This window comes from Oncorhynchus mykiss, chromosome 12, assembly GCF_013265735.2.
Source record: "Oncorhynchus mykiss isolate Arlee chromosome 12, USDA_OmykA_1.1, whole genome shotgun sequence".
Lineage (NCBI taxonomy): Eukaryota > Metazoa > Chordata > Actinopteri > Salmoniformes > Salmonidae > Oncorhynchus > Oncorhynchus mykiss.
The window spans coordinates 54,244,112-54,301,916 of NC_048576.1; the positions used below are offsets into that span (position 1 = coordinate 54,244,112).

The 57,805-nt window shown below is 42.1% G+C and overlaps 2 protein-coding genes across 2 annotated transcripts; one reads left to right on the forward strand and one right to left on the reverse strand.

The window, feature by feature from the left end:
* Nucleotides 1-9,607: 9,607 nt before the first annotated feature.
* On the forward strand, nucleotides 9,608-36,846 carry LOC110538908. The gene is made up of 7 exons (XM_036939510.1): nucleotides 9,608-10,052; nucleotides 10,262-10,386; nucleotides 13,180-13,378; nucleotides 30,349-30,568; nucleotides 33,690-33,832; nucleotides 36,041-36,252; nucleotides 36,380-36,846. Exons 1-7 carry the CDS (start codon nucleotides 9,915-9,917, stop codon nucleotides 36,735-36,737), a joined length of 1,395 nt encoding a protein of 464 aa, XP_036795405.1. The 5' UTR covers nucleotides 9,608-9,914; the 3' UTR covers nucleotides 36,738-36,846.
* Nucleotides 36,847-41,249: 4,403 nt separating this feature from the next.
* sec20 (Vesicle transport protein SEC20) lies at nucleotides 41,250-47,103 on the reverse strand. The gene is given in 6 exon segments (NM_001165207.1): nucleotides 41,250-41,963; nucleotides 45,932-46,050; nucleotides 46,289-46,393; nucleotides 46,489-46,580; nucleotides 46,677-46,769; nucleotides 47,010-47,103. Coding segments are annotated over 6 exon segments (690 nt in total). The 5' UTR covers nucleotides 47,094-47,103; the 3' UTR covers nucleotides 41,250-41,766.
* Nucleotides 47,104-57,805: the final 10,702 nt, after the last annotated feature.

Sequence of the window (57,805 nt, forward strand, 5' to 3'; positions counted from 1 at the left end):
TTCTTGGATCCCGGTCGGTATGAGAGGGAGAAGTTGAACCGGGTGAAACGCAGGGCCCACCTAGCTTGAATGGAATTGAGACGCTTGGCAGTGAGGAGATACTCCAGGTTCTTGTGATCGATCCACACAATGAACGGATGTTCCATCCCCTCCAGCCAGTGCCTCCACTCCACCAACGCCATCTTCACTGAGAGAAGCTCACGATTCTCCACATTGTAATTCCTCCCAGTGGCATTGAGGCGATGGGAGAAGAAGGCGCAGGGATGTAACTTGAGGTCCAGGGCAGAATGCTGGGACAGGACAGCTCCCACTCCGACATCCAAAGCATCGGCCTCCACCACAAACTGGCGGGACAGGTCAAGATGAACCAAGATGGGAGCTGTGGTGAAACGGTGTTTGAGATCCCAGAACGCCCGGTCAGCAGCTGGGGACCACGTGAACGGAACCTTGGGAGAGGTAAGTGCAGGCAGGGGGGAAGCCAGGCTGCTGTAACCCCGGATAAAGTGCCGATAAAAGTTGGCGAATCCGCTCTCACCTTCCCGAGATCTATCTGTACACTCCCTGCAGCGATGATGTAACCCAGGAAGAGTATGGTGGAGCGATGGAATTCGCACTTCTCTGCTTTCACAAAAAGGTTCTCCAGGAGGCATTGGAGAATGTCGGATGTGGAGCACGTATTCTTGGGCGAAGCGGGAGAAGACGAGGATGACGTCGAGGAAGACGAAGATCAACATGTTAATACTCGTAGTGACCGCTGGCCTTGTTGAAGGCCATCTTCCACTCGTCCCCTTCCCGTATCAGCACCAGGTGGTAGGAGTTCTGTAGGTCCAGCTTGGAGAACACGGTGGCCCCCTGGAGCGGCTTGAAGGCCAAGGAGATGATGGTAGCGGGTAGCGGTTCTTCACCATGATGTCGTTGAGGCCCTGGTAGTCGCTGCACTGGAGCAGGGTTTTGTCCTTCTTCTCCACAAAGAAGAACCCTGCACCGGCGGGGGAGGCAGAAGGATGAATGAACCCTGCAGCTAGAGTGTCCTCTATGTAGGTCTCCAGACCCTACAGAGAGTTCAGTCGTTATAAATCAATTTATAAAATTTTTGACATGCATTTTTCTGGATTTTTGTTGTTGTTATTCGGTCTCTTACTGTTCAAATAAACCTTCCATTAAAATTACAGACGGATCATTTCTTTGTCAGTGGGCAAACGTACAAAATCAGCAGGGGATCAAATACTTTTTTCCCTCACTGTATAATGAGCTTTTGGTTGATCGTTGATTAATGGCTGGCCCCCTACCAAGATGGGCCGGCCTGGTTTTCTGAGGTCGGCAAACTCACATTCAAGGTCAACCACAGCATCAGCAAAGAGACCTGCTCCAACTCCTCATCAGTTAAACAGCCAAGATCATTGATCATAAACAAGAGAAAGAGCACATTTTTACCCCACTCAAAACGTCCTATTTTATGTGGGGGCTAAAACCATGATATGGTCAAACAGTAAAGTACAATACGCTCATGATTCATGTAATGAACGTGTCTGCATTGCAGCTGTGCCTCTCTGTGGCCTGTTGCTGTAATGAGCGAGCAACTCTCATTCCATGACTAGCCCTAAAGAAAAATTGCGTTCATCATTTATTAACATTTCAAAACGAAAAACACAGCTTTGAAAGCTTCGCCCACTTGTCCCTGTCGAATAGAGATGGTCTCAGCTTTTTGTCGGCATTTTATTTCTCAACTTTCAATATTCAGCTCAATAGCAACTATTTTACTACCAAGATATTTGATATTGCTTTCACATACGGAGCGGCGCTCTCACGCATTTTTGGTCTTCGTGTGTCAAAAAAAGATGCACGTCAAACACTCTTTTAAGCTTTTCATTTCACGGGTCAAATAACACAATTCTATTATAGCATGTTGTGTGCGCTGAATTTGCGCTGAATTTGCAAGACAAGCCGCACCACTACCGACAGTAGCACTGGACATCCTGCAGCTTCTGCCAGCCAGCCACATCCCAAGCAGTTGCACTTGATTCATCCTACCTAGTCAAAGCACTGAATAATAACCAAGCATTTGGTAAACAGTGATGGCAGTTTGGTAACTGGAGGTAGGTTGTCTCCCTACTACGTTGACTTCGGTTTGACAAAGTCGCATATCTTTGCACTGGGCGAAAAGGGTCCATGTCAGGGGATATCTTTACATGACACGTTTTTGATTATCTAGAGAATACAGACCATTTCCAATGCATATTTGGAGTTTTGTGGATATCCACTATGTCATTGACAAGTTCTGAATCCAGACGTGTCTTTAAGACCAATTTGATATTGTGATTACTCAGAATATCACACATGGACATTTACTATGGCCGGATATGGACTCATTAGATAACATGGGATAAGTGAAATCCTATGTTCTCTCTTTATGTTGACAAATACTGACTGTATACATAGCATATGCGTTTTCTCAGCACATTCAAGATAGGAAGCTACATTGAGTCCAGATATAGGTCGTCATGGTAAAAAAATAACGTGTTCTGGCTTGCCTAGTTAAATAAAGGTTAAATCAAATAAAAAATATATAAACATTTGCATCCCTTGGCTGAGGTCCATATCCCAGATCTTGATATGCTTTTTGATATGCTAAAAATAAGGATGATTTCTAATGCATTTCTGAGTTTTCAGCATATGCTCAATAATTTCACAAATATGAAATCCATATTTTTCTTTTTTTGGGGATTCCCTCCGGATATCATATGGACGGATATGGACTCATTAGATATCCTGAGATAGGCCTATGTGGACATCTTATTTGCTTTATATGTTGACAAATACTGACATTAGGCCAACATAGTATATTTTATCAGCACATACTATGCATATTCTCTTGGCTGAGGTCCATATCAGGACCTATGCATTTTGATATGCTAAATAGGGACACTTTCTGATGCTTATTTGAGTTTTGAGGACATGCTCAATAATTTGACAAATATTAAATCCATATCATTCTTTCAGGCACTAGGCCTATATTTTTGTATTTTACTTCTGGATAAAGGCACACGCAAACCGCAAGCAAAAAAAAGCATTAACTTGTAGCCTAGCAACAAGAATTACGTATTTTCTGCCGCAAATGAGTGCATAAACGTAAACGGTGTGATTGAACTGACAACTAGAGAAACAAAGTAAGAAGCTGTTCAGAAAATCTCAATTAAGTAAATGCTAAAATTAGTAGCTAATTTGAGATCTGTTTTAATTATCTTAGTAACTTGAATCAATAACGTTAACTAATTTGTCCAGTAGCAGTAGGGCTAGCTAGCTAGGCTTGATAGGGGGGTAAAAGCTAACTGGTAGCCTAGCTAACAAATAACGGAATTGCCTTCCCTTCAGGGGAAATATTTTTTTACCCCCCTATCAAGCACCAAGGTGACGCTAATGTTTTAAAACGTTTAGGCGTATTTTATATTACTAGTTAATATATGCTAACTAGTTAGCTTGCTGACTAACTAACGTAAACTCGTACATCGCCTTGGTCCGTACAATTGCCCTTATTTTAGCGCCCCAAAAACGTAATACTTCCAGATCAACTGTAATGTCAATACCATTGTAAAGCACAATTGCTCCCCTTTCCAACAAATAAATTATATGACCTAAACGCTGCCCGTTTCTGCATAATTCAAGCAGGCAATGAGCCCTCAATGGTCTTTTTAAAAATGGCGGGTGGGGAAGCGAAACTAATGCGTGCTAATGAGAAGGACAGTTGTCATGTGGGAAAATTGCTTTTTTTCACTAGACCTGTCCATCACCTCTAAAATGAAAATAAAACACTATAAAGAGTTTATATAATGTGTCACTACATACCTATTTGAAAGTTTGTGTCGAGAATTTGAATCGGGTTTTTGGGGCGGTGCTAAAGTGGTCTTAGATGTAAAACAGGCTTTGAGAATGATGATCGCATGCAATGATGACGAAAAAAATGACTAGGTAATCCCCCTTACCCCCGTCACTGTCCATTTCTTGTTTTTAAGCGATGAGAGAAGTGCTACACCTGGTGGAGAGAGATTGTAAAACAGAAATAGTAGCTTTATGCGTGCTGTACGTTACGACATGACACGCCACGATGTAATGGATGGTCCGTTTTTTCAACTTTTCTCCAATACTATAGAGCCATGTCGATCAACGCTTGAATAGAAACCCAGTTCACACCCCCGATTTTGAAGTCAACACAGTCCAATTAGTTTTCTTTGAAGCCTCATTTGAATGTCGCGGTTATGCACATTTGCACGGAATGGGGTGAGTTTATATGTTAGCAACTTGGCTGGCTATCTGTCTAACTTTAGTTTCAGTTACTATAGTTCTTTCGTCATGATGAAGCAGCTAAAGTAGCTCTACCTTGTGGTATGGTTATGTGGAATTGCAATATTTTCTTGCAATATCATAATTTTGATTCACAATGTATGTATTGATAGTTTTGAGTGGATCACAGACCAACACTCTCACCACTTTGGGTCTGGACTCCAAGGGACCACCGCTGACGACCCAATCTGCACCCTTCGCATCGTCCATAATAACAAACAGGGCAGGCAGGGGTATTGAGCATGTGCAACTTGGATTTTCTGTTAAATGAATAAAATAACTTTTCTCAAAGATTGGTTTACGTTTTTATCTTCCAGAATAGGTTTTATGATTGGAGCTCTGGATTTTCTATGCAGCATTTTTTCTTTTTACACAAATATCAAAGATGTGCTTTGGAAATAGCAACTTGGATTAAATATGTGGATGTTTGCCTTTCCATGGCTTGCATAGCCTACTACTGAATGTGGTGCAAATGTATGCTCAGATATGTCACCTTCATGTGAAGAAGCACAATCATTTTCAGCGCTTGAACAGGTAAAATCATTTGGGCGATGGACATTTCATTAGCCCATTTTCAATCAGACATAGGAGGATAAAACATTATTCTGAGCACCCTGTTGCAGGATAATGTAGAGAATTTGAGGTTTAAAAAGGCTTCAGAAGTTTGTAATTTCCACTTTGAAATTTCAGACTTGATTTTCCCTTGTGAAAAATGTATCAACCCCTACAAAAATGTCCATTAATTATAATCCACATAACAATTCACATTTCCTGTTGTGACTGGTTAGATTCCAGGCTGTATCATATAACCTGTCGTGATTGGGAGGCCCATAGGGCGGCGTACAATTGGCCCAGTGTCATTAGGGTTTGGCCGGGCTAGGCCGTCATAAATAAGAATTTGTTCTTAACTGACATGCCTAGTTAAAGATTATATCAAATAAAATGTTCCTGCTTGACCAAACTGTCTTAAATTAAGATCCTACAACTGTTATTTATGAGTTGTATTGCCAGTGGTGCTTTTACATATTGCATTTGTTTTAAACATGCGCTGCTTAAAAAAGATGAGGAGGACCATGTCTCACCAGTCACTGGTAAAGAAATGGTTGAAAAACGCTGTACTGTACTGTACTGCCAATGTTATGTATCAGCACTACTGCCTGTGTCTAACTAGGGTGTAGGGTCTGAGTTGTATGTGTGGGTTGAGTTGACACCGTGCGCAGTGATGTAGGCTGGTGTGGATAAAATACCAGGGCCGAATTCTTGTCCCAGTGCACCCCTGATTACATGACACCAGGCCTGCCTGATTCTGATAAATTGGCAGAGTTATGCATTGGACTAGTTCCATTAAGAATTGTGTGTGTGGGCGTGCGTATGTGTTTCTGCCGGAGTGCTTTGTTTTTGTTATTTGGTGGCCATTACAGAATATCTTATTCTAAAGATCAAAGATACATATGCCGCTGCACATGTCGAAAACTGTCAACTACAAATGGAGAATAAATTAGAGGGTATTGCATAATTAAACCTCTGCTTTAACTCTGACACATATTGATGTTATGTCACCACCTTGTGGCCTAAATCTGGAAGATGAAATTACTTTTTCATATTAAATTGAACCTTTATTGAGATTAAATTACTTTGCTTGAACCATCCCGAGGGTACTTTGTGAAATTAATTCAATGGATTAATATGCATAACTGCAAGTGAAAAAGACAATGCCGTAAAGAAGTGTCTGAAAAAGAAGTTTGAGATCATCTGGTTGGCCTCTACCTCTCCAAACACATTGACAATTGCAGAAGGGTTGTCAATTCACATTTGGCCTATTTGCATTTTTCATCTTCCAATGAGAGTCAAATTAACCAGGCCTTCAGGCTCCAGCCACAATACATAGAAGGCTATAGGGCTAAATACTATTTAACAATCTACATAAAAATAAATCTGACTTAATACTTTTAATATTATGGTAAAACAATGTGCAATCAAGTATTATGAGTACCTGACTAAGATCAAGAAATAGTAATGAGAACGAATTTCAAAGCAAGTATTTAATTAACATTGTAAGATGAACAAGTTCCATAATACAAGGCGAAATGATATGTTACAAGGCATTACTGGCATTAACCAGGCATTATTCTAGGCATACATATCCTAACACCTTGATCACACCGACAGCGTCATTGTGCAAAATGGTACTCAGCATCATCTGCGCTGACTGTTTGGAGTTTTTGAACAATAGCATTAGTGTAACTCAGCCTCAGACCTACAGGACCAGCAGAATCTGGTCCCCAGAGATGTCACGATTGGAGGGTTGGAGAGAGAAACACAGATAAGGTAGAATTCCTGAAAAGACAATCAACTCTCTTGCTTACAGTAGTTTAGAGTTCACTCTGAATGGATACAAGTTACCACAGAGATCATACATCCATATAGATGGCATCGACGTTCTCTGCAGGGAAAACGTTTCAGATAGATACCAAACATGGATGCCATAATATTACTCTAACACACATGCATTTTAGCAGTCAGTCCTCTGGGAACTGTGTGTGAGAGAGAGAGGGGCATTTTGACCTCTTGACGGGGGAAGGGCTGACTGGCTGGTATTATCCTTGCGTACCTGGGCCATTTGCCTCGTCGCCCCAGATGACAGAAAGCATGAGTTGGGGCAAGGCCTACAAGGACATTGTGTACTTAAATAGACCCAATGCTACAATACATTTGATATACTTGTCACGGCCCTCCTCATCAGGTCCTCTTGTCCCCTCCCCCCTCCCTCCCTCAGGGTCACCATGGTTCCTCTCCCTAGTTGCCTGGCAACCAGCTCCTCCTGGAAATTGAGACTACAGTTGACTTCATAATTAAAGACCACACCCACACTTTACAATAACTACATTTATTAGAGAAAATAATTGCAAGGCCAAATCATGTCTCTGTAGTTTATTTTACAACTAGGCCTTGCAAACACATTCACGGTCAAGTTCTTTATAAATCATCAACTTGGCCAATAGTTTTCCAAACAACAATTGCCTCAATGGTTTTTAAAAGAGGCATTTGGAATTAATATTCAAATAAACAGAAAATGCTGTCTGACAATATGAGTCAGACATAATTGAGAATGTGCAAAGTGCAATGTAGAAAATAGTCAAAATAAAGAAAAACCATTGAATGATTAGGTGTGTCCAAACTTTTGACTGGCACTGTATATGTGATGGGATGTATATACAATATGGACACTATATGAATACAATATGTAGTATACCTGAATAATAGAACACGTGCAGCAACAGTTAAAAAGGATAGGCCTTGACTAGAATACAGTATACACATATAACATGGGTAAAACAGTATGTAAACATTGTTAAAGTGACCAGTATTCCATGACTATGTACATAGGGCAGAAGCCTCTAAAGTGACGACCTCACCTTTTTTTGTACATATATTTTTTTATTTAACCTTTATTAACCAGGTAGGCAAGTTGAGAACAAGTTCTCATTTACAACTGCGACCTGTCCAAAATAAAGCAAAGTAGTGAGACACAAACAACAACACAGAGTTACACATGGAATAAGCAAACATACAGTCAATAATACAATAGAAAAAGTCTATATACAGTGTGTGCAAATGAGGTAGGATAAGGAAGATAAGGCAATAAATAAGCCATGGTTGTGAAATAAGTACAATATAGCAATTAAACACTGGAGTGATAGATGTGCAGAAAATGAGTGTGCAAGTAGAGATACTGGGGTGCAAAGGAGCAAAATAAATACAATTAATAACAGTATGGGGATGAGGTAGTTGGATGGGCTATGTTCAGGTGCAGTGATCTGTGAGCTGCTCTGACAGCTGGTGCTTAAAGTTAGTAAGGGTGATATGAGTCTCCAGCTTCAGTGATTTTTGCAGTTCGTTCCAGTCATTGGTATCAGAGAACTGTAAGGAAAGGCAGCCAAAGGAGGAATTGGCTTTGGGGGTGACCAGTGAAATATACCTGCTGGAGTGCGTGCTACGGGTGGGTGCTGCTATGGTGACCAGTGAGCTGAGATAAGGCGGGGCTTTACCTAGCAAAGACTTATAGATGACCTGGAGCCAGTGGGTCTGGCGACGAATATGAAGCGAAGGCCAACCAACGAGAGCATACAGGTCGCAGTGGTGGGTAGTATATGGGGCTTTGGTGACAAAACGGATGGCACTGTGATAGACTGCATCCAATTTGCTGAGTAGAGTGTTGGAGGCTATTTTGTAGGTAGGATAGTCAGTTTTACGAGGGTATGTTTGGCAGCATGAGTGAAGGATGCTTTGTTGCGAAATAGGAAGCCGATTCTAGATGTAATTTTTGGATTGGAGATGCTTGATGTGAGTCTGGAAGGAGAGTTTACAGTCTAACCCGACACCTAGGTATTTGTAGTTGTCCACATATTCTAAGTCTGAACCGTCCAGAGTAGTGATGCTGGACGGGCGGGCAGGTGTGGGCAGCGATCGGTTGAAGAGCATGCATTTAGTTTTACTTGCATTTAAAGCAAGTTTTACTTGGCATTGAAGCTCGTCTGGAGGTTAGTTAACACAGTGTCCAAAGAAGGGCCAGATGTATACAGAATGTTGATGTCTGTGTCGAGGTGGATCAGAAAATCACCAGCAGCAAGAGCGACACCACCCGCCTTCTGGGTGGTAGCGGGGTGAATAGGCTGTGGTTTGGGTGGCTGAGGTCCTTGATGATCTTCTTGGCCTTCCTGTGACACCGGGTGCTGTAGATGTCCTGGAGGCCATGTAGTGTGCCCCCGGTGATGCGTTAGGCAGACCCCACCACCCTCTGAAGAACCCAATATTGATAAACGTCACCTTGTCCTAGAGAGATTTACACGGTTATCAAAACGTCACACCAGGGTAACCTACACAAAAGTGTTTCTAAAATCTCATATGGGAAAAATGAATGGTGAAAAAACGATTGGAACAATTTCCCTGTTTGACTGCTAGGTGTTATGGGTATTATGACTCATACTGTGGTACTCTATATCACCTGTTTCCTCAAAAATGATCATGCAAATTATCTGGTCATACTCACTGTCATTAGCATATTTGGGCGTTATTAGGTAGAACGGTGTGTAACCATGAAATATTACAGTTCATTCCCTCTGTAAACCAAAACTAAATGTAAAACTAGCTAAGTAAATACTACATATCCCAATATACAATGTGCCTCTTCCCGCAATGTAATAAATGTTTTAATAACCCGTACAGTAGGTGGCGGAAATACACCAATATGTGTAGTCTACCATCATGCTCGTAACATAGAATGTTAAAGAAGAAGACGCAATGGGCACGTTCGTAGATTCGCTCTGGCCATCTACTCCGATCACTCCCGTCTGAGTCTGCAACGAGCAGAATAACTGATTAATTTACGAACGCACCCAACGTAAGAGACTTCCTATTGCATAGCATGTTGGTACTTGTGTACACTGCTAAATAATGTAGCTAGGTTTTAGAGCCACCAGCAGTTATTTTGTGTAATTTCTTGAAATTATTTCGATACTGCTACACTTCTATATGTACAAAACTAATTGACGGGCTGAATTTCAACAAACACCGGTATGGCGGAGGGTGTCGGTAACGCAGTGAATCTTCCCCCCGGAGATCCGCAGCTCATCGGGCTCATCGTGGAACATCTCAAGAACCGAGGCCTGTTCGACGAGTTCCGCAGAGACTGCCTGGCAGATGTGGATACAAAGGTAGCTAATCTAGCGTTCAACTTTTTCTGACTAGCTATCAACGTTCATTTAAGCCTGCTATTTAACGTTAGCTAGCAAATAGTTTCCGCTTTATTTGTCCCACGTTGTTGTTTTTAGCTTAGCTAACTAGCTAGCCAGCTGTTGGTAATGTTCCGGCTATTGATCAATGGGTAACGTAAATGACGTGCTTCTGTCATTGTTGTCATCAGCCTGCCTACCAGAATCTACGACAGAAAGTTGACAACTTCGTCTCTACTCATTTGAACACTCAAGACTGGAACCCATCAATCAACAAAAATCAAGTGCGGAATGTGCTAAGACAAAGCGTCGTGCAGTGAGTAGCTACTATAAATGATTATAATTATGCTTGTAAATGTCTAATGCATTGTAGTTGTTGACAGTACATAACAATTAAATCACGTTTTCAAGCCAAAAACAGTGCCATCTGCACATGAATGGTTAAGATCATGTACCCAGTCTGGATTGCAATCAGGTGTTCCTGCTAATGCCAGTATTTTTTTTTATTTCACCTTTATTTAACCAGGTAAGCTAGTTGAGAACAAGTTCTCATTTACAACTGCGACCTGGCCAAGATAAAGCAAAGCAGTGCGACATAAACAGCAACACAGAGTTACACATGGAATAAACAAGCATACAGTCAATAACACAATAGGAAAAAAAAAAGTCTATATACAGTGTGTGCAAATGGCGTGAGGAGGTAGGCAATAAATGGGCCATAGTAGCGAAGTAATTACAATTTAGCAGATTAACACTGGAGTGATAAATGAGCAGATGATGATGTGCAAGTAGAGATACTGGTGTGCAAAAGAGCAGAAAAGTAAATAAAAACAATATGGTGATTGGGTGGGCTATTTACAGATGGGCTATGTACAGCTGCAGCGATCAGTTAGCTGCTCAGATAGCTGATGTTTAAAGTTAGTGAGGGAAATATAAGTCTCCAGCTTCAGCGATTTTTGCAATTAGTTCCAGTCACTGGCAGCAGAGAACTGTAAGGAAAGGTGGCCAAAGGAGGTGTTGGCTTTGGGGATGACCAGTGAGATATACCTGCTGGAGCGTATGCTACGGGTGGGTGTTGTTATCGTGACCAGTGAGCTGAGATAAGACGGAGCTTTACCTAGCATAGACTTATAGATGACCTGGAGCCAGTGGGTCTGGCGACGAATATGTAGCGAGGGCCGACTAGAGCATCCAGGTCGCAGTGATGGGTGGTGTAAGGGGTTTTGGTAACAAAAGGAATGGCACTGTGAAAGACTACATCCAGTTTGCTGAGTAGAGTATTGGAAGCTATTTTGTAGATGACATCGCCAAAGTCGAGGATCGGTAGGATAGTCAGTTTTACTAGGGTAAGTTTGGCGGCATGAGTGATGGAGGCTTTATTGCGAAATAGAAAGCTGATTCTAGATTTGATTTTGGATTGGAGATGTTTAATATGAGTCTGGAAGGAGAGTTTACAGTCTAGCCAGACACCTAGGTATTTGTAGTTGTCCACATATTCTAGGTCAGAACCGTCCAGGGTAGTGATGCTAGTCGGGCGGGCGTGTGCGGGCAGCGAAAGGTTGTAAAGCATGCCACAGAAGGAGTGTTTTATGGCATCGAAGCTTGTTTGGAGGTTAGTTAACAGTGTCCAAAGACGGGCCAGAGGTATACAGAATGGTGTCGTCTGCGTAGAGGTGGATATATCATTGATATGTATACAGAGAAAAGAGTCAGCCTGAGAATTGAACCCTGTGGTACCCCCATAGAGACTGCCAGAGGTCCGGACAACAGGCCCTCCAATTTGACACATTGGACTCTGTCTGCGAAGTAGTTGGTGAACCAGGCGAGGCAGTCATTTGAGAAACCAAGGCTATTGAGTCTGCCGATAAGAATGCGGTGATTGACAGAGTCGATGAAGACGGCTGCACAGTACTGTCTTATCGATGGCGGTTATGATATCATTTAGTACCTTGAGCGTGGCTGAGGTGCACCCGTGACCAGCTCGGAAACCGGATTGCACAGCGGAGAAGGTACGGTGGGATTCGAAATGGTCAGTGATCTGTTTATTAACTTGGCTTTCGAAGACTTTAGAGAGGCAAGGCAGGAAGGATATAGGTCTAGAGTGTCACCCCCTTTGAAGAGGGGGATTACTGCGGCAGCTTTCCAATCATTAGGGATCTCGGACGATATGAAAGAGAGGCTGGACAGACTGGTAATAGAGGTTGCAACAATGGCGGTGGATAGTTTTAGAAAGAGAGGGTCCAGATTGTCTAGCCCAGCTGATTTGTGCGGGTCCAGGTTTTGCTGCTCTTTCAGAACAGCTGCTATCTGGATTTGGGTGAAGGAGAAGCTGGGGAGGCTCAGGCAAGTAGCTGCGGGGGCGGAGCTGTTGACCGGGGTTGGGGTAGCTAGGAGGAAAGCATGGCCAGCCGTAGAGAAATGGTTATTGAAATTTTCGATTATCATGGATTTATCGGTGGTGACCGTGTTACCTAGCCTCAGTACAGTGGACAGCTGGGAGGAGGTGCTCTTGTTCTCCATGGACTTTACAGTGTCCCAAAACTTTTTGGAGTTAGAGCTACAGGATGCAAAACCCTGTTTGAAAAAGCTAGCCTTTGCTTTCCTGACTGACTGTGTGTATTGGTTCCTGACTTCCCTGAACAGCTACATGTTGCGGGGGCTATTCAATGCTATTGCAGTCCGCCACAGGATGTTTTTGTGCTCGTCAAGGGCAGTCAGGTCTGGAGTGAACCAAGGGATATATCTGTTCTTAGTTCTACATTATTTGAAAGGGGCATGTTTATTTAAGATGGTGAGGAAATTACTTTTAAAGAACGACCAGGCATCCTCGACTGACGGGATGAGGTCAATATCCTTTCAGGATACCCGGGCCAGGTCGATTAGAAAGGCCTGCTCGCAGAAGTGTTTTAGGGAGCGTTTGACAGTGATGAGGGGTGGTCGTTTGACCGTGGACCGATAGCAGATACAGACAATGAGGCTGAGATCCTGGTTGAAAACAGCAGAGGTGCATTTGGAATGCAAGTTGGTAAGGATATTATCTATGAGGGTGCCAATGTTTACAGATTTAGGGTATATGTGACAGTCATATGTATTGTCTCTGGTGTGTCAGGTCCGGCATGCTGGAGTCCGGAGTGGACAGAATCATCACCCAGGTGGTGGATCCCAAGCTTAACCACACCTTCAGGCCCCACATTGAGGAAGCCATTCACGACTTCCTGTCTGCTGAGAAGAAGGAGGAGGGTCCATCCAACACTCCATCAGAGACAGAACAGCAAGAGGCTCCAAGCCACACTGGACCCAAAACACCATGAAGGTCAGTGTGTCACACCTGTGGTCAAGATTGCTGAAATCAACATAAACATACAAATCATGGGAAAGGTATTGAACTATAATCTCCTCAGAATGTTTCAGGTTCTCAGTTTGTCATTTATCTTTATTTCAGGTGCAGAGAAACATCTTCTGCTAAAGGTAGACTTTTCTAGAGCTCCATCAGACTGGACAAGGAACTCCAACTTTAAAAACTAGTGTGGAGGTTTCCACAACTCTTAGTCATTCTTCATGTGGAGAAACCAAGCCATGGATTTTAGCTGTCAATGCTGGACATGCGTACCAACTACCAAGTCACAGGAGGAATCGTGCAAAATGACACTTTATTGTGTAGCTAGCACAATTGGCTAAATATACCATCTTTTACTTCCAGATAAAGTTGTATGAATTGCTCTGATTTAAATTGCATTTGTGGTTATTGAATTAACAATAGAATGGTCACTTTTATTTCTTAAAAGCCAGAAGTAGTCATTTCGTAATGTTTGCTAACTGATTTTATCCCCCAATGTTTTGCCACTTTTTTTTTGTGAATTTTGTAAATAAATGTTTTCAACAATAAATGATTTGGTAGAAATGTTTACACCGCCCTTTCATTTTTAAACTGGGTCAATAGAAAATGTGCTGTACTGGCCATGGTAAGACTTCATTGCTGAGTTAGCCTAGATTAAATGATCCATACCTCTGCTACATCTGCCTATATTCTTATTAGATTAGAATGATCTCAGCATTATTATCCAATTTGGAGCCATCCAGAGCAAAATCAGTGAGATCTCTTGAGGGGAGGGAGGTGCAATGTGTTCCTTATAGAGCACACAGTCCTGGGCAAAACCTTAGCCATAAAAGGGTGCTACAGTCTTTGCCAATTTGAGACTTGACATCTGGAGTACAGCCCAGGATATGAAACTAGCTCCCAGGGGGGATCCAACAGGCTGCCTCTGACAGGTTTGTTGGCATTTCTCTGGGCAGACAGGGTGCAAGGTGATTGGCACGGCATGTTGCTGTCTCCACATCCATGCTATATTTCTCTTGCTACCCTCGACCGTGTAGGAGAGGCTTAGCTCAATGGCCCTAAGATGCAGCCCCCAGGAAGGGGACGAGGGGCTCTGGATGAGCTGTGCAGAGTGTTCCCACCTGGCTGAGACAAAGGTTAAATTGATAGAGCTGCTTCTGTCTTTCACCACCTCGCCTTTGAGGACGTGCAGACTAGCAAGCCCTCTATGCTGCATCACTGAGAACTGGAAAGTAGGCCTTTCTGTTGTCTTTAAAAAAAATATCAGATACTTCCACACACCCGACACAACAGAATGAGTTTTCTTCGCTCTCCTGGTCTTTGTACAAGTAGTAGGAGAAAAGTCAGAAGGAAATTATATATACACTCTGTATTTGGACAGTGAAGCTAAAACATTTATCTTGGCTCTATAATCCAGTGTTTTGGATTTGAGATTAAATGTTTCATGACTACAGAATGTTACCTTTTATTTGAGGGTATTTTCATTCATATGTTTTACCGTTTAGAAATGATAGCACGTTGTGTATCTAGTCCCCCCATTTGAAGGTGTCTGGCATACTTTTTTTTTTTTTTTTACAAATTTGCATATGTAGATGCATGGGCACAAAGATCATACCACCCAGACATGCTAACCACTCAATTTTACCAATAACAGTGGAGGTTAGCCTTTTTTTTTGGGGGGGGGGGGGTATGATATTTATACCTCTAACTTTCTCACTCAACATTATTCACGTTTCATTCATGATTATCCGTAATCATGGGAGCATCCACATTAGTGTGGAAGTGTTCAGAAACATATTATATTCTTATTTACCATAAAAGTGACTCCAAAATTATTTACCACTTATTTCTATTAGGCACAACATAATCTGAAACACAACCAAAACAAAACTGCAAACACATCCACGTTTGTAGAGTCACAAGCTTGATGTAGTAATTGTGTGCTAGGGCTATGGGACCAAATACTACACTTTTGACCACTTATGTACACATATAAGGGGATTTGCCCAAATACGTATGACACCTTCAAATGGGGGGACTAGATAACTAGATAAAAATAACATCAAAATACAAGGTGACATTCTGTACTGTCACCTCATATGAAACATTTGATCGCAAATCCAAAATGCCGGAGTATAGCGCCAAGTGAAAAGCTTTAGCTTCACTGTCCGAAAAAACACATTGGGGAGTGTAGTAGATCGATAAGGGCAAGTAGAAAGTGGATACTAGTGACATATTGGACATTGAATATAGCTCATTTGGTTGGTTGCTAAGAGAAGTGACACTTAGTGAAAGCCGATCTTGTCCTGATTTTAACACCACAATTGTCTGCTGTCTGGCGTGAGTAATCAGAAAGCAGAGTGAGGAATTGAACGACCTGGCTCCGTTGCACTCTAGCTGGAAGTCTCTCGTCCTCACTCCCTCTCGTCCGTACCTGTTATGCAGGTCATAGCATGTGGTTGGGATTATCGACTAACACTTGCATCAAGTCAAGTAAAGCCACTTATTACACACGCATAATACCAGTAACTCAGTTAAAAGCCATGGCAACTTACGACCAGATGGTCTGAACACACTCGTTTTTTTATCCTGAATAGTAAAGGTCAAGTGGTGACCAAGTTGTGTTTCAGAGCTCTCACAACAACTGCATCTTCCTCCCACACAATGGAGGAGTACTGTGCAGTGTACAGGGCAACACAAGGCCGTGCTGAAGCAGATGCTTTGGCAGTATCTCAAATGTAAGACAAAACCCACAAAGGGGGCATAGTGATCCAAACTAGCTAAGGGACATCATCCTCTAGCCGTGTCTCTTGAGTCTGGCTTGACATAGCTGACAAAGTGTGATGTATCATTTCTGGCGAAGAACAATGTATGCAACCAATACAACAGGAAGGGGTATTAATTGGGAGATAGCTGGTCACCTGTGGGATTCATTTTTTGTGCCTCGGCTCTGGCTCTGGCACTGGCTACTACCACTATTTTGTCTATACTCGGGCAACAAATCATGACACGCAATCATGACTCCCTAATTGCAATTTTTCATATCGCATATTGATAACGATAAATTCAAAGGTTTTTATCATATTTGTAGGACATAGCAAGTAAATAATTTAGCATCAAGTGTAAAAAACTCAAATCCACAGATGTACCCAATTACTCACTGATGAGAGAGGACACCAGTACAAATACAAATAAGAGCATCTGCTCTTGGCCTTTCTAGGGAGTTTTTCCTAGCCACCGTGCTTCTACACCTGCATTGCTTGCTGTTTGGGGTTTTAGGCTGGGTTTCTGTACAGCACTTTGAGATTTCAGCTGATGTACGAAGGGCTATGTAAATACATTTGATTTGATTTGCTAAATGACTAAAATGTCAAATGCAAATGACACACATGGTTGAACAGTGCATTGTGTAAGCAACCAAGTGACACAGCACATTTAGCCTTAGATCTGCAGCAATTCAACTTGGGGTCCTTGGGGGGCACAGGTAATGTGAACTTGTGTGTTCACTGCACATCTTGGGTTGGGAAGTCTCAGTTGTCGTTGCATTTGTCTTCTGGACATTATAAATCACCAGAGATATTATTGAAAGAGGGGGGATAAAGTCACCCCCCCCCCCCACGCCCCTCCCCTTACCCCCATTAGAGCACAGCTGCACGTTGGTCCCAGAGTTGGCTCTCAGAGGCCCAAGCCACAACAATTAAATCCCCGTTCCTCTGCAAAGCCTTAGTGCATCTGTTCATTTTATTGCCCCTCAGATTTTTATCACACATCAGTAGGGGGATTCATTACATAAAGTGGCACACTGAGGTTGCCCGATCCAGGCAAGGTCACTTTTACCACTAGGCACAAGTTCCTCAGTCTCTTCTCTCCACTTCAGCCAGGGAATATGCAGACATAATGTGTATTCAAATCTGTGGTGTAGTGATTAGGGAGCAAAAAAAACTGTAGAAAATAAATAATACAAAATACTGAGCTATAGTTAACTGACAAAATAAAGGAAACACTTGAGTAAATGAGGGATACAAAGTATATTGAAAGCAGGTGCTTCCACACAGGTGTGGTCCATGAGTTAATTAACATCCCATCATGGTTAGGGTCATGTTTAAAAATGCTGGGCAGGCAATTATTTTGGCTACCATGGCCATGCCCCCATAGGATGACATTGTCCCCATCCACAGGGCGCAAGTGGTCACTGAATGGTTTGATGAGCATGAAAACAATGTAAACCATATGCCAAGGCTGTCTCAGTTACCAGATCTCAACCCAACTGAACACTAGAGTGGTGCCTGAGACAGCGCTTTCCGCCACCATCAACAAAACACCAAATTATGGAATTTCTCATGGAAGAATGGTGTTGCATTCCTCCAATAGAGTTCCAGACACTTGCAGAATATATGCCAAGGTTGAAGCTGCTCTGGCTTGTGATGGCCCAACACCCAATTCATTAAGAAACTTTATATTGGTGTTTCCTGTATTTTGTCAGTTACCCGTATATTGCGTTCACATTTATTTTGTTGAAATTGCATTATTTTATACTAATACAATTGCTCAGAGTTATATTTTGTTTAACAGGTAATATACAAAATTATTGGCACCCCTGTTTTCAGTACTCAAACACTCTCCCCTCGCGAGGATAAATAAAAAGCCTTTTTCTAAATTGTTTTATGAGTTGGAGAACACATTGGGAGGGATCTTAGACCATTGCTCCATACAGAATCTTTCCAGATCCTTGATATCCATCGTCTGCTTTTATGGACTGCCCTCTTCAATTCAAACCACAGGTTTCTGAGATTGCCATTGCAAAATGTAGATTTAGTGGTCATTTAACAATTTCTTTATTGATTTTGATGTGTGCTTGAGGTTATTGTCTTTCTGGAAGATCCACTTGCAGCCAATTATCAGCCTCCTGGCAGAGGCAACCAGGTTTTTGGCTAAAAGTTGATGATGCCGTTGACCTTGAGGGCCCCAGGACCAGTAGAAGCAAAATAGCCCCAGAACATCAAACATCCACCATCGTATTTTACAGTAGGTATGAGATACTTTTCTGCATATGCTTCCGTTTTTCGACACCAAACCCACCCCTGGTGTGTGTTTTAGACATTTTAGAAAAAGGCTCAGTATCGTTATCCCCACAATGGGAGAGTGCTCTAGTACTGAATTCAGCGGTGCCAATCATTTTGACCCCCCATCTTCTTTAGATTTGTTTTTATTGCTTGTTAAACCAAATCTCTTTCTCTGAGCAAATGTATTAGCAGAAAATAATATAATCTTCCAAAAAATGTTTTGCATACAATATAACAGTATTTGTATGATTTATTTTACAGGCCTACAGTCTTTTTTGCACATCTTTATCAACGTTGCCAATCATTTTGGACCTGACTGTATGCATGGTAAATATGTTAGCAAATTTTCTTAGCAAATTTCTGATTTATATCATTTTTGGAAAGTTATATTTTGAAGTAATTAGTTGCGGAATAAGGACTCGAAAGGACAGAGGATAGCGGCTGGCTACAGTTTATATGTAAAAAAAAAAAAAAGAGGATCAATTCATGACACAGAGAGAATTATTAGCAGGCCTATATACATATTAGGCAATTGTATTCATTGTACATTTTATTTAAAAAAATATTATGAATTCGGCCATTACAAGCACATTCTGCTGTTTTTCAGAGTGAGAAAGAAGAAAGTAAGATCGTAACATGAGCACAGCTTGGCTATTCTATTCATCTGCAGATGTCAGCGCTGATGTAATTTCATTGATTTATCCACTTGTTTTTGGCATGAGTCTGAAGCACAATGCCCTAACAGGGCAAAGTGTATGCAACTCACATGTTTAATGTCAGGCAATGTGCAGATTTGAGTAGACGTTGTGTGTAGTGGGCCCTGTTGTTTTTTCCCACGTGCTTAGGGGCCGCTAGTAGGGGACAGGACAAATACTCTCTCTGTATGCATTGTCATGACCTACTGTATCACAGTGGAACACAAACCAGGTGCCTTCAACACTATCAGAACGTTTTATTTGAGTGTCTCACAGAGTTCATTCTCAACTCACATCTTCCATCTCTTCACTCCAATAATTTTGCCACCATATTAGTTGATTTAGAATGGGGAAAATGTACCCAGATACATTTACATTTAAGTCAATTATTTCCAAAATGCCATTCCCAAATGCCACCGTAATTCAAGAATGACCCCAATATCAAAATACAGTCTCTGGAATGCTTATACTACACCTGCATGACTTTTTCTTTTGTGGTTAATCCATCATCATTTAAAAGCTACTCAAATTGTGTTCATACAACATGCACGCACAAGACTTGCATTTTACAACTCATAAAACCAGTTTTACGTTTAGCATTTTTCACAACATCATCATGTGAGAGACAGGGGGTACAAGAATGCACATGAACGTTGTGTGTTTGAGACAATGTGTAGGCATATGTTTCTAGGGCAGGGGTCATTCAGTGGGGGATCAACACAGAGGTTGCCTGAAGTTGGAACTGTTCTCTTTGGTTGTTTTGAAAGCTCTCTGCGAGGATGAAAGAGAGCTGGACAGTCACCAGTCCGAATATGGGGCCCACTATGTGTAAAACCACCCACACACACACACACACACACACACACACACACACACACACACACACACACACACACACACACACACACACACACACACACACACACACACACACACACACACACACACACACACACACACACACACACACACACACACACACACACACACGAGGCCTCTTCGCCCCCTTCCCAAAACAAAACAACAGCTCCCATCTTCAATCGCCCAGGGCCAGGGGGAGGAGACCGGAGATCACCATGTCTGTGTGGCGCTACTCCACTGGGACCCTGTGATGTCATCATGGCGTGCTGCACATGATCATGCTGCCCTTGGGCTTTACTAAACTGTCACAAAGTCCAGGGGGATCGTTCACAAAAACAGGTTATGCACCCTGGGACTTTCATCCAATGTGCCAGTCTCTGCTTCAAGACAGCACGCCCTTTGGATTTTCACCCATAACACACAAGAAGCTGTTCTGTTCGACGAACAGTTCTTCTCGCAGCAAGATAGGCACTCATTGCCCTAACCGGGCAAAGTGTATGCAACTCACGACTCTCCTGTGAGGAGTAGGGAGGCAGGTGAAATGCTGCTATGATTAAGGGCTGGTTAACATGTGATGATGAAAGGACCTTAGGTAAGAATGCTGGATTTGGCCAAAGCACTGCCTTAGATCCATATTCTGCTAAAGTGAGTAATGAAGGTTGGGTAGAAAGCGCATGTACTGTAATTCTCTAACACGCTTGGCTGAAACCATAGCCAATAGAACGGCAGTCTTGACTGAGAGCTCCCATAGCTCAAGTGACGACAGGGGCTCAAATGGTGGACTCATAAATGATCGTAGGACAACATCTAACTCCCACGAGGCTACTAAAGGAGCCTTGGGTGGCCGTAGCCTGCGAGCACCTTTCATGAATTGCGATACTAGAGGGTGTGCCTGTAGTAATGCATCCGCAATCTGGTCATGATCCATAGAGATGGCTGCCGTACACACTTTCAATGTAGATGGGGACTTCCCTGCAGCCATAAGCTCCTGGAGGAAAGTCAAATGACAGAAATTGGGCAGGAAGTTAACAATTCTGCATGGTCGACACACCACTTCCTGAACACATTTCCCTTGTAGGAATACAGGGTTTGCGTAGAGGATGCCTTGGCTGCCTAAATTGTATCCATTACCAAAGAGAGCAACCCTGCAGCTACAAGGCAGTTACTTTCAGGGGCCACATCCACAACTTCAGTATGCTGGTTTGGGGTGCCAACGCTTGCCGTTCGCTTGTGACATGAGGTCCGCTCGAAGCGGGAGTTCCCATGGTTGGGAGGTTGTCAGCTGTACAAGGTCTGAAAACGAGTGATGCTGTGGCCTATGTGAAGCAACAAGCATAACTTACACACTCTCAAGACTGATCTTCTTCAAGACCCGAGGGAGCAAGGAAATTGGTGGAAACGCATACAGCAGCCCCCTTGGCCATCTGTGTGATATGGCATCGCCCCAAGTGGGCCTCCAGGACCCTTGGAGAACTGCATAGGACAATGGGTTGAATCTTGCGATGCAAACAGATCGGTGACGTCCATTCTGAATCGCGCCCAGATCCTCTCCACTACAGAGGAAGAAGGCCTCCTCTGGAGAAGATGTTCTGCTGCCTGATTCTCCACCCCTGGCAGGTGTATTGCTCTCAGGTGTCTGTTTGCCCAAAGCAGTAGCTCCTTTGCTAGTGCAGTGTCATTGACCTCAATCCTTCCCGGGTGGTTGATGTGTGCAACCACGGTTGGGTTGTCTGTCCATATCAGTGCATGTTGTCTTCTCAATACTGGGAGGAAGTGCCAGAGTGCAAGGTGAACCACCTTGAGCTCCAGTACATTGATGTGAGCCGTTGTCCATGGTGCTGACCATACACCATGGACCCCAGACTACTACCCATCCCTGTAGGGAGGCTCTGTGTTCAAAGACCCGGTTGTGAACTGGGCATAGGATAACTCCACTGGGAGTTTGATGTGCTAGGCACCACCATTGTATTGCTCTCTAGTGACTCATTGAAATTGTCAGCTTTTTGTGTTTGTCCCTTTTGGGACATAGATTATGTCTGTTGTACCAGCATTGTATTGGCCACATGTGGAGCAAGCCCAGTGGTACAACATGGACTGCAGCAGCTTGGAGGCCTAGGAGCCTCTGACTCTATAGTGCTGACACCTATTTTTTTCAGTTTGAATGTCAAAAGACAATTTGTCAAAGATATACCACTCTTTCTGGAGACTGTTGCTCACATGATTTGAGCTTACAGTGTCAAGGCCAGGAAGTGCACACACTGAGATGGGACCAGAGAGCTCTTTTCCAAGTTCATTGTTAGTCCCAACTCAGAGAGATAATGTGAGATCATGGATGTGTGTGCCAAAACTTGGTTTTGTGACCCTGCAAATACACTACATATACATAAAGGTATTTGGACACCCGTTCAAATTAGTGGATTCGGCTATTTCAGCCACACTAGTGGCACACTAGTGGCTGACAGGTGTATAAAATCGAGCACACTGCCATGCAATCTCCATAGACAAACATTGGCAGTAGAATGGCCTTACTGAAAAGCTCAGTGACTTTCAACATGGCACCGTCATACGATGCCACCTTTCCAACAAGTCAGTTCATCAAATTTCTGCACTGCTATAGCTGCCCCAGTCAACTGTAAGTGCTGTTATTGTGAAATGGAAATGTCTAGGAGCAACAACGGCTCAGCCGCAAAGTGGTAGGAAACACAAGCTCACAGAATGGGACTGGTGTGTGCTGAAGCGGATAGCGTGTAAACAGTGTCTGTTCTCAGTTGCTACACTCACTACCAAGTTCCAAACTGCCTCTGGAAGCAATGTCAGCACGAGAACTGTTCGTCGGGAGCTTTATGAAATGGCCGAGCAGCCACACACAAGCCTAAGATCACCATGCTCAATGCCAAGCGCCGGCTGGAGTGGTGTAAAGCCCGCTGCCATTGGACTCTGGAGCAGTGGAAACGCGTTCTCTGGAGTGATGAATCACGCTTCACCATCTGGCAGTCTGACGGACGAATCTGGGTTTGGTGGATGCCAAGAGAACGCTACCTGCCCCAATGTATACTGACAACTGTAAAGTTTGGTGGAGGAGGAATAATGGTCTGGGGCTGTTTTTCATGGTTCAGGCTAGGCCGCTTAGTTCCAGTGAAGGGAAATCTTAAGACTACAGCTTACAATGACATCCTAGATGACTCTGTGCTTCCAACTTTGTGGCAACGGTTTGGAGAAGGCCCTTTCCTGTTCCAGCATGACAATACCCTGTGCACAATACGAGGTCCATACAGAAATGGTTTGTCGAGATCGGTGTGGAAGAACTTGACTGGCCTGCACAGACCCCTGTAGAATAGCAGGAAACTTGCTTTAAAACGGCAACATTTTCTCATAGACTCGTAAGGAAATTTGAAGAATAGCATTATAAAACTGCACAGAAGGTGTGTACAAATGTGTAAAAAAAAAATTTTTTAAATAACGTTTTCCAGGGTCCCAAATGCGGTAGTCCTGCCCTGCGTTGGGCCCTGGGGAAGGCCTGCCTGGCCCTGCAGCCTGAACTCTTTTCTCAGCCTGGTAAAGTGAGTTTATTTGAACAGCGGCAGCAACCCTCCTAAACCCAAACTTACTACCCTCCTGAGAAGCCTGCTCCTTTTCTTGGCAGCAGGCGGGGTCTGTTAAATGTGCCCTGACGTGAGACCATCGTTGCTTTCCTCTGACAGTTCAGATTCACTCTGCAGAGTCAGCATCTGCTGCCACCAGAGACCCGAGACCGGCTCCATTAGGCCCGCTGCCTGAGAGCAGCACACCCACAGCACACCCAAAGAACACCACCCCTTAACCACACTGTCAACAGTGTGGTTAATCCTATGTGATTGTGTTGCCACAGTTAATGAGGACTTGTGCGTGTAGGTCTGGAAAAGCAGGCTATTCAATACCTTCCACCAGTCAGCAATAGCCAATTTTATTGATGACAACTGTTTTCATGAAGTCATTTTGTTTAATCTGACTCCAGAGTGGTTACACAAGTTTTACATGTGGTGGTATCGGTATTACACAAGAGACATATGATGTCGACTGTTTTGAGGACCACATTCTTTGGATGTGTTGGGTGAAAGTCAGAAGGGTAAACAGCATACATTTACTACCGAACAACAGAGTACGGCCAGTATCCCTGTATCGGTTACCTGCATATGGGAAAAAAGGAATTGGACTATTTCACAATCATGATTGCACACAGAGAAATATTATTGTGGGAAAAACTGTGGCTGAGCAAAACCAGAGGTTTCAGATATTCTCTCTTCCAACATTTCAGATAAAAATCCCCTGATTTCAAGCAGAGGTCTTAGAAAAACAGAACACTAGGGTAGTAATTAGCCACCAACATGGTCAATCCCTTTAGAATGTTACAACTTTTACTTGTTGATAAACCAAACATTGTATTCTTCCAACTCCCTGCTCATATCTCATCCATTGTAGAGTTCTATTGTCTCAAAGTAAGGAACAACCAACCACATTCCATGACAACGCATAGCTATGATTATGTGGTAAATTGTAGTCCACTTCATGGTTGATTGTCATCACCCCTGCCTGACATGCAGTATATAGAGTGCATCTGGAAAGTATTCAGACCCCTTGACTTTTTCCACATTTTGTTACGATTATATTGCTTGTTTTTCTCATCAATCTACACATAATACCCGATAATGACAAAACAAAACCAGAAATGTTCGCAAATGTTTTTAAAAAAAACTTTTAAAAAACTGAAATGTCATATTTACATAAGTATTCAGACCCTTTACTCATTACTTTGTTAAAGCACCTTTGGCAGTGATTACAGCCTCAAATCTTCTTGGGTAGGACGCAACAAGTTTGCCACACTTGTATTTGGGGAGTTTCTCCCATTCTTCTCTGCAGATCCTCTCATGTTCTGTCAGGTAGGATGGGGAGTGTCGCTGCACAACAATTTTAAGGTCTCTCCAGAGATGTTCGATCGGGTTCAAGTCCGGGCTCTGGCTGTGCCACTCAAGGACGTTCAGAGACTTGTCCCTAAGCCACTCCTGCTTTGTCTTGGCTGTGTGCTTAGAATTGTTGTCCTGTTGGAAGGTGAACCTTCGCCCCAGTCTGAGGTCCTGAGCACTCTGTAGCAGGTTTTGATCAAGGATCTTTCTGTGCTTTGCTCCGTTCATCTTTCCCTCAATCCTGACTAGTCTCCCAGTCCCTGCCGCTGAAAAACATACCCACAGCACGATGCTGCCACCACCATGCCTCACCGTAGGGATGGTGCCAGGTTTCCTTCATTCTGGCCAAATAGTTTAATCTTGGTTTCATCAGACCAGTGAATCTTGTTTCTCATGGTCTGAGTCCTTTGGGTGCCTTTTAGCAGACTCCAAGTGGGCTGTCATGTGTCTTTTACTGAGGAGTGGCTTCCGTCTGGCTCTCGACCATAAAGGCATGGTTGGTGGAGCGCTTCAGAGATGGTTGTCCTTCTGGAAGGTTCTCCCATCTTCACAGAGGAACTCTGGAGCTCTATCAGAGTGACCATCGGGTTCTTGGTCACCTCCCTGACCAAGGCCTTTCTCCCCAGCACTAGGAAGAGTCTTGGTGGTTCCAAACTTCTTCAATTTAAGAATAATGGAGGCCACTGTGTTCTTGGGGACCTTCAATGCTCCAGAAATGTTTTAGTACCCTTCCCCAGATTTGTGCCTGGACACAATCCTGTCTCAGAGCTCTACAGACAATTCCATCGACATCATGGCTTGGTTTTTGCTCTGACATTATATAAACATATAAACGTACCTTTCCAAATCATGTCCAATCAATTGAATTTACTACAACTCCAATAAAATTGTAGAAACGTCTCAAAGATGATCAATGTAAACAGGATGCACCTGAGCTCAATTTTGTGTCTCATAGCAAAGGGTCTGAATACTTATGTAAATAAAAAACTAAATATATTTTTTTATATACATTTGCAAAACCTGTTTTCACTTTGTCATTATAGGGTATTGTATGTAGAGTGATGATTGTGTTTTTTTATTTAATCAATTTTAGAATAAGGCTGAAATGTAACTAAATGTGGAAAAAGTAATTGGGTCTGAATACTTTCCGAATGTACTGCATGTCCCTATTTGACTGTTCTTCAGTGTCACTTATGTTCCTGGCGCCATTGTGGCACTGAACACTTTCACTAAGGAAGTTTAGAGAGTGATATGTCTATGCTATGTAAACACTTGAGCTGTTGTTAATAAAGTAAATATCGGTATATTCAACAGCCGAAACATTCAGCACCCACGCTATTGAGGGAATGAATTAAACTCGGCTTAACTGGAGTTGTGTAATCAGCTTGCGAAATTCTTTCAACCCTAAACCATTTACAGCCATTTCAGAAGGCCAACATTTGACCATATTTGGCCATGGAGGAACATACATCTTTGGAGAGAGGGTGAAAGCCGTTGCTGAACTTGCCTTCTGCTGGGAGACAGATAGCTTCTCATCCTGTCCCATTACTGGATCTCACCCATTCTGTAACATTAATATTAGCCTAACTAAACACTGGGGCCATCCCTAGGGCCCTGCTACTACTGAGGGAAGTATGCCATTATTCCCCGACCTCAGTACACAGGCGTGACTGATAGATGATTTGTAAACCTCAGACCCCCCACCACCCCTTACCAGGCAACTGGGAGTAATGCTAATGATATTAACTAAGCCAATTGGACTTCTCCAAACAAACACATTGGACGTCTCAAATTAAGCACCTTACTACTGAAAGCAAAGACAAATTGTTTTGAAATGTGTCTATGACGTCTGAGTTGAAGATGCTGGTTGTGGGCATTTCTGTGGTCCCCTGTACCTCAGTTGGCAGCGCCAAGATAGTGGGTTCGATTCCCAGGACCACCCATACATAAAATGTATGCATGAATGACTACGTCGCTTTGGATGAAAGCGTCTGCTGAATGTGAAAATATAAAAACAACCATTTTAAAGATGTTACTGAGTTACAGTTCATGTATGGCAACCAGCCAATTGAAAACAATGAATTAGGCCCTAATCTATGGATTTCATGACTCGGAATACAGATATGCATCTAGTGTTGGTCACAGATACCTTTCAAAAAAAAAACTAGGGGCGTGGATCAGAAAAACAGTCCGTATCTGGTGTGACTACCATTTGTCTCATGCAGCATGACATCTCCTTCGCATGGAGTTGATTTAGGCTGTTGATTGTGGCCTGTGGAATGTTGTCCTACTCCTCTTCAATGGCCATGCAAAGTTGCTGGATATGGGCAGGAACTGGAACACGCTGTTGAACACGTCGATTCAGAGCATCCCAAACATGCTCAATGGGTGACATGTCGGATGAGTATGCAGATCCATGGAAGAACTGGGGAATTTTCAGCTTTCAGGAATTGTGTACAGATCCGTGCGACATGGGGCCGTGCATTATCATGCTGAAACATGAGGTGATGGCGGCGGATGAATAGCACGACAATGGGCCTCAGGATCTTATCACGATATCTCTGTGCATTCGAATTGCCACCGATAAAATGCAATTGTGTTCATTGTGCATAGCTTATGCCTGCCCATATCATAACCCCACTGCCACCATGGGGAACTCTGTTCACAACGTTGACATCAGCAAACCGCTCACCCACACAACACCATACACACTGTCTGCCATCTGCATTCCAATTCCAATTGCACACTCCCTCAAAACTTGAGACATCTGTGGCATTGTGTTGTGTGTCAAAACTGCACATTTTAAAGTGGCCTTTAATTATTCCCACCACAAGGTGCACCTGTGTAATGATCATCCTGTTTAATCAGCTTCTTGATATGTCACACCTGTCAGGTGGATGGATTATCTTGGCAAAGGAGAAATGCTCACGAACAGGGATGTAACCAAATTTGTGCACAACATTTGTGAGAAATAGTTTTTTTGTGCGTATGGACAATTTCTGGGATATTTTATTTTAGCTCATGAAACATGGGACTAACACTTACCTGTTGCCTTTATATTTTTATTCCGTATATACTGTATATACACATTTCTAAACTGTACCGGAAGAGATTGAATTGTCACTCAAGTGACTTCAAGAGTCCGCTTTAAGGTACAGTGGTTTCAGCAAGTATTCACACCCCTTGACTTAGATTGATATTTGTTTGTCTTTTGCCACTGGCCTACACACAATACCCTATAATTCCTAATTCAAAGTGGAATTATGTTTTTCGAAAATGTTCCTAATTAATACCAAAAATAAAAAGCTGAAATGTCTTGAGTCAATAGGTATTCAACCCCTTTGTTATGGCAAGCCTAAATATGTTCAGGAGTAAACATGTGCTTAACAACTCACATCATAGGTTGTAGGGGCTCAATGTGTACAATAATAGTGTAACATTCATTTTGAATGACTACCTAATCTCTGTACACCCACACATACAATTATCTGTAAGGTCCAAGAGTGCATTTCAAACACAGATTCAACCACAGAGACCAGTGAGGTTTTCCAGTGCTGGAAAGAAGGGCACCTATTGGTAGATGGGTAAAAAAAATCAGATATTGAATATCCCCTTGAGCATGGTGAAGTTATTAATTACTTTTTGGATGGTTTATCGATACACCCAGTCACTACAAAGATACAGATACTCAGTTGCCAGAAAATAAGGAAACTGCTCAGGGATTTCACAATGAGGCTAATGGTGACTTTAAAACAGTCACAGAGTTTAACGGCTGTGATAAGAGAAAACTGAGGATGGATCCACAACATTGTAGTTACTCCACAATACTAACCTAATTGACAGCCTGAAATTAAGGAAGCCTGTACAACAAGGCACTAAAGTAATACTGCAAAAGAAATTGCAAAGCAATTCCATTTTTGTCCTGAATACAAAGTGTTATGTTTGGGACAAATCCAATACAACACATTACCGAGAACCACTCTCCATATTTTCAAGCATAGTGGAGGCTGCATCATGTTATGGGTATGCTTGTAATTGTTAATGACTGGGGCGTTTATCAGGATAAAAAAGAAACAGAATGCAGCTAAGCACAGGTCAAATCCTAGAGTGAAAACCTGGTTCAGTCTGCTTTCCACCAGATAATGGGAGATTAATTCACCTTTCAGCAGGACAATAACTACAAATGTTAGAATTTGTCTGCCACTGACAGAGTATTTTTTGGGGTTGTAAACCCATTTTAATCCCACTTTGTAACACAACAAAGGTGTGTGAATACTTTCTGATGGCCTCCTGAAGTGTGCCTCTGACACACAGTGCCAATATAAGGATGACAGGGGATATGTTTGGCTTGGCACTGAGCCCTGGTAATGGCATCGGATTCTCTCTCACCTCATGTTCCTTTGGGATCCTTTGGCACTATAGGCCACTTTGTCACATTCTGTTTTCCATGGTATGTACTATGCCTCTCATGCAGTTGTAACCTTTAGGCAAGACAGCAAGATATTTCCCACAAATCACTGCCCAGCCTATGGGAACTAAGGCTCCTGACTTCCACTCAACTATTTTGAATAGCACCACTTCACAGTACACACCCCCCCATTGACTATCTCTCCGTTAAAGACTCAAAACTAAGTGACATTTTTCTGGAGTATTGCAAAACTGATCCCTCGAGCATGTCCCTCATGAAGGCTACTACTTTGCAGTTGCCTACCGCCACACTGGCTGTCACGGCACGCTGACATTCTCTCACCCCCGTTAGCTGCCAGATTAATTGAGGCTAGAAGTGATAATCCCATCAGTGTAACTGATTTACAATGTGCTTAGGTTCTTTGGGGGTAAGGGACATTGCTTTCCTGTGCCACTGTATACATTCAGGCAATGGCAATATCATGTGTCCTAGTAGTCCACAAGCCTTTGTTATCCATGTCTATGTGCATGCACACTCTTCAAGAAACTACATTTCAACATTTTATTCGGTCTTTTTCAAATGCCATCTCAACAGCAGGAACTACTAGCCTCCATTGTTATAACAAACAACTCAGCATCTGAAAAACCCAACTCCACCCTTACTTTGTAGTTTCACATCACATAATTCAAAAACATAAATGCATCACAACGTTGTAATATGAAATATATTACAGCCTTTGACTTCAATACTTCCTCCAATTCTTTAGTACAGTATGGCGAAATGTTATTGAACGCAGGCCATTTAAACTTTGGCCGTGGATGCCTGACATGCGATTGGTCGGCAGCCACAAACGACAGCACCTGTTTAGCGCCTTCATTAAAACTGACATAAGAGTTGAGGGAAATATAGGCAGCATCCATTCCCCCGCAATGCTCGTTTTGATTCACGTCTCTACTGGAAAGTTATCCATTTAGTTGAATTTAGTACATTTAAAAAATATATATATATTTAAAATGTTATTTTCTTTTTGGAGTGTATTAGTGCGAATGGAGATGCTACTTACATTTTCTTTGGCGGTCTTTCTTTGTATAGCCTTTCAGCAAGTAAAGGCGACAGACCCAAACGAACTTCACGAAACCCCTCAAGAGAAACAATTGAACCATCAGAAAAGACGACTCTCACTGCAAAACACAGGTATGTTGGCTAAATGTTGCTTGTAGGCTATAGCTACTGCCTCGTACTTGTATGTCTGAAATGCGGATCATACGTTCACCAGATAGTCTAAAGTTTCACACGTTTTCATAAAATGGTCTGCACAATGCCCTTTTGACTCTCCGGTCGTATTCTTTTTAGGCCACATGAAACTATTTCACTGTGAATGAAAGTTTTTTTTTTTTTTTTTTAACAAAATGATGTCCCCCGAAATGACCTGTGGTAGAATTTGGTTTTATAGTGTCGTCCGTCGCAGGTACGCAGTGATCTCTAGTTCTGTCACTTCACTGTAATTCAATGCGCCAAGTGACCAACTCTTATCCAAGCACATTCCCGTTGAAATGCCAACACAAGCTCTGACAGCAAGCTGTTCTTACCCCCGGCGCAGCCACACACCACCGTGAATATGTTGACGACGTTTTTTTTAATACCCTGGGTTTATGTAATCCATCAATGTAATCATGGATCCACGTGCCTAGTCTTCAGCAGTGTTTATTTAGTTTTTGCAGAGTATAGGCGCAGTGGCGATTTTTAGCATGTAAATCTTGGTGCTCCTATTTTCTGCTGGCCTGCCCCACCACGACAAAGCAATGAGCTAGGCTGAAACACCTGCATTTTGGAGCTGCTTGTTTTGTAAGCAGCTTTATTAACTCAATTATATATTTTTTTTACATTGTTTACAAACTGATGTGACATGCATTCAAAAAATGTAGCACTAAGAGATATGGCCCTTGGTTTACCTCAGACTTGACTGCCCTTGACCAGCACAAAAACATCCTGTGGCGTTCTGCATTAGCATCGAATAGCCCCCGCGATATGTAACTTTTCAGGCAAGTCAGGGACCAATATACAATGTCAGTTAGGAAAGCTAAGGCTAGTGTTTTTCAAACAAATTTGCATCCTGTAGCACTAATTCCAAAAAGTTTTGGGACACAAGTCCATGGGGAATAAAAGCACCTCCTCCCAGCTGCCCACTGCACTGAGGCTAGGAGACACTGTCACCACCGATAACTCTACGATCTGCAGCAACTTGACCTCTTTCGTATCGTCTGAGATCCCCATAGATTAGAAAGCTGCCGCGGTCATCCCCTTCTTCAAAGGGGAAGACACTCTAGGCCCAATGTTAGACCTATTTCCGCCCTACCTTTCTAAAATCTTCGAAAGCCAAATGAACAGATCACCGACCATTTCAAATCCCACCGTACCTTCTCCACTAGGCAATCTGGTTTCTGAGCTGGTCATGGGTGCACCTCAGCCACGCTCAAGGTCCTAAAGGATATCATAACCGCCATCGATAAGAGTATTGTGCAGCAGTCTTCATCGACCTGGCCAATGCTTTCGACACTGTCAATCACCTCATTCTTATCGGCAGACTCAATAGCCTTGGTTTCTCAAATGACTGCCCCGCCTGGTTCACCAACTACTTCTCTGATAGAGTTCAGTGTGTCAAATCGGAGGGCCTGTTGTCTGGACCTCTGGCAGTCTCTATGGGGGTGCCACAGGTTTCAATTCTCGGGCTGACTCTTCTCTGTATACATCAGTGATGTCGCTCTTGCTGCTGGTGTTTCTCTGATCCACCTCTATGCAGACGACACCATTCTGTATACATCTGGCCCTTTGGACACTGTTTACAAACCTCAAAAGAGCTTCAATGCCAAACACTCCTTCCATGGCCTCCAACTGCTTTTAAATGCTAGTAAAACTAAATGTATGCTCTTCAACCGATTGCTGCCTGCCCGACTAGCATCACTACTCTGGACGGTTCTGACTTTGATTATGTGGACAAATACCTGTCTGGTTAGACTAAACTCTCCTTCCAGACTCACATTAAGCATCTCCAATCCCAAATTAAATCTAGACTTGGCTTCCTATTTCGCAAAACAAAGCATCCTTCACTCATGCTGCCAAACACCCTCGTAAAACTGACTATCCTACTGATCTCTGGCTACGTCATTTACAAAATAACCTCCAACACTCTACTCAGCAAATTGGATGTTAGTCTATCACGGTGCCATCTGCTTTGTCACCAAAGCCCCATATACTACCCACCACTTCGGCCTGTATGCTCTCGTTGGCTGGCCCTCGCTACATATTCGTCGTCAAACCCACTGGCACCAGGTCATTTAAGTATTTTGCTAGGTGAAGCTCCATCTGATCTCAGCTCACTGGTCACCATAGCAACACCCACCTGTAGCACACGCTCCAGCAGGTATATTTCACTGGTCACCCCCAAAGCCAACTCCTCCTTTGGCTGCCTTTCCTTCCAGTTTTCTGCTGCCAATGACTGGAATGAATTGCAAAAGTCGCTGGAGTCCAACTTTAAGCATCAGCTGTCAGAGCAGCTTGCCGATCACTGTACCTGTACACAGCCCATCTGTAAATATCACACCCAACTACCTCATCCCCATATGATTTATCTTGGTGTTTTGCACCCCAGTATCTCTACTTGCACATCTATCACTCCAGTGTTTAATTGTAATTATTTCACCACTGGCCTATTTATTGCCTTACCTCCCTGATCTCACTACACTTGCACAGTCTATATAGATTTTTCTATTGTTATTGACTGTACATTTGTTTATCCCATGTGTAACTCTTGTTTGTTGTGCTATCTTGGCCAGGTCGCAGTTGTAAATGAGATTGTTCTGGCCAACCTGGTTAAATAAATGTAATAAAATGTATTAATGCCAAAATTACATGCAAAACAGGCAAGCCACCCTTTATTTTATTTTTTATTTTTTTGCAAGAAATGTGCCTGCCCTGAATGACTGATCGCCACTGTATAGGAGGGACCCATTTTTCTTTGTCTCTAGGGCGGCAGAACGACCAGGACGAGTCCTGACAGCACTAGTCTAACCCTGAAACATTTTAAATACTTTTACAATATTACATCTCCACAGTTGGTTGTATAATTTGTAAGAGGATTATTCTTTACTGAAAAAGCAGCAGTCATATTTGGAGGACTTTTCAATGATTCCCTAGGAACCAGCACATTGACACAATATCGACTGTTGCATTATTATTAACAAGCTACTGTTCTCTTCTGAAGAGACCACAAACATGCTTGCCACCCTCCTGTTTAGTAACATGTTCCCTCCATCAGCGGAGATCCAGCACTGTCTGGTGAATGCTGGGGATGTGGGCTGTGGCATGTTCGAATGCTTCAACAACAACTCCTGTGAAATACGAGGCCTACATGAGATCTGCGTAACATTTCTGCACAATGCCGGCAAGTTTGACTCCAAGGTATTCCACTTCTCCTAAACCGCTGTGCTGCTGTCATAGAGGGTTTTCCACAAATGCTCTCCACTCTTAGAAAAAGGGGTCCAAAAGGTTTTTTCATCTGTCCCCGTAGGAATAAATACAATTTGGGGTCCATGTTGAACCCGCTATAGAAAGGGTTCTCCTATGGGGACAGCTGAAGAACCTCTTAAGGTTCTAGATAGAAAAAAGGTGTTAAGAGTGTACTACAGCCAGTACATCCTTTATGTAACTGTATGAACATGTTTAGTATGTTATAGAACAACTTGGAAAATGATACCTATGATGTGACTATTCTGGAATTTGGTGTAACAATTTACATCTTTGTAAAAATATATTTTTAGCTTATCATAATGCATCTTTGCAAATTAGCTACAACATGCAGTTGAAGTCATTTTCACAATTCCTGACATTTTAATCCTAGTAAAAATATTAGGATCACCACTTGATTTTAAGAATGTGTCAAAATAATAGTGGAGAGAATGATCTATTTTAGCTTTTATTTATTTCATTACATTCCCAGTGGGTCAGAATTTTACATACACAATTAGTATTTGGTAGCATTGCCTTTAAATTGTTTCACTTGGGTCAAATGTTTTGGGTAGCCTTCCACATGCTTCCCACAAGTTGGGTGAAATGTGGCCCATTCCTCCTGACAGAGCTGGTGTAACTGAGTCAGGTTTGTAGGCCTCCTTGCTCGCACACACTTTTTCAGTTCTGCCCACAAATGTTCTATGGGATTGAGGTCAGGGCTTTGTGACGGCCACTCCAATACCTTGACTTTGTTGTCCTTAAGCCATTTTGCCACAACTTTGGAAGTATGCTTGGTCATTGTCCATTTGGAAGACCCATTTGCGACCAAGCTTTAACTTCCTGACTGATGTCTTGAGATGTTGCTTCAATATAGCCACATTTTCCTTCATTATCCCAGCTCTTTTGTGAAGTGCACCAGTCCCTCCTGCAGCAAAGCCTGCCACCCCTGTGCTTCACGGTTGGGATGGTGTTCGGCTTGCAAGCATCCCCCTTTTTCCTCCAAATAACGATGGTCATTATGGCTAAATAGTTTTATTTTTGTTTCATCAGACCAGAGGACATTTCTCCAAATAGTACAATCTTTGTCCCCATGTGCAATTGCAAACCGTAGACTGGCTTTTTTATGGTGGTTTTGGAGCAGTGGCTTCTTCCTTGCTGAGCGGCCTTTCAGGTTATTTCAATATAGGACTCGTTTTACTGTGGATGCAGATACTTTTGTACCCGTTTCCTCCAGCATCTTCCCAAGGGCCTTTGCTGTTCTGGGATTGATTTTGCACTTTTTGCACTATCTCTAGGAGACAGAACGTGTTTCCTTCCTGAGCGGTATGACTGCTGCGTGGTCCCATGGTGTTTATACTTCTGTACTATTGTTAGTACTGATGAATGTGGTACCTTCAGGCGTTTGGAAATTGCTCCCAAGGATGAACCAGACTTGTGGAGGTCTAAAATTTTATTTTGAGGTCATGGCTGATCCTTTTTTTTTTTTTTTTTTCCCCCATGATGTTAAGCAAAGAGGCACAGAGTTTGAAGGTAGGCCTTGAAATACAGCCACAGGTACACCTCCTATTGATTCAAATTATGTATATCAGAAGGTTCTGAAGCCATGACATAATTTTCTGGTTTTTCCAAGCTGTTTAAAGGCACAGTCAACTTGGTGTATAATCTTCTGACCCACTGGAATTGTGATACAGTGAAATAACCTGTCTAAACAATTTGTTGGAAAAATGACTTGTCATGCACAAAGTAGATGGCCTAACTGACTTGTTAACAAACCTATAGTTTTGACAAGAAATTTGTGGAGTGGTTGAAAAATGTGTTTTAATGATGCCAACATAAGTGTGAACTTTTGACTTCAACTGTATCTAAATAGTAGGGGTGCTGCCAAAGTTCTGTTCTGTCTCAAACAGTTTTGACTGCTTGGAACTTTTGTAAATTAAGATTCTCCTCCCGAACGTTCTGATCGTAAAATGATCAACTTTACCATCTTCATGTAAAAACAAAACTGCTATTGGGTAAACTATATCTACTTGAAAATAAAGTGGAACACCTCCCTCCTAAAATGTAGTGACTTTTTTTTTTTGTCCATAATTGTAGGTTACATGATACAATTATTGTGCCAGTCCTGAGATGACGTGTCAGCTGTTATGTTGAACTCTGTAGGGGAAGTCCTTCATCAAGGATGCCCTGAAGTGCATGGCCCACAGCCTGAGGCACCGGTTCAGCTGTGTGAGCAGGAAGTGCCTGGCAGTGAAGGAGATGATGATCCACCTGCAGAGAGAGTGCTACGTCAAACACAACCTTTGTTCCGCCATCCAGGAGAACATCAATGTCATGGTGGAGATGATCCACTTCCAGGACCTCTTCCCCAAAGGGTGAGCATGAGGCCTTTTTCCATTTCATACTAAACTCTGTGTAGGGTGTTTCCAGACTCCACATGATCTGATATTCAAATACTGTAGTAGTCTGCATTCAGAAATATAACTTTTCCTCCTACCTCAGGACTCATGTGGAGCTGGTGAACATCCTGCTGGGTTGTGGTGAGGAGGTGAGGACAGCCATAGCACAGAGAGTGAGGATGCAGTGTGAGCAGAACTGGGGGGCCCTGTGTGACAGCCTGAGCCCGTGCTCCCTCGGTCGTTCAGATGACCCCCAACACATCACCGTCCCTCCCGCCTCTCTGCATCCTGCTGGACAGCTCTTCCTCCCAGACATTGAACAGGAGAAACCTAAGACGGGCCAGCTAGACAGGGGCTACCTCCACCCCTCTGTGAGTCTCAGTCAGGAGCCCCTGGACAATGCCACAGACCTTGGGCTCGCTGTGGCCAGTCAACCACCCAATACCGCCATCCAGGGGTGAAACGCTGAGTGCAATGTCTTTAGCCTGTTGACACACAACATAGCTGCCCCTAACCCCTTTTCCCCCTCAAACAGCCCTACTACTGAACCTCAGTGGTTACAAACAATGACACAGGACGAGTAATGGTCCTGTACCATGCTCCTCCATTCATACTGTCCTAAATTGTAAAGGTGACAGGGTATGTGTGGTCAAATGTAGATTTGAGGCCATGCACTTGTTTTTCAGTAGTAATAGTTACTTTTGTTTTAATTACAGGTGCAATGTAAAACATATTGTAAAATAGCTTTCATTTGATTCCTTTTAGAAGTAAATGGGTACAGTGGGGCAAAAAAGTATTTAGTCAGCCACCAATTCTGCAAGTTCTCCCACTTTTAAAAAGATGAGAGGCCTGTAATTTTCATCACTTCAACTATGACAGACAAAATGAGGAAAACATTTTTTTTATGAATTTATTTGCAAATTATGGTGGAAAATTTAGTATTTGGTCAATAACAAAAGTATCTCAATACTTTGTTATATACCCTTTGGCAATGACCAAGGTCAAACGTTTTCTGTAAGTCTTCACAAGGTTTTCACACTGTTGCTGGTATTTTGGCCCATTCCTCCATGCAGATCTGCTTTAGAGCAGTAATGTTTTGGGGCTGTTGCTGGGCAACACGGACTTTCAACTCCCTCCAAATATTTTCTATGGGGTTGAGATCTGGAGACTGGCTAGGCCACTCCAGGACCTTGAAATGCTTCTTATGAAGCCACTTTGTTGCCCGGGTGGTGTTTGGGATCATTGTCATGCTGAAAGACCCAGCCACGTTTCATCTTCAATGCCCTTGCTGATTGAAGGAGGTTTTCACTCAATCTCACGATACATGGCCCCATTCTTTCCTTTACACGGATCAGTCGTCCTGGTCCCTTTGCAGAAAAACAGCTCCAAAGCATGATGTTTCCACCCCCATGCTTCACAGTAGGTATGGTGTTCTTTGGATGCAACTCGGCATTCTTTGTCCTCCAAACACGATGAGTTGAGTTTTTACCAAAAAGTTATATTTTGGTTTCATCTGACCATATGACAATTCTCCCAATCTTCTTCTGGATCATCTAAATGCTCTCCAGCAAACTTCAGACGGGCTTGGACATGTACTGGCTTAAGCAGGGGGACACGTCTGTCACTGCAGGATTTGAGTCCCTGGCGGCGTAGTGTGTTACTGATGGTAGGCTTTGTTACTTTGGTCCCAGCTCTCTGCAGGTCATTCACTAGGTCCCCCTGTGTGGTTCTGGGATTTTTTGCTCACCGTTCTTATCATTTTGACCCCACGGGTGAGATCTTGCATGGAGCCCCAGATCGAGGGAGATTGTCAGTGGTCTTGTATGTCTTCCATTTCCTAATTGCTCCCACAGTTGATTTCTTCAAACCAAGATGCTTACCTATTGCAGATTCAGTCTTCCCAGCCTGGTGCAGGTCTACAATTTTGTTTCTGGTGTCCTTTGACAGCTCTTTGGTCTTGGCCATAGTGGAGTTTGGAGTGTGACTATTTGAGTTTGTGGACAGGCGTCTTTTATACTGATAACAAGTTCAAACAGGGGCCATTAATACAGGTAATGAGTAGAGGACAGAGGAGCCTCTTAAAGAACAGGTCTGTGAGAGCCAGAAATCTTGTTTGTAGGTGACCAAATACTTATTTTCCACCATAAATTCATTAAATCATACAATGTGATTTTTCTGGATTTTTTTTTCTCATTTTGTCTGTCATGGTTGAAGTGTACCTATGATAAATTACAGGCCTCATCTTTAAGTGGGAGAATTTGCACAATTGGTGGCTGACTAAATACTTTTTTGCCCCACTGTATATACAATTTACAGTTTTAACATTTTATATAGGTTCAGTGAAGATGTACTTGTCATAGCAAGGACTCTTGCAGAAGGTTGGATGTTTTCCATTTCTTAATTGTGGCTGTAATGTAGTTTTAACTGGACACTAACTTGGTACACACAATGTATTGAGACCGTGAGCTATTGCTTTTGAGATACTATGATGTCTCTTAAAAGTACATCTCGTCCTAATGTACTTAAACACCCACATTTTGGATGGCTGACTCCAGGTCATAGATTTCAAGGTATCCAGAAGATGAGGTAAATATAATAAGTAAACTGTCCCTTTGATACTACGCTTTACATTCTATAAAATAGGTAATACTGCGTTAGCTCGACCCATTTATACTGTCACTACTGAAAAACATTTGTATAGAGATTGGTGCTTTTGCAAGTTCAACATTTCTGTGGAAAAAAAATTCTACTTTTTTCATTTGTATGTCTAAGACAGGTTTACCTTCCCTTTCAACTCAGTAATTGCACATCAATTCCACAAGGGAAGTCCATCTCTGGTATATGATCACTAATTATAAGGAACAAGTGGCCTACCACAATCAGGAAAGTTCGTAACAAATCTCACAATGGTAACAACTCTGCAACATGGTATGTATATTCACTCAAAGACAAACCTCAGGTCTCGTAACAAAACGAGACCCATAATTTCCTGGTTAAAATATTATGGGCCTTGGACTATTCTCAGAGGTCTTTGATAATACGTATGTATCAAATAGGGTCTACTGCAATGTATTTTTCAACTACAGTGTCTTATCAGAACATTTGCCACTGACGGTTCAACATTTTTACTAGCTTTTGATGCAAATGGCTAGCTACTGTACATCAAATGCTTGTTCTAACTTCATCATTAGTACTCCAAGGAACCTACCTCACACCATGCCAGCTCTAGATGTTTCATACTGGACACATTGAGGACATTGAACTGGTATGAATACAACTCCGCTATCTCACACATTCATTTTTACATGCATTTTGTACAGGTTGGTTTATATGATAGTACTGACAACTTCTGTGTCAGTATTATCACCTAATTGTAATCAAATGAATGACATTCACTTTTACCTATTGGAAAATGAAGGTCTGTACTTAAAGATTTCTTATGAAGTTTGTTTGTACTCTGATTCAATGTTTTTTATTTTTAATAGGCTATGCATACCATTAGGCCTTGATGCAAGCAAACCATTTTATACATCTCTTTTGTTCTGTACTTTTGGACATTAAACATTTTCACATACTTTGTTGCTATTTTGACAATTTATTGAAATGTTATAAGCAGAATAAAATGCTACTAGTTTGAGTGCAAATTGACTAATTGAGACTTGTTGATTTAACTCTCTCGTGTACAATTTGAAGTGAGGGAAGTCAATTTACGACTGCGCAAAAGTTATCAATTACATCGTAATCCCAGAGGAAGGCGAAGGGAGAGGGCTGACTCCACTCAAATGTCAGCGTGAAAATAAAGCGTTAATGCGATTGCGAAATTAGACAAGCCATCTCCAAAGATCTCGATAATGACGAGACAGGACTCAATGCCTTAACAATGTAAATATATTACCACAAAGGCGGGACATTCTAGCCAACCTAAACATTGCAAAATTTAGTCAGTAAGCCTCACACAGCGAATTATAGACATTTATTTTGACATACTCCCATTGACCTCCATACAAATGATTTTATTTAAATCCACTTCAACTGGAACGTCTTCAGGATCGGTGGATACCCTGAGGTACAGATGGTAAGTAAGGACAGACATCTGTGGTCAAAACTTAAGAATTTAATCCAACTGTACTGTATTACAGTGAAAGAATACCATGCTATGTACAGTTTTGAACAAATTGGGCAGTCTTCATACAACATTTTGAACAAACGCAATGGTTCATTGCCTAAAACTTCACGTACACTGCCATCTAGTGGCCACCTGGGCTGGAATAATACATTATGGCCTTTATCTTGCATTTCAAAGATGATGATACAAAACGTTTCTTTTACCAAATCAGTGTGTTCCTCTCACATTTCCAAAGGGTACCAAGAATGCATACCCCAATCTTACTGTCTGGAGCAAGGATATGTCCTTTCGGGTGCAAAAGTGTCTGCTCTTTAAAACAAAACTGGCAAATCTGGCCATAATACATTGGTTGCTTACTGCCATCTACTGGTAATATGTAGAACATGTATTGGAGAGATCTTTCCGCTACCTAGCAATAAGACACGAAATACTTGTTTATTCAGTCGTTTTTCAACTTCAATGTAAACTCAATTTCCTACACTAATGCAAAGAACTTACCAGAACAAGGTGGAGCAAGCAGGGTGAAAAGGACGGGACAGGCAGAGCAGGATTGCTATGTTTCCATAAATGGATGAATTGGTCTAATTTACCATGTATGGTAAAGCCTCAACCCTTAGCTACCTCTTCAAAAAAAAAAAGTTAAATTGACCACATTTTGTTGTGACTAACAGCACCAGCGATAACTTTACAATAGACTTAATTGAGCGAGGAGTTAAAGTGGAAAACCCGCACGCTCGGCTTCAATTGAGTCATAATTCAAAAATGTATTCTCAAATTACACACACGCCGTCTCCTTTGGTGCGTTTAGGCCATAATGTTCTCTATCCAAAAACCATTGGCAGACGTTACGTCCAAACTTTATTATACTGTTTCAGATGTACAGTAACCGTTGTCATTTCCTCGTATGGACTAACACCAGGGTGTACATTTGAGGTATACTATACAGTAAAAATAAGGTAATGGAATAAAGAATTCCTGCCAGTAAAGATACTCAACGAGATGTTGCATGCACGAAAGTGGATCAATTTCCGCAAGGCTAAACTTCTCTGTTTTGGGTCCTGTAGCTTCCATTTCGTAGCAGCGTGAAGCGCACCTGTGCACATGCTCAAGATACTCTGAGAGCAGTCCTTTCATCACGCTCATCTCAACATCTGCGGTGAGTTTACCATTAAAGGTCATTCCTCTGTGGTATAGATAATGCATGTCAGACAGGTTTGAAGATGCAAAATGGCCATGCACAAGGCTGTAGTAGGGCAAGAAAGACATTGAAAGGTTAGAAACGCAGCATGACTGCAGTGACATTACAGATGTCGTTTTGGGGAGTAATATCAAAGGACAAAACTGGCAATTGCTTACAATTTCCTCTAAATGAATGGGAACAGCCTTTTTTTCAAAATGTACAAGACAGTGGCTAAAAACAAAGCTACTGCTAGAAAGATGAGTAGTTTGTCAGTCAATTCTCGTCGATTATACTTCGAGATCAGTTTCCTTCCCAAATGTATGGTTCCTGTCATGGATTTGAACTCTTCATCTGTTTCCAGGACTGTTCTTGAAGATGTGGCTATATAGGAGGACAAGTACTGTATGAGTGAATGTGCATTTCTACAAAGCATGAATACTGTAAAATTTCAAAAATAGCTTGGGCGTTTATTTGCTGAAATCACTGAACACAACAGGCGCTTATGAGCCAGGCGTCTATTTCCTTAACGGACACAGCTTTTGCTCATTTGCATAGTTAATTCCAGCATATTAATACATTTCCTGCAGTAATGTGTTTATTTATTTTTTTATTCATTCATCCACCTCTTCGGAGGACATCTTTATTTTTTTACAGCTTTTCTGCTACATACATTTTATATACAGCAATCACATAATACATAAACTCTTTAATCCCACCGCTTAGGCAGTCTCTGCCCATCAACATAGACCACCCTCGTTTGGTTTCCCTGTGCCATATATTTTCAAATTGTGCTGTGGTGTTCTACATTAATTTTGAACCTTTCTAATAGCATAGTATCCACAGGCTTTTTTTTTAGCTTCCCACAAGTTGGATGAATTTTGGCCCATTCCTCCTGACAGAGCTGAAGTAACGGAGCCTGGTTTTTTGGCCTCCTTGCTCGCACACGCTTTCTCAGTTCTGTCCACAAATGTTCTATAGGATTGAGGTCAGGGCTTTGTGATGGCCACTCCAATACCTTGACTTTGCTGTCCTTAAGCCATTTTGCCACAACTTTGGAAGTATGCTTGGGGTCTTGTCCATTTGGAAGATGCATTTGTGACCAAGCTTTAACTTATTGACTGATGTTTTGAGATGTTGCTTCAATATAGCCACAATATTCCGACGTGCACCAGTCACTCCTGCAGCAAAGCACCCCCAAAACATGATGCTGCCACCCCCATGCTTCACGGTTGGGATGCTGTTCTTCGGCTTGCAAGCCTCCCCCTTTTCCCTCCAAACAGTTCTATTTTTGTTTCATCAGACCAGAGGACATTTCTCCAAAAAGTATGATCTTTGTCCCCATGTGCAGTTGCAAACCGTAGTCTGGCTTTTTTATGGCGGTTTTGAAGCAGTGGCTTCTTCCTTGCTGAGCGGCCTTTCAGGTTATGTGGATATAGGACTCGTTATACTGTGGATATAGATACTTTTGTACCTGTTTCCTCCAGCATCTTCACAATGTAATTTGCTGTTCTGGGATTGATTTGCACTTTTCGCACCAAAGTACGTTCATCTCTAGGAGACAGAATGTGTCTCTTTCCTGAACGGTATGTCGGCTGTGTGGTCCCATGGTGTTTAGACTTGCGTACTATTGTTTGTACAGATGAACGTGGTACCTTCAGGCGTTTGGAAATTGCTCCCAAGGATGAACCAGACTTGTGGAGGTCTAAAAAAAAATGTCTGGGGTCTTGCCTGATTTTTTATTTTCCCACGATGTCAAGAAAAGAGGCACTGAGTTTGAAGGTAGGCCTTGAAATACATCCACAGGTACACCTCCAATTGACTCAAATGATGCCAATTAGCCTATCAGAAGCTTCTAAAGCCCCCCACCCCCAAGCTGTTTAAAGGCGCATTCAACTTAGCGTATGTAAACTTCTGACCCACTGGAATTGTGATACAGTGAATTATAAGTGAAATAATCTATCTGTAAAAAATTGTTGGAAAAATTACTTGTATCATGCACAAAGTAGATGTCCAAACCGACTTGCCAAAACTATAGTTTGTTAACAAGAAATTTGTGGAGTGGTTGAAAAACTAGTTTTAATGACTCCAACCTAAGTGTATGTAAACTTCTGACTTCAACTGTACATGCATACACATAAACATTCATACATACATATACTTTTTTAGAATATACCTTTATTATTCCTTGCAAACCCTCCCCCAATTGGAGTAAACTAATAAACAATAACACTTAGGCTTCTACCTTCAGTTTACACACATTTTACAATAGTTATATTTTGTTTGTTTTTAGTCCTTCCTCTATTTCTGATGTCCATCCAGTTTGATTTCTATTTGTAACTGTGCTACTTAACATTTCTGAACCTGTATACATTTTACAGACCCCGTATGTTTTACATTGGTTATCTTGTTATTAGTCCCACCCTTCAGCTCCATTCAACCCCTCCCATCTATCTCTTAACACCATCCATTTTGGATTTATATTTACCATATATGTTTCAACTGTGCTGTGATGCTTCACAGAAGTACTAAACCTTTCTATTCTCATAGCTTCTCATTTTTTGCTGAAATAATAATTATATTATTGATTGATTGACTAGTTCTAGGCAAATGCTGCCATTCTTGGACCTGTGACCAAAAATGAGATACATATGGACAGTACCAAAATAAATAAATGATATAACATTCTATTAATTTCAAAAATGTTGTATAATGATTTAAATTGAAAAATGTGAAGTTTTGAATCTGCTGTTGTTTTGCGTGTCAATTCATAAACCATGTGCCATGGAATAGGTACACCGAAAAACTCTTCCCAACTATTTTGCAATTTATATGGCACAGCTGTCAATGTTTTGGTCCTTAAATGAAATTGGTATATGGTTTTTATTTATCACAATTTTCTTGAACCATTTATGGTCTTTAATGCAGGGCCGACTGACAAGTTCCTTACTTTTTGGGTAGAGCAGACATTTCCATATGTCTGTGTTAGCTGCATTTGACCTAACTCCACCAGTCCTATTTATGATATAATTTACAACAAAATATATTTATTTATTTAATTTATCGAAAAATAAGTTATTTTTATCCATTAGTATGTTTGAGTTTAACCACAATATTTGTTCAGTTTTTTTCAGGTGGATTAAACTAAACTTGCAACCAACCTTTAAGGCTTGTTTAAAGAACTATATTTTGGAGATGATTCTGTTTTCAAACAACCGAAAGTGAGCAGTTGTAATCTGAATAAAGGGGAAAAGGCCATTCTTGAACATGGGGTGAGACATTCCTACCAATTTACTAGAGAACCATTTTGGATTTAAATATTACTTTTGTATGACTGATACCTTTTAGTGAGAGGTCTAATGCTTTAATAATTTCTGCCCCACAAATTCATATTCATGATATAAATTGGACCTTTTAATTTTGTCTGGCTTGCCATTCCAAATAAAATTTAAAAAATGTTGTTCATATAATTTAAAAAGTTTAACCATAATATTTGTTCTATCTTTTCTGGAGGATGAAATTGTAACCAGCTTTGTACGGCTTGTTTAAGAAAGGGTGATACTTTAAACAAAGTTTCATTTTCAATTAGTCTGAAATTAAAAGTTGTAATCTGTATAAAGGCAAAAAGGCCTCTATGGGAAAAAAAAAAAAAATCCTGGACATAATTATTCTCCTCGACTGCATTTTCAGGCAATTCTTACTTCCGCCACTAGTGGGCGATCTGACGATTTCTGGGGGTCTGTTCACCTGAAGTTCTGTTTTTGTGCTTGCCACTTAGCTAGCAGTTTCTTACTGCCGATAAAAACAGATTAAATAATTCAGAAGTGACTCAAATTATGGCAATGTAAAAAATCAAAGATTAAACCTCGGAAACAATTATTGTTAATTCATAGGTACCTCGTAAACAAGTAATTTAGAATTCATTTATTTGAAACCGGCGTTTATTAGCTGAAATGTGTGCCGTTGCCTGGTTAATTAAAAGGCACAGGCGACTAAGCGTTTAATTAAAGTTTTACAGTAATTTATCATAGCTTAATAAGAGTGGCTTGCATGAATTAGAATAGGTGCTGGAAATGCAAAGTGTTCTAGCCTAATGGACGAAGTCTGTAACTACCCAGGGACACTGAGGACAGTATGCCAAAGGGACTAGGCTATGTGAATGTGTTCTCACTTTCCAGCCATTTTTGTATTGCATTATTTGTATTATAGTGTATTGATTGTGTATTTTGTATACTAACTTTTAAAAAAAATGTGAATGGACAAAGTTATCGTATCTTATATTTGTCTTCAAGCACTAACCACTGGCACCCATTTTGTGACTGTTCTCCCTTCCTGAATGAGTAGTCTCTTACCCAGAGTGCCGATGGTCTCCTCGCTCTGAGACACCGACTGGGCCATCATACGACTGATGCTCATCAGGCTCTCTGTGATGTCACCAGACGTCTGGACCAGACTCTCCTTAGTTGCTTTCCTGAGAACACACACGCACACAGAGAGGGGATGACACACTAGAACTAAATTCAATGCAATCTCAACTTTCTGTCCCTGTCACCCTGTTAGAGGGGGTATCTTTTAGCCTGTACATTAGGGTGTGTTGAAAATAGGATTTTTCAGGCTGTGAAGAATAATGATTGTAGGAATAAGAAACTGGACATAGAGCATTAATAAAATAGCTAACAGCTGTGCCTGATGAGAAGAGCACTACTCACCGCTGTCTCACAGTAGAGTCTCCACCATTCAGAAGTTGATCTTTCTCAAGGTTGTCAATGGACAGTTTACATGCCAAGTTTGCCTTCCTCCAAGCTGTCTGGTTACTGTAGATAATAATATGAAAATATTCAGTCAGGGAATTCCAAAAGGTGTGAGGTCAATGGCATGTTAAATAGGAATCTGGATCCCAATCTCTCACCTCAGATTCTGTCTGCGATGACTCTCTGTCTCACTCAGGATGGCTTGTTTGTCTGTCTCTCTGTCTTGTTCCTTAGCCATTTGTTCCATATTCTGTGAATGTAATGTATAGTTCAGATGAGTTTTTCCTAGCTATCTAATCACAATAAATGCGATCTGAAATAAATTAGCATTGATTTACATAACTACCTGGATTCTCAGTCGCAGTTGATTTAATTTCTCTTTTACTTTGGAGTTGAAATCCATCAGCACACTTTGTGGCCCCGGACATTCTCTAATGTCCTAATCAAGAGAATATAGTTTTATGTAACTGTCCATTCAATGTAATACACAGTCGTGAAACAGGCTATATTGCATAGCTTGCTCTCCGCAATTAGCTAGTTAGCTAGCCAGCCAAATGAACTAGGCTAGATTAGACAGCTGGACAAATGTACACTATCTTGGCTCACAACCGCATATTGAAATGACACAAGGTAAACCTAATAAATAAAAATAAGTTAAAAGTTGTTAAGATGGGTGTACCTGAATGAGAGCTTTAATTTCGAGATCATATTTGATTATTTCTTGTCCACAAATACGGACGTGGACATCCTGGGAAGACGCCATTTCTGTTGTTGTTGTACGGCGAAACCACTAATCCAAAAAGCGCGCAATACTTGAAGCGCGTTGTTTTATGAAAACGTTGACCGTGTTCATTCACTATAAATCGGACAAAATAACTAATGGACACATATAATAAATAATATATAGCATAATATAGTGCATAGCCTATATATGAAAAGGTGCTTATTTGAGTGATCACAAATAACGTTAGCAAACTAGACACCGATATTCTATTAAAATTGTTCTTTTGGCCAGTGTTTTAGGTAGGGTACTCCCATGTAATTAGCTTTGGCGTCATCCTAAGCAAACTACTGACACTGTCGTTTCAACAAACGTTTTCATCAGCCTCGCGTGTCTTTATTAACATACTTGGCTCTCACAACAACAAATGATTGGCATGATACATATTTCCACTAATGTGTTACCCGACCTGCTAACACTGACAGTAATGCTGTGTTCAAAACAACTGGGAATTCAGAAAAATAGATCAAGATCATGACGTACAGTACCAGTCAAAAATTTGGACACACCTACTCATTCAATAGTTTTTCTTTATTTTTTACTATTTTCGAGATTGTAGAATAATAGTGACGACATCAACACTATGAAATAACACATATGGAATCATGTAGTAACAGAAAAGTAACTAAACAAATCAGAATATACTTTTATATTTGAGATTATTAAAAGTAGCCACCCTTTGCCCTGATGACAGCTTTGCACACTCTTGGCATTCTCTCAACCAGCTTCACCTGGAATGCTTTTCCAATAGTCTTGAAGATTATCCGTTCACCTACTCTGCATCTCACAAAGACATGGAGGTTGGAACCAAAAATCTCAAATTTGAAATGCATTCCAGGTGACTACCTCATGAAGCTGGTTGAGAGAATGCTAAGAGTTTGCAAAGCTGTCAAGGCAAAGGGTGGCTACTTTTAATAATCTCAAATATAAAAGTATATTCTGATTTGTTTAGTTACTTTTCTGTTACTACTGTACATGATTCCATATGTGTTATTTCATAGTTTTGATGTCTTCACTATTATTCTACAATGTAGAAAATAGTCCAAATAAAGAAAAACCCTTGCTTGAGTAGGTGTGTCCAAACTTTTGACTGGTACTGTGAGTGATCTTCAAGTCGGAGCTCTAGAAAGAGTCCTGAGTTTTAATTCCGAGTTGGATGACCGTTCAAAATGATTTTTTCCATTTGGAGCTTGTTTTATTCCCGAGTTCCCAGTTTTGAAAGAAAGGAAGTCAGAGATTTCCCAGTTCCGAGTAGTTATGAATGTGCCATAAAGCTAGTAAAGCTGCTACATTATACACTGCTCAAAAAAATAAAGGGAACACTTAAACAACACAATGTAACTCCAATTCAATCACACTTCTGTGAAATCAAACTGTCCACTTAGGAAGCAACACTGATTGACAATACATTTCACATGCTGTTGTGCAAATGGAATAGACAACAGGTGGAAATTATAGGCAATTAGCAAGACACCCCCAATAAAGGAGTGGTTCTGCAGGTGGGGACCACCGACCACTTCTCAGTTCCTATGCTTCCTGGCTGATGTTTTGGTCACTTGAATGCTGGCGGTGCTTTCACTCTAGTGGTAGCATGAGACGGAGTCCACAACCAACACAAGTGGCTCAGGTAGTGCAGCTCATCCAGGATGGCACATCAATGCGAGCTGAGAAAAGAAGGTTTGCTGTGTCTGTCAGCGTAGTGTCCAGAGCATGGAGGCGCTACCAGGAGACAGGCCAGTACATCAGGAGACGTGGAGGAGGCCGTAGGAGGGCAACAACCCAGCAGCAGGACCGCTACCTCCGCCTTTGTGCAATAAGGAGCACTGCCAGAGCCCTGCAAAATGACCTCCAGCAGGCCACAAATGTGCATGTGTCTGCTCAAAAGGTCAGAAACAGACTCCATGAGGGTGGTATGAGGGCCCGACGACCACAGGTGGGGGTTGTGCTTACAGCCCAACACCGTGCAGGACGTTTGGCATTTGCCAGAGAACACCAAGATTGGCAAATTCGCCACTGGTGCCCTGTGCTCTTCACAAATGAAAGCAGGCTCACACTGAGCACATGACAGACGTGACAGAGTCTGGAGACGCCATGGAGAACGTTCTGCTGCCTGCTACATCCTCCAGCATGACCGGTTTGGCGGTGGGTCAGTCATGGTGTGGGGTGGCATTTCTTTGGGGGGCCGCACAGCCCTCCATGTGCTCGCCAGAGGTAGCCTGACTGCCATTAGGTACCGGGATGAGGTCCTCAGACCCCTTGTGAGACCATATGCTGGTGCGGTTGGCCCTGGGTTCTTCCTAATGCAAGACAATGCTAGACCTCATGTGGCTGGAGTGTGTCAGCAGTTCCTGCAAGAGGAAGGCATTGATGCTATGGACTGGCCCTTCCGTTCCCCAGACCTGAATCCAATTGAGCACATCTGGGACATCATGTCTCGCTCCATCCACCAACAGTCTGTGTTTCACCACAGACTGTCCAGGAGTTGGCGGATGCTTTAGTCCAGGTCTGGGAGGAGATCCCTCAGGAGACCATCCGCCTCCTCATCAGGAGCATGCCCAGGCGTTGTAGGGAGGTCATACAGGCACGTGGAGGCCACACACACTACTGAGCCTCATTTTGACTTGTTTTAAGGACATTACACCAAAGTTGGATCAGCCTGTAGTGTGGTTTTCCACTTTAATTTTGAGTGTGACTCCAAATCCAGACCTCCATGGGTTGATCAATTTGATTTCCATTGATCATTTTTGTGTGATTTTGTTGTCAGCACATTCAAGTATGTAATGAAAAAAGTATTCAATAAGAATATTTCATTCATTCAGATCTAGTATGTGTTATTTTAGTGTTCCCTTTATTTTTTTGAGCAGTGTACTTACGTCACTGTTTGTTAACCCTAAGCTTTTTCCTAGTTAGCTTGCTTCGCTAGTTTTAGATATGCCGCATAACTACTTCCAGTCTTTGCCTAAGCTTGAACGGTCTAGGTATTTAGAAAAGTTCATTCTTGTTCACTTGCCTATATGTCCTTTCAACTTGCCTGAGACCAGCTGTGCAGACAACCCTACCAAATGGCCCAAAGTAGCCTATGTCAATATCTACACCTACTTCAAATCAAATTGTATTAGTCACGTACACATATTAAGCTGATGTTATTGCAGGTCTAGCGAAATGATTGTGTTTCTAGCTACAACAATGCAGTGGTATCTAACAAGTCACAACAATACACACAAATCAAGGTAAAATAATAAAATGAAGAAATACATCAATATTAGGACGAGCAATGTCGGAGTGGCATTGACTATAATACAGTAGAATACAGTATATTCATGTGCAATTAGTTAAACAGTATGTAAACATTATTAAAGTGACCAGTGATTCCATGTCTATGTACATAGGGCAGCAGCTTCTAAGGTGCATGGATGAGTAACCAGGTGGTAGCCGGCTAGTGACAGTGACTAAATTCAGGGCAGGGTACTGGGTGGAGGCCGGATAGTGATGGCTATTTAAGAGTCTGATGGCCTTGAGATAAAAGCTGTTTTTCAGTCTCTCGGTCCCAGTACCCTGACCTGTACTGACCTCACCTTCTGGGTGATAGCGGGATGAACAGGAAGTGGCTCAGGTGGTTGATTTCCTTGATGATCTTTTTGGCCTTCCTGTGACATCGGAGCTGTAGGTGTCCTCGAGGAAAGGCAGTGTGCCAACGGTAATGCTTTGGGCAGACCGCACCACCATCTGGAGAGCCCTGCGGACGCAGGTGGTGCATTTGCCATACCAGGTGGTGATACAGCCCGACAGGATGCTCTCAATGGTGTATCTGTAAAAGTGTGTGAGGGTCTTAAGGGACCAAACCAAATTTCTTCAGCCTCCTGAGGTTGAAGAGACGCTGTTGCACCTTCTTCACCACACTATGAGGGTGGAACATTTCAGATTATCAGTGATGTGTACACCGAGGAACATGAAACTTTTCACCTTCCCCAATGCAGTCCTGTCGATGTTGAGTTGAGTGTATTTTGTTTTTACAGGGACAGTGCACATTAATCAATGTTTCTGTAAAAGTGCTGGTTTTAGCCAGCCGGCTAATTTTCAACCGCAGTCTCTGGGCAGGTTCTTAAAAACAATTACAATATAGACAATCATTGAGAAGTGAGCACACGCAGAGCAACATAGGACAAGCAAGATGTAGCAAACAGACAGAGCAACATAGAACAAAAAGCAGCAAGACAAAATTCATAAAAGCAACAAAGTGTTTCCACACCTCACAAGCTACAGACAACAGACAACATGGAAAGTGGCAATACACAGCTAAGGATTATGTTCACAAATCTGATTGACCTTTAGCCATGACTTCATGCATTTTGTGAAAGTGTGATATGTGGTGCAGTTGTGTGTGTCTGATGGCAGTGTATTCCAGACATGGGAAGCTCTCACCGAGAAAGCGGATTTACTAAAGGTGCTTTTCCTTAAGGGAACTATACAGTCACCTCTCATGGCAGACCTTGTGGATCTGCTGCCATATGTTTGGGTTTTCTGTTTAACAAAAATACTGGGAGCCAGGCCATTTAGGATCTTGAATACAAGACATGCGTCGGTGTATTGCACACGATTTTACCAACTCTGGAGCTCATGCTTTCTGAGGATGTAACAATGATGATGGCTATTAGGCTTCCTATCAAGCACTTCGGGAGCCTGTTTGTAAACCGACTGAATAGGTTTTAATGTTGTACAGCAAGCTTGGGCCCAACTAGTCAAGCAGTATGTTAAGTGGGGGAGTATCATAAATTTGAAGTACAGTTTTGCTACCTCTGTAGTCAAACAATTTCGTATAAATCGGAAATTAGTTAGGTTGAATTTGGTTATTTGAATTACCTTTTTCACATGCTTTTTAAACGAGAGGTTGGAATCAAGTATGACGCCAATGTACTTAATATCAGATACCACCTGGTGCTTCTCCCCTGACACATAGACATCTGTCTCAGTAGCATCTGTTGCCCTCTTTGTGAAGAACATGCAAACAGTTTTTTTCACATTGAGATGCAAACACGAGTCACTGAGCCACTTTGTAACCTGGACCATTACAGTAGTGAGTTCTTGTGCAGCTTGTTGTTTGCTCTTTGCATGCACATATATCACTGTATCATATGCATACATTTTAACTTCAGACCCAGTACAGACAGAAGGCAGATCATTAATGTACAGGCTGAACAGGAGGGGCCCCAGTATTGACCCTTGGGGCACGCCCACATCATAGCTAAGAGTGGGCGACAGCTCATTACTTACTCTGACACACTGAGTTCTGCCTTCAAGGTATGATTTCTTCCATCTCAAGGCATCGGGGGAAAAGTTGAACTTGGACATTTTTGTGATGAGAATCTCATGGTTAACAGTATTAAAAGCCTTCCTTAGGTCCAGAAACACAGCCCCAACAACACCCCCTTTGTCCATCTTGGACTTCACATTTTCCAGAAGAAAGCAGTTGGCTGTTTCTGTGGAGTGTTTCGCTCTGAAGCCAAGCTGCATGGAGTGTAATGTGAAGGGGCTGTTGTTGAGGTGGGCAATCAGCTGTTCTGCTACACACTTTTCAACAACCTTTGACACCACAGGTGGGCCTGTAGTTTCTCACGTCAGCAGGGTTGCCTGATTTAAAGATGGCCGTTATTATGGCCGACTTCCATACCCTTGGAAACACCCCGAGACCAATAGATGTGTTGGTGACCTTAGTAATGGGGTCAATGAGTGACTCTTTGTAGTTTTTAAGAAAGGTAGAGTCCAGCCCAAACACATCTTTGGCTTTAGAGTTCTTTAGTGAGCTAATCACCTTGTTCACCTTTGACTCAGAAACCTCACTTATGATGAACCCTTATGAAGAAGACAGTTTGAGCGTCTGAGCTGAGTTACCACTGAGCCCAAGAAACCAGTGGAGGGGTTCTGTGTCAGTATCCTGACAGTCAATAAAGTAGGAATTGAAGGCTATTGCTATTTTGACTGCATCCTGTGTTAGATTGTTATTCACCATGATTTCTAGTCTTTTTGCAGTGTTACTATGGTCTTTCCCTGGTAACTTATTTCTTTTTTTGAATTTTTACCCCTTTTTCTCCCCAATTTCATAGTATCCAATTGTTGTAGTAGCTACTATCTTGTCTCATCGCTACAACTCCCGCACGGGCTCGGGAGAGACGAAGGTTGAAAGTCATGCGTCCTCCGATACACAACCAACCAAGCCGCTGCTTCTTTAACACAGCGCACATCCAACCCGGAAGCCAGCCGCACCAATGCGCCGGAGGAAACACCGTGCACCTGGCCACCTTGGCTAGCGTACACTGCGCCCAGCCCGCCACAGGAGTCGCTGGTGCGCGATGAGACAAGGACACCCCTACCGACCAAGCCCTCCCTAACCCGGGCGACGGTAGGCCAATTGTGCGTCGCCCCACGGACCTCCCGGTCGCGGCCGGTTACGACAGAGCCTGGGCGCGAACCCAGGACTCTGATGGCACAGCTGGCGCTGCAGTACCCCTGTTAACTCTTTTTAGATTCCCCAGATCAATTTAGAATTTCCCTTCACCAATTATGTTAATAAAAAAGTTTGCCTTGGCCAGTCTGATTTTTTTCATCACCTTATTTCTCACTGTCTCATCAGTGTTGGTAATTAGGCCTACTACTGTTGTGTCATCTGCAAACTTGATAATTGAGTTGCAAGCGCGCGTGGCTTCACAGTTATTGGATAACAGGGAGTACAGGAGGGGGCTGAGCACGCACCCTGGGGGGCCCCTATGGGGCCCCTGTGTTGAGGATGAGCGTAGTGGAGGTGTTGCATCCTACCTTCACCACCTGGGGCGGCCCGTCAGGAAGACCAGGACCCAGTTGCACAGGGTGGGGTTCAGACCCAGGTACCCTAGCTTAATGATGAGCTTGGAGGGTACTACAGTGTTGAAGGCTGAGCTATAGTCAATGAACAGCCTTCTTACACTACTGTTCAAAAGTTTGGGGTCACTTAGAAATGTCCTTGTTTTTGAAAGAAAAACACACTTTTTGTCCATTAAAATAACATAAAATTGATCAGAAATACAGTTTACACATTGTTAATGTTGTAAATGACTATTGTAGCTGTATTTTTTTTTAATGGAATATCTACATAGGCGTACGGAGGCCCATTATCAGCAACTATCACTATCACTGTTAGCCTTTTAATATGATCTACTTGGATTAGCTAATTGATCATTAGAAAACCCTTTTGCAATTATGTTAGCACAGTTAAACTGTTGTTCTGATTAAAGAAGCAATAAAATTGTCCTTTAGACTAGTTGAGTATCTGGAGCGTCATCATTTGTGGGTTCGATTTACAGGCTCAAAATGGCCAGAAACAAAGCCTTTCTTCTGAAACTCGTCAGTCTATTCTTGTTCTGAGAAATTAAGGCTATTCCATGCGAGAAATTGCCAAGGAACTGATGATCTCGTACAACGCTATGTAATACTCCCTTCACAGAACAGCGCAAACAGGCTCTAACCAGAATAGAAAGAGGAGTGGGAGGCCCCAGTGCACAACTGAGCAAGAGGACAAGTACATTAGAGTGTCTACTTTGAGAAACCGACACCTCACAAGTTCTCAACTGGCAGCTTCATTAAATAGTACCCACAAAACACCAGTCTCAACGACTGGTGTTTTTTGTTAAAGAAGCAATAAAACTGACCTTTAGACTAGTTGAGTATGTGGCCAATATCAACAGTGAAGAGGCGACTCCGGGATGCTGGCCTTCTAGGCAGAGTTGCAAAGAAAAATACATATTTCAGACTGGCCAGATACTCAACAAGTCTAAAGGTCAGTTTTATTGCTTCTTTAACAACAACATCATAACTGCCATCGATAAGAGACATTACTGTGCAGCCGTATTGATCGACCTGGCCAAGGCTTTCGACTCTGTCAATCACCACATTCCTATCGGCAGACTCAACAGCCTTGGTTTCTCAAATGACTGCCTCGCCTGTTTCACCAACTACTTCTCTGATGGAGTTCAGTGTGTCAAATCGGAGGGCCTGTTGTCTGGACCTCCTGGCAGTCTCTATGGGGTGCCACAGGGTTCAACTCTTGAGCCGACTCTCTTCTCTGTATACATCAATGATGTCGCTCTTGCTGCTGGTGATTCTCTGATCCACCTCTGCGCAGACGACACCATTCTGTAAACCTCTGGCCCTTCTTTTGACACTGTGTTAACTAATCTCCAAACGAGCTTCAATGCCACACAACTCTCCATCCGTGGCCTTCAACTGCTCTTAAATGCAAGTAAAACTAAATGCATGCTCTTCAACCGATCGCTGCCCACACCTACCTGCCCGTCCAGTATCACTATTCTGGACGGTTCTGACTTAGAATATGTGGACAATTACAAATACCTAGGTGTCTGGTTAGACTGTAAACTCTCCTTCCAGACTGACATTAAGCATCTCCAATCCAAAACTAAATCTAGAATTGGCTTCCTATTTCGCAACAAAGCATCCTTCACTCATGCTGCCAAACATACCCTCGTAGAACTGACCATCCTACCGATCCTTGACTTCAGCGATGTCATTTACAAAATAACCTCCAACACTCTACTCAACAAACTGGATGCAGTCTATCACAGTGCCACCCGTTTTGTCACCAAAGCCCCATATACTACCCACCACTACGACCTGTACACTCTCGTTGGCTGGCCCTCGCTTCATATTCATGGCCAAAGCCACTGGCTCCAGGTCATCTACAAGTCTCTGCTAGGTAAAGCCCCGCCTTATCTCAGCTCACTGGTCACCATAGCAGCACCCACCCGTTGCACGCGCTCCAGCAGGTATATCTCACTGGTCACCCCCAAAGCCAATTCTTCCTTTGGCTGCCTTTCCTTCCAGTTCTCTGCAGCCAATGACTGGAAAGAACAGACAAAATCACTGAAGCTGGAGACTCATATCTCCCTCACTAGCTTTAAGCACCAGCTGTCAGAGCAGCTCACAGATCACTGCACCTGTACATAGCCCATCTATAAATAGCCCATCCAACTACCTCATCCCCATACTATATTTATTTATTTTGCTCCTATGCACCCCAGTATCTCTACTTGCACATTCGTCTTCTGCACATCTACCATTCCAGTGTTTAATTGCTATATTGTAATTACTTCTCCACCATGGCCGATTTTTTTGCCTTACCTCCCTTATCCTAACTCATTTGCACATACTGTATTTAGACTTTTTCCACTGTGTTTGTTTATTCCTTGTGTAACTCTGTTGTTGTATGTGTCAAACTGCTTTGCTTTATCTTGGCCAGGTCGCAGTTGCAAATGAGAACTTGTTCTCAACTAGCCTACCTGGTTCAATAAAGGTCAAATAAAAATAAATAAATAAAAGTGTTAGCTAGCCACTTACAGTGAATTAAGTGCTTGAAATGTATCGAGTAACCGGTACCCACAGATTTCCATCAATGGCGGCCTATAGCCTGGAAAACCATGAGAGGTTCGTCTAACCTGGGCAGTTGATGAAACTTGATTTGGTGGTCTTTTCTTCAAACAAAAATGGTACGCAACAGCTTCTCTGCATTTTATCTATAAAAGCAGGGTTAGTTAGCTAACGTTCGCGATCTGAAGAAAGTAATTTGGGATCGGCTTGTTGGCTGACGTAGCTACATTCCATGCGACAGTCTCTGTTCATGCTAACATTTTTACATTTAGAATCAGTGTTTTTAAGTATGATGTAATTTGTCATTTATGACATGGAAATGTTAAAATTGACTAACTAAGCATATCCAAAATGTTTATAGACTAAAAGTAAGAGTACAGCCGTTGTCTGGTTGAGTGAAGTAGGCAATTTAACATGGGAGTAAGGGGAGTACCCCACGTTTGTACCCTACTCGGGGCCGTGGTCACGTTAAGCCACGCCTCATCGTGTATCTATGTAATTCCATGAAATAAGAAATTCATTGAAAATTTAGAGTTGTAGCAAGTTGACCACTAATCACATCTAATACAATTACCTAAGTCAGTGGTTCCCAAGCTGTGATACAAAATAATAAAAAAGATCATAAAAAAAAAAGTACAAAAATAGAGTTTCATAAACTATTTTGCTATTATAGTTCAAGTAAGTGCTATGTCATAGGAAACTAAGTCCGGCTTCAAACGTACTCTTGAAAGTTTAATAGTAGAATGCACAAGGTGCAATTGGGTAGTGCATCATCAGTTCCTCTTGTCATGTTAGTCATTGTATTCATTAGAGCCATTTATAACTTGTCAGACATGTCCAGATCAACTAGCCCACAACAGCTAACTTTTTTTTTTAATGTAGGTTTTTGTCACTCTTACCAAATGAATACACATTAGACATGGAAAAATGTGAAGAATTGCAAGAAAAGTAGCTTTAAAACTGCAACATTTTCTTTCCACCCACCCCAGCAAGATCTGAGATGATACTGGCATTCATCCAAGACAAGAAATATGGAAAATAAATATACATTAGGGGACATAACAGTTCTGTTAAAGGAAAGGAAATGTGAATCACAATGCAAAGTGAAGCTGCCAGGCTATTTGAACTAATTTGTCAGTACAGTAGGTCAGTCAGCCCACAGAAGTAGAATGTGATTATATTTCTATGATTCGGCCTCTAACATCAATGCTTATGCAATAAAATGTTATGGCAGATGTCTGGACTGAATTTCAACTATGCAAGACATACTGTAGGTCATGAAT

Bases quoted from the DNA above. Each gene is read 5' to 3' on its own strand.
- LOC110538908 (XM_036939510.1), top strand. From the start codon at position 9,915: ATGGCGGAGGGTGTCGGTAACGCAGTGAATCTTCCCCCCGGAGATCCG. The intron at 30,569-33,689 runs GTATGTTGGCTA...TCCCTCCATCAG, and splicing joins ACTCTCACTGCAAAACACAG to CGGAGATCCAGCACTGTCTG. The intron at 36,253-36,379 runs GTGAGCATGAGG...CTCCTACCTCAG, and splicing joins CAGGACCTCTTCCCCAAAGG to GACTCATGTGGAGCTGGTGA.